Source organism: Moschus berezovskii, chromosome 22 (genome assembly GCF_049115385.1).
Source record: "Moschus berezovskii isolate FMDL1 chromosome 22, NW_MosBer_1.0, whole genome shotgun sequence".
Taxonomy (NCBI): domain Eukaryota; kingdom Metazoa; phylum Chordata; class Mammalia; order Artiodactyla; family Moschidae; genus Moschus; species Moschus berezovskii.
The window spans coordinates 4133084-4198678 of record NC_142481.1 but is presented as its reverse complement, the minus strand read 5'-3'; the positions used below and the strand labels follow the sequence as shown (position 1 = coordinate 4198678).

General features: G+C 45.1%; 3 protein-coding genes and 2 pseudogenes across 8 annotated transcripts in view; 1 reads left to right on the top strand and 4 right to left on the bottom strand.

The window, feature by feature from the left end:
- LOC129546313 (uncharacterized) overlaps positions 1–2710 on the bottom strand; it is a 10752-nt pseudogene extending 8042 nt beyond the window's left edge.
- Positions 2711–9396: 6686 nt separating this feature from the next.
- On the bottom strand, positions 9397–11084 carry LOC148774274 (uncharacterized; annotated as a pseudogene).
- Positions 11085–19855: 8771 nt separating this feature from the next.
- Positions 19856–34812, bottom strand: ZNF331 (zinc finger protein 331). Of its 3 annotated transcripts, XM_055411344.2 has the most exons (5): positions 34674–34796; positions 32697–32768; positions 29116–29200; positions 26453–26588; positions 19857–24007 (listed from the first exon to the last, which is right to left on the bottom strand). In XM_055411344.2, exons 3-5 carry the CDS (start codon positions 29122–29124, stop codon positions 22692–22694), a joined length of 1461 nt encoding a protein of 486 aa, XP_055267319.2. In that variant the 5' UTR covers positions 29125–29200; positions 32697–32768; positions 34674–34796; the 3' UTR covers positions 19857–22691. The 3 variants fall into 3 exon arrangements, with proteins under 3 accessions (XP_088687085.1, XP_055267319.2, XP_088687086.1); XM_088830960.1 differs by lacking the exon at positions 26453–26588 and having other exon boundaries at positions 34681–34812; XM_088830959.1 differs by lacking the exons at positions 29116–29200; positions 32697–32768; positions 34674–34796 and adding an exon at positions 24783–24838 and having other exon boundaries at positions 19856–24007.
- Positions 34813–42894: 8082 nt separating this feature from the next.
- Positions 42895–54727, bottom strand: LOC129546175 (cationic amino acid transporter 3-like). 4 transcript variants are annotated; one of them, XM_055411028.2, is made up of 12 exons: positions 54589–54727; positions 48448–48847; positions 47695–47853; positions 46262–46439; positions 45944–46056; positions 45571–45793; positions 45260–45399; positions 45056–45158; positions 44668–44867; positions 44296–44462; positions 43460–43568; positions 42895–43292 (listed from the first exon to the last, which is right to left on the bottom strand). In XM_055411028.2, exons 2-12 carry the CDS (start codon positions 48818–48820, stop codon positions 43174–43176), a joined length of 1884 nt encoding a protein of 627 aa, XP_055267003.2. In that variant the 5' UTR covers positions 48821–48847; positions 54589–54727; the 3' UTR covers positions 42895–43173. The 4 variants fall into 4 exon arrangements, with proteins under 4 accessions (XP_055267003.2, XP_088687047.1, XP_088687048.1 ...); XM_088830921.1 differs by having other exon boundaries at positions 48448–48850; positions 54589–54702; XM_088830922.1 differs by lacking the exon at positions 54589–54727 and adding an exon at positions 54028–54149 and having other exon boundaries at positions 48448–48850.
- Positions 54728–64472: 9745 nt separating this feature from the next.
- DPRX (divergent-paired related homeobox) overlaps positions 64473–65595 on the top strand; it is an 11190-nt gene continuing 10067 nt past the window's right edge. The window contains 1 exon segment of the mRNA XM_088830709.1: positions 64473–64500. Within this exon segment, the coding sequence (XP_088686835.1) occupies positions 64473–64500 (28 nt within the window).

The following is a 65595-nucleotide window of genomic DNA, read 5'->3' as shown; positions in this document are numbered from 1 at the left end:
CACTCTGTGCTCCAGGAAACTAGTGCAACAAGTCTTTAGAGTTAGATATTTTCAGGAACTGATCTCATGATGCCAACCCTTGCTTCTCCTCTTATCTAGAAAAACAGTAAAAACATCAAATCCCTTCATGCAGACAGCAGCTCCTGGTGACTAGCAGAAAATCTTCTGTAAAATGGGCGCTTGATTGAACTGAACTCCTCCTTCAGCACAATCTTCTACATTGATCTCCCCCACTGCCTCTTTGGAGTGGTCTCTCAGAGCTATTTCTGAGAGAGCGGCACTTCTCATCTTGTCCCAAATAAAACTTAACTCGCAACTCTCACATTGTGTGTCTTTTTGGTGGACAAGACAGGAAACAATATGAACTTCATAGCATGGGAATCTCACAGCAGCACCTGAACCAGAGAACCTCTGAGGTCACAGGGTAAGAAGTACATGGAAGAATGCATTATAATTGCCCGGTATTTTGACAAAATTATGGAAACCATGATCTGAATCTATCATGAAAAAATGTCAGTTTTAAGCAAATTTCACTTCGTATATACCTCCCCTGAACTGTAGCCTAATGGTACATTTAATTAGTATGTCTTTCTTATCGATATACAGGATGGTCTCTCCTATTGTTTTTATTTCTGAAAATTTTCTGAAAAATTCTGGACCACTGAGTTCCAAGGGCATTTTTTTACTCCTGTTCTAAAGAGCTGCATTGCATCCCAATGTAAACTCATCACAGTATTTTCCCTACCTCCCTAGGATCCCAATACCAAATCACATCCTAGTGGGAATCTCGGATACCAGAGCCTCCCCGTGTTGATCTCTCACAAAGGGCATATATTCAACTTTGAACATCACTAATTCATGTTGAGAATTCATCATGCTCTATAGAAAGCCAAAATACAAACAATGGAGAGCAAGCTCTGGGCCATAAGGGAAAAGCAGTCTAAACAGCCCATCTTCACTATTATAAGAAAAGGAAAAAATAAGGTGATAACAAACCGCCCAAGCAGAAAAATTAGAAGCAGAGAATAAAGGTTTGCAGGTTCTCAGTCCAGGCATTGCTGAAGGAAAAGCAGACACAGCCCCAGACCCAGGATGGGACATTTAGCTGTGAGGCTGCCATTTCCTCTTCTTCCTCCTCCTGCTCTGCCTCTTCTCTGGGTATGTTTTTGCTAAAATCTTGGCTCTCTGTGCACCAATGTCAAACAGAAATACAGAGACAGAGTTATGGAAGAGAAATAAAGTGGCTGTGTTACTTTGCCAGTCAAAGGGGGAACACAGTAGGCTAGTGGTTTAAGAACTGAACCCCCCTCCCTGATGAGTAGGAGAGTCATACAGTCAGGCAGGAGTTGGTGATGAGGATCAAGGCTGTAACAGTCTTGTATTCAATTCTTGGCGAAGTTTCAAAAGGGTGGGGTTGCTGACTAGATTAGGGTGTGTGAAGGGTCTTAGGTGATCTGATCTTCTAATCCTGACAAGTCTCTGCGCCTTTGATCTTGCCTCAGGTGGTTTCACTACCTCCTCTGACTAGCAACTCTTTCAAACTTAGAGAAGGTCGTGGGGGCTGGAGTCTTGCCTATAAGAAACTGGAAACAAAAAGGCCTCCAAGCCCAGGAGTCTTACAGGGCCCCATTAGGCATCAGTTTTATGTTGCAAACTCCCCATCCATTTATTGAGAAAATACCTTCAAAGGCAGAAACTCAGCTCTGCAATCTGCAACTGATCCAGTAAAAAAAAAAAAAAAAAAAGAAGGAAAAGTTTTCTTGCTTCTCTCACCCTTTTCTGGGCTCTTTTTTTACTTTTTCTGTTCCTGACCTGTAGTTGATAATCAAGACTAACCGGATATGCTAATCACACCCTGTATTTGGTGCTCACCATTCAGGCATTCTCTCTGTAGGACACCCCTGCTAGTTCTCCTTTCTTTTTGAATTAGAGAGAGGAGTTTTTGTTGTTCAGACTCAGTCATATCTGACTCTTTGAAACTCCATGGACTGCAACATTCCAGGCTTTCCTGTCCTTGACTATCTCCGGGAGTTTGCTCAAACTCACGTCCACCGAGTCGCTGATGCCATCCAACCACTTCATCCTCTGTCATCCCTTCTCTTCCCGCCTTCAGTCTTCCAGAATCAGGGTCTTTTGCAATGAGTCAGCTCTTCCAATAAATATTCAGGATTGATTTCCTTTAGGATTGACTGGTTTGGTCTCCTTGCAGTCCAAGTGACTCTCAAGTCTTCTCCAGCACCACAGTTTGACAGCATCAATTCTTCAGTGCTCAGCCTTCTTTACGCTTCAGTTCTCACCATGAATACTGGAAAAACCATAGCTTCGACTAGACGGACCTTTGTCAGGAAAGTGATGTCTGCCCACTTAATTGTGAAAAAGATTTTTGTTGGTGACATTAAAGAAGACACTGGAGGCCATCACCTAAGAGATGATTTTGAACAGTATGGGAAGGCTGAAGTGATTGCAATCGTGACTGACTGAGGCCGTGGCAAAACGAGAGGCTTTGCTTCGTGACCTTTGACGACCACGACTCCATAGACAAGGCTCAGAAATACCACAATGTGAACGGCCACAACTGTGTGGTAAGGAGAGCCTCCAGCTCACCACCTCCGAGGCCGCACTTACGGGCCGCGACGCCCGCGGAACCAAAGTCCGCAGCTGCCGCGACGCGGCGAGCCACTCGGTCAGAGCACGTTTCCGGCGTTTCCATGGAGACTAGTCGCCGCCGTCAGGTCTCACTTCCGGCCAAAGTCGCAGGGAGCCGGGGCCATCACGCAGTTTCGCCCTAGCGACGGGGCGGGGGCGGGGCCTGTGCTGTCAATCTGTGGGCCACGCCCCTCTCACGTGCTGCCGGGCGGGAGAAGGTTCCTCCCCACCCCCAGGATTCTCCACAGAAAGACCCTGTTTGTCTCCACCAAGATTCAGCTCTCCCAGACACTGCTTCCGTCCTCAGACAGACATACTCGCCTCCCACGCAGATCCTGCTCCCGGCTGAGGCAGGCTTACCCGCCCTACAGATCCTGTCTCCATTCTCGGATGGACCTCCCCACAAACTTCGCTCCCCTCTTCAGTCCGCCCACCCGAACAGTGTAATGATGGGGGCAGGCAGAAGTGAGGCTGCAGGGAAGGCAGGTGGCAGCTGACACTCTTCCCTTGGACCCCCTCAGGTCATGGGCTGCAAGCCATCTTCTGTGAATTCCATCTCCTTTCTCCAGGAGTCTGGTCCCTACAACGGCCTCCCACCTTTGAGCCTATGGAGGAGGAGCTAGCCCTTCCTCACCTAGCCCCCTGGGGATTAAGACTTCCCACCCCAGGCACCCTTATCTCCCTGAGGCCTAGAACACCAAAGCGGGAAAAGATCCTATTCAACAGGTTCACTGCACGGATGGGCCCAGGGGATGCAGGGAGTAGGTGGGTGATCTGTCCAGGGTTACGCAGAAGGTCAGTGGTATGGCTTGGGACTCAGACTTCTGGGCCCCAACAGGAGCCACATTCCCAGCACCTGAGTCCTCAAGGCCCCCAGCCCACAAGGCTGGTCAGGGGTCTATGGCAAATCTGAGCAAGCGTGGGCTAGTATGTCATCCAGCCAAAGAGGTTGAAGTGGTTCTGGGAACTTCGGTGGTGGCCATGGAGGTAGCTTTGGTGGGAATGACAACTTTGGTCGTGGAGGAAACTTCAGAGGTCGAGGTGGCTTTGGTGGCAGCTGTGGTGGTGGTGGTGGGTACGGTGGCAGGGGGGTGGCTATGATGATGGATTTGGTAATGATGGAAGCAATTTTGGAGGCGGCGGAAGCTACAATGATTTTGGTAATGACAACAATCGATCTTCACATTTTGGACCCATGGACAGAGGAAATCTTGGAGGCCCTTATGGTGGTTGAGGCCAATACTTTGCCAGACCACGAAGCCAAGGCAGTTATGGTAGTTCCGGCAGCTGCAGTAGATATAGCAGTGGCAGTGTTAGGGGAAGCGCACTGATTGAAACCACCCACCCTGGCCAGGCACCATAGTAACCATTTGCATGAGTTGTTTTATAACAGGAGATCCTGATAAGGAATACGGAACTAATAAGCCACCACCAACCGGAAGAGTTTGGGAAAGGTTGAAAGGAGACACCGCATTTCCGTCCACTTCCCAGAATCCCTCTCGCCAGCATCCATCTTGGCTGAGCAATCCATGCGCCACCAGGAAAGACCCTGGATTAGAATGATTGGCCAAAGACCGCCCAGAAACTAATCCCATCACCATAAATCCCGAGACTGTGAGCCACGCGACAGAGCAGTTCTCCTGGTTCCCTACTGCTCTCCACCCGGGTGCCCTTCCCAATAAAATCTCTTGCTTTGTCAGCACGTGTCTCCTCGGACGATCCTTTTCCTAGTGTTAGACAAGAGTCTGCTCTTGGGGCCCTGTAGGGGGCCTCCCCCTTCCTACAACAGCAGGAGGTTTTAATTACTGTTAGGAGACAAAGCTTAGCAGGAAAGGAGATTCAGAGTAGTGACAGAGAAGCTACAGATTACAACAGATTTGTGAATTCAGCCAAACACAATGGTGGCAGGGCCCACAAAGAAGACATGCTTTAGACAATACTCATGAGTATGGGCAAAAAACTCGAGGACCGTGTTTGTGATTAGTTGTATAACCGATTATTTTAGTTTCTGTTCTGCGGAAGGTGTAAGGCAACTGCAATAAAGGACTGTAAACTCTGATATTTTTTCATCTGTTCAGTGAGGTGAGGTGCACAGGTGAGCTGAGACCTGACGCAGCCTCAGGAGCGGCAGAGATTTCAGAGTAGAAATGAGGTTCTAACCTTCTTTTCCTTTTTTTACACTATCATTTTAGAAAAATATTTCTTCTTATTTACTTATTTGGCTGCACTGAGTCTTAGCTGCAGCACATGGGGTCTTTAGCTGTAGCATGTAGGACCTAGTTGCCTGACCAGGGATCGAACTCAGGTACCCTGCATTCAGAGTGCAGACTCAGCCACTGCACCAGCACAGAAGTCCGTGGTGGTCTTATTTCCTTGCCTCTGAAATACCTCCACATTGGCTTCCATAAGCTGGTCCAGAAAAACTTAACTGGTGGAGTTTTTTGATTATGTTCTATTGAAACAATATCCCCTCTTCGGAGCGTAAACTAAAAAGACAGCAAACGTCAGTTTTTCAAGCTTTCTGGGCCAATTACATTAGAAATTAATTTTAACAAGTTCAAAGACATTCAAATCATCTTCTTCATTGAGGACGCCCTCGTGGAGGGCAAGGCCAGAGGCAGGCAGAGAGAGTGGTGGTACTTGGGGCACATGCATATATTAGCAAACATAGGTGAAGTGCTGTGGTTGACCTGGACTAAATGTGAATTGTTCGATTCAAACAAAAATGAGTGAGATCTGGGTGAACTCTGTGAGGTCTCGTTGAAAGGGTGCTTGAGAATAAGAACAACCTGGGATGCAGAAAGACAGCTGACCACAAGTACTGCAGGGGAAGAGCATCAGGAATTTCTATTTTCTTGCTATTTTGCAAGATGTTATAAAGTGTGTGTGCTGACAGGAACAGTTGGTATCCGTTCAAGATACCTGGAGGCTGCCTGGCTCCACAAAACTGATGCCAGTGTGGCAATATCATAGAATAGTTTAAATAAACTCTCACCTATACTATATATAATCCTTATTATGACCACCACAATGTCCCAGTGGTTACAAAAAGAGAAAATGACACAATATACGAATGATGGTGAACACGATCTCAAATTATTTGATATTTAAAGCCAGTCGGAAAAGGGATTACTAGAGATGTCATCTCCCCGGGTCCCCAAATGCTTTAAGGTAGCTGTCTTTTACCTACAACTTTAAATAAGGTGGGAGAGGTTAATGTTGGTTGCATGGTAACGCTTGACTAATTGCACAAGCTGAAGACATTAAAAACTGCTCAGTTTTATTACTTAATATATATTAAGAACACACATACTCTAAATCAAGCCTTTCAAAATCCACAGTATGATCCTAAATCAAAAGATTATGAATTTCCTTTGTTTATTATGAACAAAAACACTTGTTCTTCTGATATAAGGAGCTGAGAATTAGGATCTCCATAGTTTACAAAATTCGTGTAATCATTTAGTAAACAAGAATGTAAATTAATTTCATGAGCTTTAGTGAAAAGTTGCCTGTACTTTTCTTGGATATCCATGAAGATGTCTTAATTTCAATCATATCGAGTAATATTCATGACTTCTGACTAATTGCTATTATTAAATACTTGACATTTTTAATGAACGACAATCTTTTTATCATTTTAAAAGACTAGCACAGCTGTTTAAAATTTAGAATGGTCCTCTGTCTTACTTTAAGAACAAGACTGTTTCCCTGAACACTTACCTATGGTGACATAGAAGAATGTTTTACTTTAATGACAAACAACATCTCCATTTAGATTTTCATTGCACATTTTACATTTCAGGGTTCTTAGTCTTCAATGGAAAAGTAGATATAAATGATTCCCACCTGATATGAGGACTTCTCTTATCTTTGAGGCAGCAATAATCAAAACCATGAGTTCACACTAGAAACTGTCATAGCATATAATAAATTGAGAGTCAAATTATATTAAATTTCATTTTCATATAATAATATAATAAGAAAAATGATACTAATTATATTGCCAAACATCTCTCACCTTAATCCTGTGATCCATATTAACAAAATTTTCTCTAAGTGTTTTAACTTTGGATTAATCTCTATAATATCCTGATTTAAAGTAATACCAGAAAACGGTTACTTTTTAATTAATTTTTTTATTGACGGATAACTGGTTTACAGAATTTTGTTCTGTCAGACTTCAGCATGAGTTAGCCATAGGTATACATACACCCGCTCCCTTTTGAAACTCCCTCCCATCTCCATCCCCATGCCACCCCTCTAGGTTGATACAGAGTCCCTGCTTGAGTTTCCTGAGCCATACAGCAAATTCCTGTTGGCTATGTATTTTAAATACGGTAATGTAAGTTTCCACATTACTCTTTCCATACACCTCACCCTCTCCTCCCCTCTCCCCATGTCCGTAAGTCTATTCCTTATGTCTGTTTCTCCATTGCTGCCCTTTAAATAGATTCTTCAGTACCATTTTGATTCCATATATATACGTGTTAGAATACAATATTTATCTTTCTCTTTCTGACTTACTTCACACTGTATAATAAGTTCTAGGTTCATCCACCTCATTATAAATGACTCAAAGGCATTCTTTTTTAATGCTGAGAAATATACCATTGTGTATATGTACCACAACTTCTTTATCCATTCATCTGTCAATGGACATCTAAGTTACTTCCATGTTCTAGCTATTGTAAATTGTGCTGCAGTGAACAATGGGATACATGTGTATTTTTCAATTTTGGTTTCCTCAGGGTATATGCCTAGGAGTGGGATTGCTGGGTGATTTTATGGTGGTTTTATTCCTAGTTTTTTAAAGAATGTCCATACCATCTTCCACAGTGGCTGTATCAATTTACATTTCCACCAATAGTGCAAGAGTTTTCTCCACACCCTCTCCAGCATTTATTGTTTTTTAGACTTTTTGATGATGGCCATTCTGACTGGTGTGAGGCGATATCTCATTGTAGTTTTGATTTGCATTTCTCTGACTATGCCAAAGCCTTTGACTGTGTGGATCACAATAAACTGTGGAAAATTCTGAAAGAGATGGGAATACCAGACCACCTGACCTGCCTCTTGAGATACCTGTATGCAGGTCAGGAAGCAATGGTTAGAACTGTACATGGAACAACAGACTGGTTCCAAATAGGAAAAGGAGTACGTCAAGGCTGTATATTGTCACCTTGCTTATTTAACTTATATGCAGAGTACATCATGAGGAATGCTGGGCTGGAAGAAGCACAATCTGGAATCAAGATTGCTGGGAGAAATATCAATAACCTCAGATATGCAGATGACACCACCCTTATGGCAGAAAGTGAAGAGGAACTCAAAAGCCTCTTGATGAAAGTGAAAGAGGAGAGTGAAAGGGTTGGCTTGAAGCTCAACATTCAGAAAACTAAGATCATGGCATCTGGTCCCATCACTTCATGGGAAATAGATGGAGAAACAGTGGAAACAGTGTCAGACTTTATTTTGGGGGGCTCCAAAATCACTGCGGATGCTGATTGCAGCCATGAAATTAAAAGACGCTTACTCCTTGGAAGGAAAGTTATGACCAACCTAGATAGTAGAGATATTACCTTGCCAACCAATTGAGGTAGGATTGTATTGCTATAAACTTCCCTCTTAGAACTGCTTTTGCTGCATCCCATAGGTTTTGAGTTGTCATGTTCTCATTGTCGTTTGTTTCTAGAAATTTTTTGATTTCCTTTTTGATTTCTTCAGTAACATGTTGGTTATTTAGAAACGTATTGTTTAATCTCCATGTGTTTGTGTTTCTTACAGTTTTTTTCTTGTAATTGATATCTATCCTCATAGTGTTATAGTCAGAGAAGATGCTTGATAGAATTTCAATTTTCTTAAATTTACTGAGGTTTGACTTGTGACCCGAGATGTGGTCTATCCTGGAGAATATTCTATGTGCACTTGCGAAGGTGTATTCTTCTGCATTTGGAGGGAATGTCCTGAAGATATCAATGAGATTCATCTCATATAATGTATCATTTAAGACTTGTGTTTCCTTATTAATTTTCTGTTTTGATGATCTGTCCATTGGTGTGAGTGGGGTGTTAAAGTCTCCTACTATTATTGTGTTTTACTGTCAGTTTCTCCTTTTATGTCTGTTAGTGTTTGTCTCATCTATTGAGGTGCTCCTATGTTGGGTGCATAGATATTTATAATTGTTGTCTTCCTCTTGGACTGATCCCTTGATCATTACGTAGTGTCCTTCCTTATCTTTTATAATATTCCTTATTTTAAGGTCTATTTTGTCTGATATGAGGATTCCTACTCCAGCTTTCTTTAGCTTCCTATTAGCATGGAATATATTTTTCCATCCTCTCACTTTCATTCTAAATGTGTCTTCAGGTCTGAAGTGGGTTTCTTGTAGACAGCATATATATGTGTCTTATTTTTTAATCCATTCAGCCAGTCTGTGTCTTTTGGTTGGAGCATTTAATCCATTTACATTTAAAGTAATTATTGATATATATGTTCATATATTGATATATATGTTCCTATTTATTTCTTATATAGTCAAGAAATACAAGAGAAGAAAAAAGATCTACAAAATCAACCCCAAACAATTAAGAAAATGGCAATAGGAACATATATATCAACACCAGAAAAGGGTTATTGACTGAATGCTATCTACTATGATTTTTCTGATATTTATTTAGACCTTTTTTATTAAATTAAATACTTTCCTATATTTTTTAGATCATTAATTGTTCTTCCCAGTATGAACTACCTAGCATTTCCTGATGTGTATGTTTACGACAAAACTCTTTCGTCACTCATTACATTTGTAGGGTCTCTCCCTAGCATATACTGATGCTGAGTGAGGTGATGGCTCACTTCAAGGCTTTGTCACTTTATTATTATTATTTATTTACATTTATTTGCATTTTTATTTATTTACATATTTATTTACATTTCCCTTATTATTATTATTTATTTACATTTGTATGAATCCACTTATGTTGAGTAAAGTTTGAGTGGCCATTAAAGGCCTTCCCCATTCTGTACATTTGTAAGGCTTCTCTCCAGTGTGAATTCACTGATGAACAAGACATGAATGCCTGTTAAAGGCTTTGCCACATTTTGTACATTTGTAAGTTTTCTCTCTAGTATGAATTATCTGATGTTTAGTAATATTTGAGTAACAGTTGAAGGCTTTGTCATATTCTTTACATTTGTAAGGCTTCACTCCAGTATGAATTCACTGTTGCTGAACAAGAGAGGAACGCCAGTTAAAGGCTTTGCCACATTCTGTATATTTGTAAGGTTTCCCTTCAGTATGAATTTTCCAATGTCTCTTTAGACTTGATTATTTTATTACTTTCCCACATGTATTACACTTGTAATGTTCTTTCCTAGTATGACTTTCCTGATGCTAAGTTTTGAAGACAGGTTGAGAACTCCACCACATTCATTAAATGTGCAATTCTTCTCTCCAATGTGCATGCTCTCCTATGTAATAAGATTTGAATTTTGATAAAGTATATTATTACATTAATTTCTTTTACCGTGGTTCTCTGAACATTTTCTCCGATACTTCATGAGACCAGAGTCTTGGTCAAAGTGAGTCCCAGATTCAAGGCATGGGTAGATTCTGGCTCCATCATAAATACTGTTGTAATGATTGAAGATGGAGCTGCTGCTTAAGGCCTCACTCATTGGATTACACATGGAAGGCTGTTCCACGTTATAATACCCATTGAATGATGGTGGCTGGATAAAGACTCTCCCATTATTATCAACATTATAGATATTGGAATAGGGAGAAAATGTTTGTTGGTGGGGAAATAATGAGCCCTCACTAAAGGATCTCTCAAAGTGATCACTGTGAGACTTTCTCCTTTCATTTTCAAATCTCTGGCTTCCAGACATGTATGACTGACTGTTTAATTCAAACTTATATCCACACTGGTTTGAGTAATTATTTGTAGCATAGGTTAGATGATTTTCCATGTTTTCCAAAATTCATTCAGAGAATATACAAATATATTTTTAATCATGTGGGTCTTACAAAATCTATTTTTCTGCCCAAATTACTGACTTCCAATGAAATTTTTCCCAATTTGATGCATATCCTCAATTTCTTTTGGAAATCATGTTTTCACTATGAGTGACTGTCCCAATTGGTTACATCCAAAATAACATCCTTTGGGCCCTTCACAGGCCCCCTTACATCCTAGTCTTTCATTAAGTGTAAATTTCCAAGCCAAGAGCTCTCAGAATTTCCCAGCACATTACACATGAATTTTCTATGCATGGCTTCTTGGGAACAAACATTGGATGTCATGAGAAGATATTGCTGAAAGATAACAAATAACCAAAATCCCATTTAGTACTTTGAGTGAATATGCTTTACAATTGTATGCAATACTGACAAACCCTTAGCCAGGTTAAGAATAAATGAGATGCAAATAAAATGAGAAATAAAAGGAGAGGCATAATAATTGATACCATAGAGCTAAAAGTAATTATATCATACTACTCTGAACAATGCTACAATAAAAAATTGAAGACATCACAAAAAAAAAAAAAAAGATTGAATTTCTGGAAACAGAACCCCTTAGGTATAAGCATGAATGAATTAAAAATTACAAAATACCTACAACTATTAAGTAGACTAAAAGAGTAATTTTAAAAAAACCCTGGAGTAGATGAATTAACTGGATTATTCCAGCAACACTAAGAAAAATTAGCATCAATTCTTGTAAAGGATCAATGTGTATACATGGCTACTTTCAAAATGGATAACCAACAAGGACCTACTGCATAGCACAGGGACTCTGCTCAACACTGTGTGACAGCTTGGGTGGGATGGAAGTTTGGGGGAGAATTCATACCTACATATGTTGGCTGAGCCCCTTTGTTGTTCAGCTTAAACCATCTCATTTTTGTTAGTTGGCTACATTCCAATATAAAATAAAAAGTTAAAGAGAAGTTTTAAAAAATGAATTCTATGAGTTAATAGAGATATTAAATGGTTTAACAATTGGGGCAAATACACTTAAAATGTCTAATGTTCATTAGTACTATTTTTCTCAATTCCATACATATGCATTAATGTATGATATTTGTTTTTCTTTTTCTGACTTACTTTCCTCCGTGACAATCTCAAGGAGTGGAATGAGCGTGGGAGGGAGGCTCAAGTGGGAGTGAAGATATATATATATATATATATACATATATAACTATGATTTGTGTTGATGTATGGCAGAGATCATCACAACATTGTAAAGCAATGTCCCCCAATCTAAAAAAAAAAAGGGAAATGGAATTTTTAAAAATGTCTACTGTTCATTCATATGAAGTAAAACAAAATTGGGAGGTAGAAGTTGAGGATAACACTTTATGACTTTAGGGAGGTACTTTACATTCTGATGAAATGACTGAGTCTGAACTTTGGAGACTCATGTTTGAAATTTCGATCAGAAATTAGAATGCAGGAAGCATATATCTGTTTCCAGTATTTCTGGAATTTTGTCAACTAATCTCAATAACTCCAGGACCCTCCTCAGACCTGTCCGACGTGAGGCAGACACAGAACTTTAAAAAGATTTAACACAGAGTTTGTCAGAACTGTTAACAGCATTTCCTAGGTCCCCCAAAGCAGTGGAAGAGCAACCAGATTATGCAGGTCCTCATAGGCCAGGAGAAAGGTTTTGGCTTTCAGTGAATGTGAGGGGAAGCCACTGGAGCTGAAGAAGAACACATGGAGGTTTAAGAGCCCAAGAATTAGGCCGGAGAACTCCCTCTATGACAACAACAGAAACAAACTCAGGTTTCTCAAAGATCATTCTAATGAAGCATATTTTTCCAAACCAAATTTTTAGCCTGGTTTCCTCTGTGATCTTTGGCCCTCTCACCTGTGTCATCTGCTTCATTCATTCACACCTAGCCCAGGGATTCTTCCTTTACTCTATAAAGAGGACCTGTTCACTAGAAAAATAAACATAATTATGAGTTTGGGATTAACATACACACTGTGCATGTGCGTGCAAGGTTGCTTCAGTCTTGTCCGACAATAGTCCACCAGGCTCCTCTGTCCATGGGATTCTCCAGGCAAGAATACTGGAGTGGGTTGCCATGCCCTCCCCCAGGGGATCGTCCCAATCCAGGGATTGAACCTGCCCCTCCTATGTCTACCTGCACTGGCAGGTATGTTTTTTTTACCGCTAGTGCCACCTGGGAAGCCAATATATACTGTAGTATATATAAAATAGATAATCAACAAATGCCAACTGTGTAGCACAGGGAACTATACTCAATATCTTGCAACAGTTTGGCCATGCCCTCCTCCAGGGGAATCTTCCCAACCCAGGAATCAAACCCACGTCTCCCACATTACAGGCAGATTCTTTACCATCTGAGCCACTAAGGAGACTACAAAGCCCTTTGGGATTGGTTCTTTACTCTAAGAAGTTAGCAGGTTGGAAGTGGGGCCATGAAATGACTCTTTAACAAGTTCCCTTTTAGTGCTGATGTTGCACCCTCAAGACCTGTTTCCTTTGCAAAACTTCCTGAACCGCCACTGCACTGTAGGTCCATTAGCAGTTCCTGGGCCAAATTGTTGATGTTGTCTGTTGTCTTCGCTGCTTTAAGACCCATTTTGAACTCCAATAAAAATGTTGCTCAAATTTGCTTTTTGTCTAACATCATTTCCATAGTCTAAAATAAACAGCAAGTGATGTCATTAGCAAAAAAACATTAAGTGTGAAATGCACATCAAAATGATGTATAACATAACCATGTTTCGGAATGTATTCCAATATCAAATCCCAAAGTTCAACAATGAAAAACTGCAATTACTTTGCATTTCATCTAGAGAAAGCCCCAATCAGCAATGAAGACCTAGCATAACCATAAATGAATAAATAAGTAAACTATTAAAAATGAGGATATTGTATATTCTCTATATGTGAGTTACAATTCTTCTCTAGAACAGTCCAGTCATGGACTTTTTTTTTTTTTTTTTTTTGGTTATCTTTATTACAAATTTAATCTCGCTGTTAGTGATGGGTCTGTTCAGATTTCCCTTTCTTCCTCAATCAGTCCTGGCAGGTTGTTCTCTTACTTTCTCTTTTTGAGAGTTTCAAAATTATATGTAGAAATAATTAGGTATCCTGAAAATTTCCTGAAATAATTGGTTAGCTCTCATAGATTCTTGGTGGAGTCTTCAGGGATTTCTCTATACAGCATTTTGTCATCTGCAAGTAGTAACAGTTTTACTTCTTCCCTTCTCGTTAGGATTCCATTTATTGTACTGGCTGATTGCCATGCTAGGTCTTTTAACACTGTTAATAGAAATGGTGAGGGTGGGCATCCTTAGTCTTGTTATTGATCTTAGGGAAAAGTCTCTCAGCAGGTCCTGGATCCATGTGAAGAAGGAATTTATAAGGTCTGGACTCCCATCTTAGGCCTGTTCATGCTGATCATGCTCGGCCACCTCTCCAGTGGACTCTGAACTCCGTGCTTAGTGCCTATAGAAAATACAACAGAAGGATAGGACCCCATCTAAACAGGGGAATCTTGAAGAGCACATCCAGGTTACTCATCACCTAAGAGAAAACATACTCTAATCACCCCTGCCTCCGGACAGGTCTTAAATTCTTTCCGAGTCTATCGGAATGTAATCACAGGCTTATTGATTATTAACTGTTTGAACGCCTAACACATGAATGATGGGGTTATTGTGATTGTATTTACCCTTCCTTTGTTTTATGTGAGTCTCAAGGAAATTGGGGTAGTGGGTTCGACATACACATTGGGTATAAAAGATTTTCACAAATGGTGGTTGGGGTCCTTGGCTAAGAGGAGACTCTGCCTTGGGCCCACCGGTGTAATAAACTGCACTCCACTATCTGCATTGTTCTTCTGAGTGTTTGTTTCCCAGAACGCGTGGCTACAATACATGGAAATGAGGACAGGGCGTTGGACTGGATGCTTATGAGGGCACAGGTATTAATAAAAATGCAAGAAATGAAGACATCAAAACACACCTCCCATTTAACTACTTTTGGGTTTGGGGAAATTTTGAACACCAGCTGTGGAGAAGTGCACGAAGGAGCCGAACTAAACTCTGATGTTTTCTCATCTGTTCAGTGAGGTGAGGTTCACGGGTGGGCTTAGACCTGAAAGCCTCAGGGGCGGTGGAGATTTGTGTAATGTCTGTTTGTAGGAAGTGAAAGAAAATTGGGAGGTAGAAAGTGGGGATTACATTTTATGATTTTAAGAAGGTGCTTTACGCTCTGATGAAATGTCCGAGTCTGAACTTTGGAGACTTATGTTTGAAGTTTCTACTGAAAATTAGAAAGCAGGAAGCATATATCCTTCCCCAGTATTTCTGGAATCTTGTCAACTAGTCCCAGGATCTCCTCTTTTCACACTTCTCTGACTTGAGGCAGACACAAAAATTTTTAAAGGGTTTAACACAGAATTTGTCAGAACTGTTAGCAGCTTTTCCCAGGTCCCCCAAAGCAATGGAAGAGCAGCCAGATTATGCAGGTCCTCAGAGACCAGGGGGAAGGTTTTGGCTCTCAGCGAGTGTGAGGGAAAGCCACTGGAGAACACATGGAGGATTTAGGAGCACGGAATGGGGTAAGTCATGTCCCTCTTTGACAGAAATAAACCCAGGCTTCTCAAAGATCCTTCTAGTGAAGCCAGGCTCCCCAAACCATCTGAATAAGTCTGGCTTCCTCTGTGATCGTTGGCCCTCTCACCTGTGTCATCCGCTTCATTCATTCACACCTAGCCCAGGGATTCTCCCTTTACTCCAAAATAGGGACCCGTTCATTAGAAAAATACACGTAACTAGGAGTTTGGGATTAACATATACACTCTGCTGCTGCTGCTAAGTCACTTCAGTCGTATCCGACTCTGTGTGACCCCATAGACGGAAGCCCACCAGGCTCCCCTGTCCCTGGGATTCTCCAGGCAAGGACACTGGAGTGGGTTGCCATTTCCTTCTCCAATGTGTGAAAGTGAAGTCGCTCAGTCATGTCTGACCCTTAGCGACCCCGTGGACTGTAGCCTACCAGGCTCCTCTATCCATGGGATTTTCTAGGCAATAGTACTGGAGTGGCTTGCCATTGCCTTCTCCAAACATATACACTCTAGCATATATAAAACAGATAACCAACAAGGATCTGCTGCCTAGCACAGGAAATTATACTCAATACCTATAACCTATAAGGGAAAAGAACCTGACTTGACTCATGGAAAGCTCTGCTTACAAAACTCAGCATCTCTACTAATCATAGTTGCCTGTTCATATTTCAAAGCCAACTAGGAGCAAAAAGAAACTAGAAGAAATGGAGTTTCCATATTAACTGGGATGGCTTATGCACATCCCTCACTAAATCTTTCCAAGATCTGTATTAAAGATAATGGGGAAAAACAGGAACTTCGTTAAGTGTGGGAATCTTGACAGAAAACACTTGAATAATGAAATTCAGGTGTAAGGGGATAAACTGGTTGTCAGGTGACTGGAACACTCAAAAGGACTCATTGTCACTGGTCAGGTATTTTTGACAAAAATAAGGAAATATCAGTCTACCTTTAAAAAATGTTTTATGCAAATTCCAATCCATAGATAACTTTTTTTCTGTATCCCTCATTGGAAGGACTGGTGCTAAAGCTGAAACTGCAATACTTTGACCACCTCATGCGATGAGTTGACTCACTGGAAAAGACTCTGATGCTGGGAAAGGTTGGGGGCGGGAGGAGAAGGGGACGACAGAGAATGAGATGGCTGGATGGCATCACTGACTCTGTGGACATGAGTTTGAGTGAACTCCGGGAATTGGTGATGGACAGGGAGGCCTGGCGTGCTGTGATTCATGGGGTCGTGGAGAGTCGGACACGACTGAGTGACTGAACTGAACTGAACTGAACTGAACCATGCATTTAAATAGTTAAGTCTTTCTGACCAGTGTATAGTCTCTAATTTTTTTCAGAACTTTCTAAGGAATCCTGGACCACTAAGGTCATCCTGTTTATATGTGCGTTGTCTTATTCCACATCTAAAGAGTTGGTGTTGCATCCAGATGTAAGGAAATGACTCCACTTTCCCCTTATTCACTAAGATATCAATATCCCACCCCATCCCAATGGGTATCTTAGATATTGATCCCTTCCCATGTTGATCTCTCACCAAGGCCGTATTTTCAATACCTGAAATTCACTCATTCATACTGAGAATTCATCATGCTTTATGGGAGCCTGGATGCAAACAGTGGAGATGTAAGAAGAAGTAGTCTTCATTATCATAAGTAAAAGTTTAAAAATACACTTTCAAAACAAGCTACCTAGGCAAGAACACCAAAAGTAGATACAGGTTTGCAGCTTCTCAAACCATGACATTTCAGGAGGAAAAGCAAACCCAGCCTCTCTCTAACCATGGGCAGGACATTTACCTGAGAAGCTGCGGTTTCCTCCTCTTCTTCCTCCTGCCCTGGATCATTTTCTCATCAAGGTCACGTGAAAGAATCACATTAGAATCGTGAGATTATGCCTTCAAAGGTGCCAGCATAGCTCCTCACCTGCTCCCAACATACCCCCAGGCAGAAGGACCTTAAAAAGCTGAAAAGGCCACACTCTTCTGTCCTTTGTCTCAGGAGAGATTTGGGAACAATCAGCTCCTACGTGGAGACCAATCTATGAGCTTTTCTTTGTTGTCAACACTTCTTCTCTCTTCATATAAATACCCCCACAAATTCTGCTAACACGGGGTGGGTGGGCTGCACTGACTTGCCCCTTCAAAGTCCATGGAGAGCAGAACTTGTTGCCTGTCCTGGGACTAAAGCATGGTCTGAACTCACAATCATACCCAGAAAACCATGTGCTTAACCCGGGCCCACCCTTACAATTCCCTAGAGCCACTTCCTACAAGCCACACTGATGTTCCCACAGGACCAATGTGATCCTGATGGGAAACCACTTGACTGAATTTTTTTTTTTTTCTGAACCTTGAAAATGAAGAAAATTTTTGGGATCATGGCCCCACTCTGAGAAGTCATGAATCTGGAGGTTTGAGGTGGAACCGGTGAAATGAGTCCTTAGCTAAAGTTTCCTGCTGGTGCTGATGCTGCTTTCCCAAGACCTGTTTTCAGTAGCCCTGAGCTAGAGATACCACACCCAGCATACCTGAGACCTCTAAGCAGTGTGAGCATTTGGGGTTGGAACTTCTAGAAGCACAAGGCCTGTCAGATTGATATCCCAAGGAGGTTTAAACATGGGAAGGTTGCTTAAATAGTTCAACAAATCTTTTTTTCCCCCTATATTTATTGGCTATGGTGGGTCTTTGTTGTTGTGTGTGGGCTGCTCATTGCAGTGGTTTTTTTTCTTGTGGAGCACAGGTTCCAAGGTCAGCAGTTGCAGCTCCTAGAGAGCACAGACTCAGTAGTTCTGGTGCACGGGCTTAGTTGCCCCAAGGCACATGGGATCTTCTCAGACCAGGGACTGAACCAGTGTCCCTTGCACTGCAAGATGTATTCTTAACCACTGGACCACCAGGGAAGCCACCAGTAAACCTTACTTGGTAAACAGGACTCTCAGCTTTTCTGTTTCCTACTGGCAGAAACGTGTTCAGTTTCTCATAGAGAAATTGAGGTTCAAGCCATCCAAATTGCCAACAAAGGCACTCAGGCTACATCCTATCCTATCACGCCCCCTACTGGCAGACGGTGGAGGAGCTCGTCTCACTAACACTTCCTGCACTTTTCCTGACAGGGATATTGTTCAGTCCCTCAGTTCTATCCGACCCTTTGCCACCCCATGAAAGACCCTATGCAGAACGCCAGGCTTCCCTGTACTTAACCATCTTCCAGAGTTTGCTCAAACTCATGTCCACTGAGTCGGTGAGGCCATCCAACCATCTCATCCTCTATGTCCCCTTCTCCTCCTGCCTTCAATCCTTCCCAGCATCAGGGTCTTTTCCAATGAATCGGCTCTTCCTATCAGGTGGCCAAAGGATCGGAGCTTCAGCTTCAGTCCTTCCAATGAATATTCATTGATTTCCTTTACGATTGACTGGGTTGATCTCCATGCTGTTCAAGGGACTCCCAAGAGTCTTCTCCAGCATCACAATTTGAAAGCACCAATTCTTTAGCACTCAGCCTTTTTTATGGTCAAAACAAAGTTAGGGAAGTAGTCAATACATCATAGAACACATAAATTCCCGCTATAAGTTCTGAAGCAGCCAAGAAAAATAATAGGATGTTGAAATCATCCAAAAGGTTCTGTTTTGTTATGGTAGTGTCCTTCCCTGGTGTGCATGCAGGCTAAGTCGTTTCAGTCTTGTACGACTCTTTGCAACGCCATGAACTGTAGCCCGCCAGGTTCCTCTGTCCATGGAATTCTCTAAGCAAGAATACTGGAGTGGGTTGCCAGTCCCTTCTCCAGGGGATCTTTCCCACCTAGAGATGGAACCAACGTCTCTTCAAGTATCCTATTTTGGCAAGCGGGTTCTTTACCACCAGGGCCACCTGGCGTAAACCCTTTCCAAAAACAGTAAGTTGAATACATACACACACACACACACACACATATATATATATATAGTCACTAGGGATTAACATCTTAAAATATCAGATGCTCTAGCAATATTACAATTGACAAGTGTTCGAAAGGATTCAAAAGGTAGTTATGAAGGGCTATCAAGAAGGGCTGTCTGGGTCCCAGGGACATTTCATTTTCCTTTGGCTCTTCACCCTGAGATCTCTGTTGCCTCTCTCTCTTTGGAGCTGCCACCACCTAGAGAGTGACCAGGATAAGAGATTTCCCTCTATCTGCCTGTGAATACAGCTATGCTTAACCCCACCATCCTCGGGGCTTCCAGGCTCTCCTGTTCCGAGTCCCCTCCACTCATGACATCACGGAAAATAAGATCGCTATACATATACCTTTGGGGCTTCCCTGGTGGCTCAGATGGTAAAGAATCTGCCTGCAATGCAGGAGAGGTTCGTTCAACCCTTTGATCAGTCAGGAAGATCCCCTGGAGAAGGGACTGACTTACCCACTCCGGCATTCTTGCCTGGAAAATCCCATGAACAGAGGAGACTGTCATATGGGTCACAAAGAGTTGGACATGACTGAAGCCACTTAGCACACATGCACACACACACCAACTCACAGCAAACAAACCTCAAATTAAACTAATTCATAAATAGTACAAAACAGCATGATATACAAAAAGAGCACACAAAAGTACTTCATAGCTTTCTTTATTTCAAACAATGCCTGTATCATAATTGAAGAAAACCAGGTACATCATCCTAAAATATACCTGACATAAAATTTATTTTGAGCCGAAGGCAATTAAGCAGTAAACACACAAAAAGATCGCTCTGTCCAAAGGGAGGAAATCAATTCTTTTGATGGAGATACTCTAACCAGCCTACAGATGGCGCCAGAGGAAGGATTTTTTTGCTTAGTCACTAAGTCATGTCTGACTCTATTGCAACCCCATGTACCGTAGCCCCCCTGGCTCCTCTGTCCATGGGATTCCCCAAGCCAGAACACTGGAGTGGGTTGCCATTTCCTTCTCCAGGGGATCTTCCCGACCCAGGGATCAAACCCATGTCTCTTACATCTCCTATGTTGGCAGGTAGGTTCTTTACCACTACCGCCACCCGGGGAAGCCCTTAAGGTATACATAACCCAAGGACAAAACAGCTTTAATGGAGCTGTAACCACAACGCTGAGATATACCACACATAAGCCCTACTTCAGCTGGGTTCGGGATCCTCTGTTGGCCTTCACAGGGCACGCCTCTGGACCACCCAGACACCCTGTGCCACAGTTCTCCCACAGGCTTTAGCTCTCACCCCAGGTCTCCCAAGCTGCATTCATCCATGGCATTTGAGTCCTCCAGCTCTGAAAGTCTCCCTCTCCAGCACTCTCTCCTTTTCTCCAGTCTCCCAAACCTGTCTGAGCTCTGGCTGCTCCACCACCCATGCCCGTGAGCCCCGCTTCAAGCTTATCAAACACTCCTGTGGGCTCTAGTCCTCCCCCGCTCAGACTCCAGATTCCCCACCACAGGCTCAAGGCCTTTCCCCAAGTCAACCCCCATCTTCACTCTAGGACTGACCCTCTTAAGACGGCTGACAAAGGTCCATATGGTCAAAGTTATGGTTTTTCCAACTGTCACGTAGGGATGTGAGTCGGACAATAAAGGCCGAGTGCTGAAGAACTGATGCTTCTGAACTGTGGCGTCGGAGGAGACTCAAGAGTCCCTTGAAAGGCAAGGAGATCCAACCAGTCCATCCTAAAGGACGTCAGTCCTGAAGATTCATTGGAAGGACTGATAATGAAGCTGAAGCTCCAATACTCTGGCCACCTGATGAGAAGGGCTGATTCATGAGAAACGTCCCTGATGCTGGGAAAGATTGAAGGCAGGAGGAGAAGGGGATGACAGAGGATGAGATGGTTGGATGGCACCACTGACTCAATGGAAACAAGTCTGAGCAAGCTCCAGGAGACAGTGAAGGACAGGGAAGCCTAGTGTGCTGCAGTTCGTGGGGCTGCAGAGTCAGACGTAACTGAGAGACTGAATGATAACTCTTGAGACAGCCGAGGCCCCTTGAGCCTACCTGCTCCCTCCACACTCAGGACTTGACCCTGGGCCCCAGCCCCTCCCCCAGGGAAAATCCACTTGCATCCCTGGAGCATTGGCCTCCCCAACCCCCCAACCCCCTGCTTTGGGACCTCCAGGATCTGGAGAGGTCCAGTGTGCTGGTTCTGTTCCTTCAACAGGCCGTGTGTGAACATCCAGCAAAGACAGTGGCGCATATTCAATTTCAGTGTCAGCCATTCTGGTGTCGAGTGACTCCCAGGGCGATCTGACTTTGCATGTCCCTGGGGTGATGACATTTAACTCATCTCCACTTACTTGACATTTGGTGATCTTACATGTAAGTCTCCTTCCACCTTGTATTTATTATTTTTATTGGCCGCACTGTGCAGCTTGTGGGATCTTAGTGCCCCAATCAGGGGCTGAACCAATGCCCTCGGCAGTGAAAGCGTGGAGTCCTAACCACTGGACTGCCAGGGAAGCCCCTCCCTTCACCTTTTAATTGACTTGCTGTTTTATTATTGACCTGAAGAATTCTTATCCTGTGTGAACCCTTCGTCAGATTGAGGTAAATAAATGTCTTCTCCCAGGCTGCTTCTTGCTTCTTCATCACCTTCATGATGCCACTCGATGACCAGGACTTTGAACTTTCCATAAATTCCAACTTAATAACTTTTCATTTTCTGCTGAGAGTTTTCTGTGTACTAAGAAATGTTGCCTGCCCCACAGTTATGGCAATCTCCTCTATTTTCTTCTTCTTTTTGGCTTCACCGTGTGGCTTGTGGGATCTTAGTTCCCTGACCAGGAACTGAACCTTCATCCTCCACAGTGGAAGTGCAGAGTCCTAACCACTGGACCGCTAGGGAAGCCCCTATATTTTCTTACAGAACTCTGACAGATTTTTCTCAACTCACTGCTCCTATAGGATGTCTTCCTGTAATAACTAATAGCAACGCTAATGCTAATGAGAACAACAACAGCAGCTAATATTTATTGAGCTTACACAATATTCCAGATACATGTTCAGGAACTTCACATGTACCAAACTCATCTAATCACCATGACAGCAGTATTAGTTAGGTATGATTATCCCCACTTCATGAATAAAGCACGGCGGGTAAGAGCTCCTTTTCCCAGTGTCTCTCAGGCAGTGAGAGGTGGGAGGGTGGTGCTAACAGCTTGGGGTAAGCGCAAGAAAAGCTCTCCCACATACGTTGCACTAGCAGAGTTTCACCTTAGAACACATCTGACATACGACAGAGATAAAGCGGTACTGGAAGGTCTCTATGCGCTCCTTGAAACTAACCTAATCCAGGAGATAACCGCTGACAGCTGACTATGCTGTGAGCAGTAAGAAAAAGCGATTTCTCCACACTCTCCGCTCACACTTCTGACAGTCTCTAAGCAGAAGAGCGACCAGTGAAGGCTCTCTCGCATTCACTCTCATCGCGAATCTTCCTCATGTCGTGGAAGAAACGAATGTTGAAGGGAGGCCTTTGTACACAAAAGGCTTTTCAACAGCGGGAATCCTCGCATGGTCTCGAAGGTGGTTTCCATGGTTACATGTGGCCTTCCCACATTGCTCACACTCAGAGGGTTTCTCACCAGTGTGGGTTTTCTGATGCTGTGTCAGCTGGTGGCCGTGACTGAAGGCCTTCCCGCACTCCTGACACCCGTAGGGCTTAAACCCCGTGTGAATGCGCTCGTGCTTGACGAGGCTCGAGCCATAGATAAAGGCCTTTCCGCACTCCTTGCATCTGTAGGGCGTTTCGCCGGTGTGGATCCTCTCGTGCTGAGTGAGGTGGTAGCCGCAGTTAAAGGCCTTCCCGCACTCTGTACACTTATACGGCTTCTCCCCGGTGTGGATTCTCTCGTGCTTCACGAGACTCGAACCCCAACGGAAGGCCTTCCCGCACGCCTTACACTCGTGAGGCTTCTCCCCCGTGTGGATTTTCTGATGCTGGGTGAGATAGTTGACGCGGGTGAAGGCCTTGCCACACTCCTGGCACTCATAGGGCTTCTCCCCCGTGTGGATTCTCTTATGCTGCACGAGGCTCGAGCCGCAGATGAAGGCCTTCCCGCAGTCCTTACACTCGAAGGGCTTCTCGCCACTGTGGATTCGCTTGTGCTGAATGAGTTTGTACACCCGGCTGAAGGTCTTGCCGCAGTCTTTGCACTCGTAGTCCTTCTCACCCGTGTGGAATCTCTGATGCTGGGTGAGCTCGTCGCCGCGCCGGAAGGCCTTCCCGCAGTCCTTACACTCGTAGGGCTTCTCTCCCGTGTGGATCCGCCTATGAATCACGAGGCTCGAGCCCCAGCGGAAGGCCTTCCCACAGTCTTTACATTCGTAAGGTTTCTCGCCGGTGTGGATTTTCTGATGCTGAGTCAGCTGATTGCCCCAACGGAAGGCCTTTTTGCATTCCTTACACTGATAGGGTTTCTCGCCGGTATGAATCTTGTGATGCTGAGTAAGCTGATAGCCTCGGCTAAAGGCCTTCCCACACTCCTTACACTCATAGGAATTTTCCCTGTTAGGGAGTCTCTGCTGTGGCCGGACAGGGGTGCTTTCTCTATAAGTGGGGGTATCCCCACAGCTGATTATCCTTTGACTGGCACGTCCCTCTTGAGGGGCCCGTGGTCTGTCCAGCTCACCTTCACACGTCCAGTCAAGGCCACGGGATTTACTCTTTCTATTTGAGGTCCGTTTGGAAAAATTCATCCCATAAGTGTTCTTTTGTGAAGGTAAACTCTTGGTCTCGTATGGTGATTCCAAATCTGGAAAAAAAAAAGCAAACCAAAACACACACACACACAAAAACAAAAAAATCCAACATACTTTGTTACTTTTTAAGGAAACAAAACCAAAACTAATCACAAACCAAAACCTCTCTAACAGAAATAAAACTTCTCCAGTGGGAAAAATATGAATCACCTAGAGCTCTTATTAAGATGCAGATTCCATGTCTAGCATCACAATACTTAATGAGGAAGCACGGGAGACATTCCTGCTAAAATCAAACCCAAAAGGCATGACTATTATTAATAGCTCTATTATTTCCTATCAGGTATAACAATTAAGCAAAAAAAACCCAAAAAACAAAAACACCTGGAGGGACAAATCTCAAAAATGAAGATTAAAAAGATCACAATTTGTAGATGTGATGACAAGCCTGGAAAACCAAGAAAATCAAATATACCACGACTGTAAAAAACAAAGATATAGTTGGATGGTTGTATACATATACACACACACACACACACGTACTATCATTAAAAGTAATTCCTGATACAAAGATTCAACATTCAAAAGATGATGTGTAGAACTAAATTTAATAATAAAACTGTGAAACACTTATGAGACAATGCTTAGAAAAATCTGAGCATCGATAAAGATGCTAACTCAAGGGACTACAAAACATCAAACATTTAAATTCATGAGTTCATAAAGACACTAGAAAAATGTTAAATGGCCAACTTAGAGCAGGCTAGGACACCAACCCTTTGTTATTAAAAGTTAGTACTTTTTTTCCTTAAAAGAACAAAGATTTACCTTTCAACGTGAGCAGTTCCACTGCATCACCAACAAGCAGGTGGATCATGGTTTCTCTTTAAAGAATTATTACAGTGAACAAATGAAGAGGCAATGACAGAATATCATCATTTTGAACCCCAATGAAATACTGAATCTTAGTACTGTCAGCAACTGCTAATGACACCAAAAGTGACACAAGCAGATGTTGCTTCATGATGGAGGAACAGAGCACCCATGAAGCAGTATCACCAAAAAAAAATTTATATATATATAAAGAAAAGGAAGCAAGCACGTGAAGCTAGGAAAAGAACCACATTTCAGAAACGAATGATGGCACAGGGTCCGGCTTCCTATGCCTGTGTCTTTCAACAGGGGTGAAGCATGAGAAGGAAAACAAACTGGGAGGGAAACAGGGTGAAGAGCAAGTTCAAGGTGGTAACTTCTTCCTCAGAGGCCCTGGGCCTGAGACCTTTGTGGGGAGCCCCCCAAACACCTCAGGGGGGCAGCTGCTTCCTGCCCGAGGTCTGCTCTACACTGTTTTGGTGTCTTTTCCCCTCAGCCATCAAAGCTCTCCCCCTTGCTTCCACAAGAGCATTGTGTCCGGCATAGAAATGAGATGTCTTGCTTTTAAGAGAGAGAAGCCACAAGAGGCAGAACTTGGGAAAAAACTTGTTGGCTCGAGATTTTTTTGACTGAGTTTCAGTCAAATGTGTCACAATCTAAATGTCAAAATGATAAAAGACTTCAGGAAACATAAAGGATTGGAGGACACAGAGGAAACCAGATGGGCAGACAAAGGGTCTCGTTTTAAGCTTATGGAGCAAGTAGAACATGGCGGTTGAGCGTACGGATTTGGGGGCCAGAAATCTCAGGTTCCATTTTCGCTTCTGCCTCCTTGACTGACCAAGTCACCCTGTGCCCCAGCATAGTGATCTACAGTAATAAAATAACTGCTCCTATCTCATAAACTAGTGAGAATGGGATGAAACATATTAATATACACACACACCATGCTCAGGATGCTTCCTGGTATATAGTAAGCACAATATTGGCCATGCATATTATGGCTGTTATTTCGCTAACAGAAAAATAAGAAATTTCCTTAGATGTTTATAAGATGATAGCATCTGGTGTTTAACTCAGAATTCACAGATTATAACTTTCAACCTCACTTCAGGTCCAGTGTGTAGGGAGTGGAATATGCTCGGTGTGGTTTTACATGGACTCTGCTTGTTCAGTTTGTGTCTATAAGGAGGCTGGTATGCTAGAGAAACTCATGTCATGTGTCAGGTCATCTTCCCTAAAGGTGGGTCCCCACAGTACCACCAACAGAAATCTGGGTGTAAATGTGGGCTCATAGCATGATGCTTGGTTTCTCCGAAGATGGTCATGAAATAAAATAAAATACATTTATTTTCATAAGTTAAATAACCCTAATCAACCCTTTGGTCATTAAGGAAGAGAAGTAATTCCATGAGGCCCAGACAGCGGTGGGAAGATCACTGATGGGTGAGGAGGTAGAGGTGTACGCGTGATGACCATTTCTGACTGGACAAAGCTCAAAGTGTCCCTTGGGAGCAGGAAGAAAGAAATTCAACGTGGCTCTTGAAAGGTGGTCCTGAAGCTCACCGTGGAGGGAGCTGATGGTGCGGGCAAAGAGTCTGGGTCGTCTGAGGCAGGGAACTTACCCAGTGAGACCAGGTTACTGTAGTTCTCCAGCATCACATCCCAGTACAAGTCCCTCTGCCTGGAGTCCAGACATGCCCACTCCTCCTGAGAGAAGTCGATGGCCACATCCGAGAAGGTCACCAAACCCATGCGTCCCTGATGGAGCAGAAGGACATGACTCCAAGGTGAAGGAGGAGGAAGGAGGCCCACACTCTGTGCAGGGGTGGACACAGCGAGCAGATTAAAGGCCTGGGGCCTGGGTGGGGGCCAGAAAGGTCACCGCTGCTACTAACGCTTAGCCCCTCCTGCTGCAAGGAAGACCATCAACACCGTGGGGAACTCTCACCATGCCATTCTGCCAGGAAATGGCTAAAACAAGCCCAGGTTTCTCTTGTTCACAAGTACTGAGCCTGCTACATGCCTGTCTCATAAATTCTCAACAAGCGTGGATTCCTACAGCATTTCTGTTCTCTTTAAGAAGAAAGAAAAAAAATATGCCAGGGGTTTGCTTCCTGAATATAAAATCTTTTATCTTAGAAAATCAGACTTGCAGATTTGAATGTTTTCAAGCCTCAGGTTCATCATTTTGCCAAGTTATCTTTTATACGGTCCGCCTTTGTGATGACAAAAGCAGTTTTTTTCTTTTTTTACTTCATCATATTGAGAGGATAACAGGTAGGAAGGCCAGGGGTCTCCAAACGAGGAAATAGGCTGCAAGTGTCAGATATTTTTTCTCTCTCCCTGAAGCGGCAGGAGGAAACAAACTACAAGTGTCAGATTTTCTTCCTTGTCTATAAGAGACTGAGATGGCTGGATGGCATCACCGACTCAATGGACATGAGTCTGAGTGAACTCCAGGAGTTGGGGATGGACAGGGAGGCCTGGCGTGCTGTGATTCATGGGGTCGCAGAATCGGACACGACTGAGCGACTGAACTGAACTGAACTGATACAAGATTAAAAGCAGGTTTCTCTTAAAATTCTGTTGCCATGACGACACCTGGTTCCACCAGAACTCAACTTTTCTCAAACCTTGAGCTAACCAATGCGCTTTTCTTATGGAAATGATTAAGCTATGTTAATGAAACTATGTATTTGCTTTGGAATTTGCCTTTCTTCAAAATGGTTCCACCTAACTTTTTTCTTTTCTCAAACCTTGAGCTGATAACAGCTCAACAAACCAGTATTTGTATCAATTGTTTTATGGCTGGGAGATGACATACCTCGTTCCATCCTATCTCAAAAATGCATATTGTGGGAGGGGGGCCTGGTGAAACTCCCTCAGCCTTGAGGTGTCTCTCTTATCTGATTAATAGCTTTCTAACAGACAAAAAACAGCTTGCTAAAAACTAACAAGAGGGGCACTCTCCATCCCCCTTCTGATGTCTATGTCAGAAGCTTCTCTGTCTCTTAATAAAACTCTGCTACACAAAAGTTCTTGAGTGATCAAGCCTGGTCCCTGATCCTAAAAGCTAAATCTTCTTCAGAGATCACGAATCTGATTCTGTTCACTGTAAGCTGTCAATATGAACGGATTAGACTGAATTATTACAGTCACACATTTAGGTTGAGTCAAATGTCTTAAATTCCCTGATTCCAGGAGTATATGATCATCTATTACTTTTACCTGAAATACCTTCTTACCTGTTAACCATCCACAAACCCTGCCTTTTCTTTTTTCCTGATTGAGAGGAAATAGGTATCAAACGATTTGGAAACACACAGACAGGTCTGTTTAAAACAAAATTCATCTCCTGGGTCCCCTGACAGGAACATGATCTCTGAGCCAGGGCTTCGTCACACTCCAATTCTTTGTAAAGCATGAGCCTGGGAAGATCAGTGGAGGTGAGAGAGGAATCTCATGAGGTCAAATAGGACTGTTAGGGGAAGCACACTGATTGAAACCGCCCACCCTGGCCAGGCACCATAGTAACCATTTGCAAGAGTTGTTTTATGACAGGAGATCCTGATAAGGAATACGGAACTAATAAGCCACCACCAACCAGAAGAGTTTGGAAAAGGTGGAAAGGAGACACCGGGTGTCCATCCACTTCCCAGAATCCCCCTAGCTAGCATCCATCTTGGCTGAGCGATGTGTACGCCTCCAGGAAAGACTGAATTAAAATGATTGGCCAAAGACCACTCGGAAACTAATCCCATCACCATAAAACCCGAGACTGTGAGCCACGCGGCAGAGCAGTTCTCCTGGGTTCCCTCACCCTACTGCTCTCCACCCGGGTGCCCTTCCCAATAAAATCTCTTGCTTTGTCAGCACGTGTCTCCTCGGACAATTCTTTTCCGAGTGTTAGACAAGAGCCCAGTTTTGGGCCCTGGAAGGGGTCCCCTTTCCTGCAACAGGACCAGCGTCTTGAACTCATCAGATCGTGGACCTGACTCAAATACTTCTCCTGAGGTAGTGTCTGCTTCCATTGTTGCAATTACTCTTGACAAAAGAAGTGAGCAGGGGAGAGACACTGAGCAGCTAGCTCAAGGGTTCAGTGAAAAACTTTAGCCACAGACGTGGGTACAGGGCTACACGGCATCATTATTTGCTGGAGCAGGAAGAGCAGGGGAGCAGGTCTTCGGTGGGACTCACTTGGGCAGGAGGCTTCACAGTATTTCACAAAAGTATGCACAGGACCCAAACATCACAGCTCAAGATGGAAAGAGAAACACACACTCACGTGGGCCATAGTTCTAGAATTCAAGGACTGATCAGTGCTCCTGGGGTCTCCTTTACTGAAGACACAAAATCCAGAGATGCCAGATCTACAAGAGGAAAATGAGGCATGAAAATAAGTGCACCCTGGTCCCCAAATGACTTAGTACAGCCTTCTCACTCCTCCACCTTCGCTGCCAAAGAACTCTATCTTCTTCCCCTACAAACTCCCCCACAAAAACACACCTGAAGAAGATTAAAAAGATTCTGGAAAAATCAAGTTCTCCCTGAAACTCCAGGAAACCCAGCTGCACAGATGGGGCAGAAGAGGTCTTATTTTATGTCTTGAAATTAGATCTGACACTGGAGTGGGAGGATTCCTGGCCAGATCCCTGGTGGGGGATATGGCTGAGAATCCGGCTTTGACCAAAGAGAGGTGCGGCGTTTGCCCTCAGCCTCTGAGAGGTAAGGGACATTGCACATAACAGGGATGTCTTTGCTTTGGGTAGGGGCAGGCCACACCGGACCTTAGAGTAGGAGATGGCCACACCAGGAAGACCACTCAGGTGATGGGCGGGGATGGGGAGACCATGGCTCATGAGATATAAGTTTCCTTGGGGCCTGAGACCAACATCTGGACAACAAATCAATCACCTAGGTCCACAGGACCAACCAATCAATTATGTCCACATGACGAAGCCGCAGTGAAAACTCCAAACACGGAAGCTCAGGTGTGCTTCCCTGGCTGGTAGTACTCTAAGCATACTGTCGCTCGCTGATGGCAGAATAGCTGGCACCCTGACTTCACCGGGAGAAGGCACTGGAAGCCCCAGGGTGGGAACTGACCGGGCCTCACCCTGTGCACCTGCCCTCCTGGCGGCTGTTAGTCTGCATCCTTGCCCTGTCATTCAAAGCAACCGGGAACGGAGCAGCATTCGGTGAGTTCCAGGAGTCCCTTCTAGTCCTGAGTTATGACACCTCAGGGTGGTTTAGGGAAGCTCCTGAACCTGCCTTTGGTGTGATGACAGAGGGGGTTCTGTGTGGAGACTAGGCCCTCAAATTTCACTGATGGAGGCTGGGGACCCTGGGCAGAGGGCCCGTTACGGTCATTCACAACGTCCAGGGTGGGAGGGGCTGCACCATGCCAACTCGAACTCTTCCTGCCTCTGGACAGAGTGAAGTCACCAAGACTTGGCAGGCGGACAAGGTGGAGAGAGAACTACCCAGATAGGGTCTGGCACTCTGAATCCAGCAAAGCTGGCTGCATAAATACATGCAGAATATCAAAGTAAAAATGTACTAGAGGGCTATTCAATGTTAAGTCAGAAGAAATATTTGAAGACAAGAAAAATTTTTCAGGTATACTGTCAGTAGGAAAATCAGGCTATTGAAACAAGACGTTTCCCGATACGCATATACATGTATATACATACTTACATACAATATAAGTATATACATACTTATATACAATATAAGTATACACATACTTATATACAATATAATCATGATCAAGATATCTGTATCTATATAGATATAAACACATACACATGTTAAGAGACAGATTCTCAAAAGATAAAGTTCCACTCTCTTTTTCAAAGGGGACCTCTTGAACTTGCACAAATATCTCTGAATAACTTGTTTGCGGGATTTTTTTTTTTTAACTGAATAACATCTCTTCATTTACTTCCTAATACCTAAACCAACTCTTTGATGTCTACATCCGCCCATATATGTTGGAGGACTGGCTGGGAAATAAATGGCTAAAATGCCAACGGAAGCCCTGCAGACCCTGATAGGCGTCTTGATGCCGCTTAGTCTTAGTCTTGAAGGGAAGGTGAGCTCTGCTTTTGAACCTGTCCTTCAGCCACAGTGTCCTGTAGACAAACACTAAATCACCTAGCCCTGCTAGCGTTCTCGTGGCATGCAACGCTATTAGAAGAAAATATGTAAGGTATAAAATGTAGAAAATAAATTCATTTATCACCACGTAGAGCCCGTCATTTCAAAGTACTTGGTCATGATCTGATATCATGAAAATGAAGCCCTCTTCCTAGCACCCCTTAGGGTACATCACCCAGAATTCTCCAAACCCATAAATTCATAAGCTCATGAGGAAAACCTCCGATTCCAACAGAGGGGCAGCCTACAAAATACCTGACCAGTTCCTCTTAAAACCGCCAAGGTTGTCAGAAATAAGGGAAGTGTGAGAAATCAGTACAGCCTAGAGGACCTTAAGAAGACATGACAATGAAATGTAATGTGGTACCCTGAATGGAATCCTGGAACAGATGAAAACCACTGTGTAAAAACTAGGGAAACCTGTAGGACTTCCCTGCTGATCCCGTGGTTAAGATGTCGGCACTTCCACTGCAGGGGGTGAGGGTTCAATCCCTGGTGGGGGAACTAAGATCCCATATGCCTCGCAGCCAGGTAATAACAACAAAAAATAAATAAATAAATGTAGTTTAAAAAAAAAACAAAACACTAAGGAAATCTGGATAAAGCATGGATTTCAGTTAACAGTAAGGTTCCAGAATTGGTTCATTAATTGTAACTAATATCCCATACTAATATGAGTTATAAATAACAGGAGAAACTGGATGCAGGGTACCTGGGAATTCTGTGTACTATCTTTGCAATTTTTCTGTAAAACTAACTGTTCTAACTGGAAAAAAAAAAAAGGGAAAATGGTTCTAAAAAATACAATCTATTAAAAACAACAATTTGGGGAGGATAAGGGGAGGAGGGAGGTGGGAGGGGGGTTTGGGAGGGGGAACTCATGTACACCCGGGGCGGATTCATGTCAATGTATGGCAAAACCAACCAATATAATATTGTAAAATAATTAGCCTCCAATAAAAATAATAAAAAAAAAACTTCTAAAGAAAATGCAAAAAACCCCCACAAAACAACAATTTGCAAACACATGTGGCCCACAAAGCACAAAATATTAAATATGTGACCCTTTAGAGAAAAGTCTGCCAAACCCTGCTCGAGCTCCAGAACTCACACGCAACATCAAACCAAACTGCCTCTCACTGTTCATAAAAAGATATAACCAAAACTGTCAGACCTCAAATAAGACCTGGCTGATAAAACAAATTTCTGTTTACTGATTACTAGAGGAAAAAAAATACCTTGCCTTCAATGACAAAGACCTTTGCTCAAACTCCATTTTTAAAAGCCTCACAAAGCTGAACACTTTGTACTTAACTGACTAAAATAATCAAACCCTTCTCCTTTCTTACTGTGCTCTGAAAGTCAGTCTTGTGCAAAAGACCAAAGATATGTAGCTTTTGATTCCACCTAAAAATTAATATCATAATGATATTATATTACCATATCACATGCCAAAACTGCTAACATTAACCTCCCAGCAGTATCCCTCGATCCTATTGGATTCTTAGAAGATCACACAAGAAGATGTGAACGATTTGCCTACTGAATAAGTGAGTATTGATGGGAGAGGGCTGGTCAATGGGGAAGACATTTGCACAATTGCTTGGGAAGCAATTACTGAGTTAATACAGAGGACATTTCAGGTCAAGGAAAGCAAATATTCTTAAGTGCTACAGATTCAGATCATTTACTGAACAAAAAGTTCACCTGGAACTTGATGTGAAGATCTGTGACAATTGGTCGTCTTCTTCAGGATGCTTTTTCTGGAGGACAGCTGGCCTGGAGGAAAGAAAGGACAGCATGAGGCACTGGGGCCTTTCCGGAGCACAGACCACAACAGGAAATACCCTCCCGTCTCCAGTCTCAGAATGAGGCGATCGCTTTCCTCCAAGAGTAAACTGGCAAAGCAAAAACTACACTCCCTGATACATAACTGTACTTTTTTGTTGCCTGCCTAAGTACAGCTATTTCACACCAGTATTTTTGAACCAAACCCTTTCAGGGAAAGCTGTGTCAGTCTTGAAAAATCAAAGTTATATAGTTAAAGGCCATAAAAAGATGTTTTCATTCTTCCTACTTTAAAGAGAATAGACTTTAGGTAGTGACCTTCGCACAGAAAAATCTAATTAAAAAGCTAAAATTAATTTTAAGGAAAGCATGGGCCCAACCCTGGGTAAGAGCATAAGTTTTCATAAAGCTAAAAAACAGAAAAAAAAAAAACAGAAAATGCCCTTCAAGACCACACCTAAGATGTGGTACATATATACAATGGAATATTACTCAGTCATAAAAAGGAATGGAACTGGATCATTTGTAGAGATGTGGATGGACCTACAGTCTCTCATACGGAGTGAAATTAGAAAAACAAATATCATGTATTAACGCATATGTGTGGAATCTGTAAAAACGGTACACATGAACCTAGTTCCAGGGCAGAAATAGAGACACGGACCTACAGAATGGACATGTGGACACAGGGCTGGGGCAGGGAGAGGTGGGCAGGATGAACTGGGAGATTAGGACTGACATATACAAATTACCGAGGGTAAAACCGCCAGTAGGGAGCTGCTGTATAGCACAGGAGCTGAGCTTGGTGCTCTATGATGACCTAGAGGGGTGGGATTGGTGAGGGGTGCTGGGAGGGAGGTCCAAGAGGAAGGGGATATAAGTATACTTATATCAGCTGATCCACTTCGTTGTACAGCAGAAACTAACACAACACTGTGAAGCAATTATACTCCCCCCCCCCAAAAAAAAAACAGCACCCAAACCAAGAAGCGTGCACCCAGATGTATTTCAGAGATTCCGGGAGACTAGGCTCTACTAATTGGGGGTACCCGCCCCCGCACCTCCTAGGTCAGGGACCTCTCCCTTCCAAAATAGAATCTCCCCCTGCCCCGACCCCGAGACCCTTCCATCTTGTCACTCAGGTAGCCTGGACTTTAGAAGGACGGCACCTCTAGCTCTAAATTCGCCATCTCATGACGACACCTGTGTCAATTCCTGTTATTTTCATTACAGGGATCGGGCTCCCACGTCCCTCGGGGGCCGCTGTGCCCCCGCAAGTACTGCACGGTGGGAACGTGAGGGCGGAGGGACCAGCGCAGACACCGGAGCTACAGGTGATCCCGTCACACCCCTCCTCCCCGCGCTCACTCAATCCGTGCCCGCACCCCCGGGCGCCAACCTGCACCTGTCACAGCTGAACAAACGCACACACGGCGGCTGCGACACACCGCCGGATGCCCCTGCCAGAGACAAGGCGCCCGGCTCCGCCCACCCCCAGACACGTCAAGGCGGCTCTGACAGCCCCGCCGCCCCCGCCAGAGCCCGCGCGCGTGGAACCCACGCGGAGCGGAGGCGTCCGAGCGCGAGGCTCACACGCCCCGGGGGCGGGGGCACAGCCGAGGGGACGGGGCCGGGTCGCCTCCCCGCTTCACACACTCACGCGCAAGTGCGTCACAACCGCAGGGACCCGGCCCGCGTCCCTCACCGACGCCCACGCGCACCTCGGTCTGCAGAGAAGGCCGAGCGCCATCACACACACGCACACACACACACACACGCTCGCACTCCCGCCGCAGCGGCTCCCGAAGCCACAGGCCGACGCTCCGTTTCGGGCCTCTTTCCCTCACCGCCACCGCCCGCCGCCCCCCACTGCAGGTTTCCTCCCGGGATGCTAACCGCTCACCGCTCTGGGCCCAACAACTAACAGGGTGCCGGGAGAGAGGGAGCGCAGGCGTGCAGGTTAACTCCGGACAGCGTCGCCGGGAAACCAGAGCTTGAAAAAAAAAAACTGACGCGCCGAAAGCGCATCTCCCAGCATGCAACTGCGGGCGAGTCTAGCGGGCTCGTGCCCCAGAGCCCTCTGGGAAATGTAGTCCAAAAAGCGGGGAATTTGCGGAGCTGAAAGCTCATGGGCTCTTTTTCCCAGCATGCAACTCCTCAACGGCCCTACTAGAGCTGTGCCTCAGAGCCTTCTGGGAAGTGTAGTTCTCATCTCAGGTAATACACACGGTTCCTCAGAAGGCATCTCTCCCTGCGTATAGAGGAGCTGTGACCCCCAGACTTCCGACGGAGTGTATTGCAGAGTCGCAGAGTTTGTAAATGCTGGGAGCCCTGCCAGCCGTTCAGATTGCTTTTCGTTTATTACTCATTTTAGTATTAGTATCATTATTCAGTTCAGTTCAGTCGCTCAGTCGTGTCCGACTCTTTGCGACCCCATGAATCACAGCACGCCAGGCCTCCCTGTCCATCACCAACTCCTGGAGTTCATTCACACTCATGTCCATCGAGTTGGTGATGCCATCCAGCCATCTCATTCTCTGTCATCCCCTTCTCCTCCTGCCCCCGATCCCTCCCAGCATCAGAGTCTTTTCCAGTGAGTCAACTCGTCGCATGAGGTGGCCAAAGTATTGGAGTTTCAGCTTTAGCATCAGTCCTTCCAGTGAACACCCAGGACTGATCTCCTTTAGAATGGACTGGTTGGATTTTTTGGTAGTCCAAGGGACTCTCAAGAGTCTTCTCTAACACCACAGTTCAAAAGCATCAATTCTTCGGCGACCAGCTTTCTTCACAGTCCAACTCTCACATCCATACATGACCACGGGAAAAACCATAGCCTTGACTAGACGGACATTTGTTGGCAAAGTAATGTCTCTGTTTTTCAATATGCTGTCTAGGTTGGTCATGACTTTCCTTCCAAGGAGTAAGCGTCTTTTAATTTCATGGCTGCAATCAGCATCTGCAGTGATTTCGGAGCCCAAAAAAACAAAGTCTGACACTGTTTCCACTGTTTCCGCATCTATTTCCCATGAAGTGATGGGACCAGATGCCATGATCTTAGTTTTCAGAATGTTGAGCTTCAAGCCAACTTTTTCACTCTCCTCTTTCACTTTCATCAAGAGACTTTTGAGTTCCTCTTCACTTTCTGCCATAAGGGTGGTGTCATCTGCATATCTGAGGTTATTGATATTTCTCCCAGCAATCTTGATTCCAGCTTGTGCTTCTTCCAGCCCAGCATTCCTCATGATGTACTCTGCATATAAGTTAAATAAGCAGGGTGACAATATATAGCCTTGACATACTCCTTTTCCTATTTGGAACCAGTCCATTGTTCCATGTCCATTTCTAACGGTTGCTTCCTGACCTGCATACAGGTGTCTCAGGAGGCAGGTCAGGTGGTCTGGTAGTCCCATCTCTTTCAGAATTTTCCACAGTTTCTTGTGATCCACACAGAGGCTTTGGCATAGTCAATGAAGCAGAAATAGATGTTTTTCTGGAACTCTCTTGCTTTCTCCATGATCCAGCGGATGTTGGCAATTTGATCTCTGGTTCCTCTGCCTTTTCTAAAACCTGCTTGAACATCTGGAAGTTCACGGTTCACGTCTTGCAGAAGCCTGGCTTGGAGAATTTTGAGTATGACTTTACTAGTGTGTGAGATGAGTGCAATTGTGCTATAGTTTGAGCATTCTTTGACATTGCCTTTCTTTGGGATTGAAATACAGACTGAATTTTTCCAGTCCGGTGGCCACTGCTGAGTTTTCCAAATTTGCTGGCATATTGAATGCAACACTTTCACAGCATCATCTTTCAAGATTTGAAATAGCTCAACTGGAATTCCATCACCTCCACTATTTTTGTTTGTAGTGATGCTTTCTAAGGCCCACTTTACTTCACATTCCAAGATGTCTGGCTCGAGGTCAGTGATCGCACCATTGTGATTATCTTGGTAGTGAAGATCTTTTCTGTACAGTTCTGTGTATTCTTGCCACCTTTTCTTAATATCTTCTGCTTCTGTTAGGTCCATACCATTTCTGTCCTTTATCGAGCCCATCTTTGCACGCAATATTCCCTTGGTATCTCTAATTTTCTTGAAGAGATCTCTTGTCTTTCCTATTCTGTTGTTTTCCTCTATTTCTTTGCATTGATCGCTGAGGAAGGCTTTCTTATCTCTCCTTGCTATTCTTTGGAACTCTGCATTCAGATGCTTATATCTTTCCTTTTCTCCAATTAGGGCTTGGTAATCCTTATTTTTGGACTTCCCTGGTGGGTCAGTGGTAAAGAACCCACCTGCCAATGCAGGAGACACAGGAGACTTGGGTTTGATCCCTGGAAGCACCGAGGACGGTGGAGTTAAGCATGACTGCTTTCATGGGCAGATAGAGGGAAGCCTCTTATCCTGGTCACTTTCTAGATGGTGGTAGCTACAAAGAGAAATAGGCAACAGAGATCTCGGGGTGAAGAGCCAAAGGAAAAGGAAATGTCCCTGGGACCTAGACAACCCTTCATGATAGTCCTTCATAACTACCCTTTGAATTCTTTCAAACACTTAGCAATTGTAATATTGCTAGAGCATCTGATATTTTCAGGTGTTTAAATCCCTAGTGACTACTTTATATATATATATATATATATATATATATATATTCAGCTTATTATTTTTGGCAAGAATTCACACCAGGTGGCGCTAGTGTTAAAGAACCGCCTGCGAAAGCAGGAGCCATAAGAGACACAGGTTTGATCCTGGGTTGAGATGATCCCCTGGAGGAGGGCATGGAAACCCACTCCAGTATTCTTGCCTGGAGAATCCCTTGGACAGAGGAGCCTGGAAGGCTACAGTCCATAGGGTCGCAAAGAGTTGAACATAACTGAAGCAACTTAGCACGCACTCAGAAACAGGGAAGGAAGTCACCATAACAAAACAGACAGAAACTTTTGGACGAATTCAGTTCACTTCAGTTCAGTTCAGTCGCTCAGTCGTGTCCGACTCTCTGCAACCCCATGAATCCCAGCACTCCAGGCCTCTCTGTCCATCACCAACTCCCGGAGTTCACTCAAACTCATGTCCACAGAGTCGGTGATGCCATCCAGCCATCTCATTCTTGGTCGTCCCCTTCTCCTCCCGCCCCCAACCTTTCCCAGCATCAGAGTCTTTTCCAGTGAGTCAACTAGTTGCATGAGATGGCCAAAGTATTGCAGTTTCAGCTTTAGCATCAGTCCTTCCAATGAACACCCAGGATCGATCTCCCTTAGAATGGACTGGTTGGATCTCCTTGCAGTATAAGGGACTCTCAAGAGTCTTCTCCAACACCACAGTTCAAAAGCATCAATTCTTCAGCGACCAGCTTTCTTCACAGTCCAACTCTCACATCCATACATGACCACGGGAAAAACCATAGCATTGACTAGACGGACCTTAGTTGGCAAAGTAATGTCTCTGCTTTTTAATATATTATCAAGGTTGGTCATAACTTTCCTTCCAAGGAGTAAGCGTCTTTTAATTTCATGGCTGCAATCAGCATCTGCAGTGATTTTGGAGCCCAAAAAAAGTCTGACACTGTTTTTCCATCTATTTCCCATGAAGTGATGGGACCAGATGCCATGATCTTTGTTTTCTGAATGTTGAGCTTCAAGCCAACCTTTTCACTCTCCTCTTTCACTTTCATCAAGAGGCTTTTGAGTTCCTCTTCACTTTCTGCCATAAGGGTAGTGTCATCTGCATATCTGAGATTATTGATATTTCTCCCAGCAATCTTGATTCCAGCTTGTGCTTCTTCCAGCCCAGCGTTCCTCATGATGTACTCTGCATATAAGTTAAATAAGCAAGGTGACAATATACAGCATCCTGTTATTTTTCTTTGCTGCTTCAGAATTTATAGCAGGAATTGATGTACTCCATGAAATATTGAATACTTCCCTGTCTTTGTGTTCACAAAGAAGGCTGAGTGCTGAAGAATTGATGCTTTCAAATTGTGGTGCTGGAGAAGACTCTTGAGAGTCACTTGGACAGCAAGGAGATCAAGCCAGTCAATCCTAAAGGAAATGAATTACAAGGACTGATGCCGAAGCCAAAGTTCCAATACTTTGACCACCTGATGCAAAGAGCCTACACATTGGAAAAGACCCTGATGCTGGGAAAGATTGAAGGCAGGAGGAAAAGGGGACGACAGAGGATGAGATGGTTGGATGGCCTCACCAACTCAATAGACATGAGTTTGAGCCAACTCTGGAAGATGGTGAAGGACAGGGGAGCCTAGCGTGCTGCAGTCCATAGGGTGGCAAAGAGTCAGACATTACTGAGCGACTAAACAAAAAAACAAAACACGGTGTCAGCCAGGCCTGTGGGGTTCCAGGTGGGCTAAATCTGTCCATGACAGGATCAGGTGCTCTTTCCTTATTGAGAAGCAGAAAATCACTGTGGAAGTGTTGAGAGCACAAGCACAAAGTCAGAAATCCAGGGGGAAAAAAAAGTGAAGGTGTTTTGAGTAATAAAAAAATCAAGAAGCCGAAAAAACTTCAAGTCGATAAACAAACAAACAAAAAAAAAGTAAAAAAAGCAAACAACCAAAACCAGAAGACAGAAAACAATAGGGATTAGAGTGGGGAAAATTGAAGTAGATGGGAATTCCCTAGCGGTCCAGTGGTTAGGACTCTTTTACATCTGAGGTCTCAGGTTCAATCCCTGCTCAGGGAACAAAGATCCTGCAAGCCGAGGGGCATGGCAAAGAATAAAAAAAGAAATTTTTAAAGTGATACAAGGAATCAATGGAGCTAGAAGTTGGTTCTTTGAAAATGGGAAAATCTTTAGCTAGATTGACCGGGGCAAGGGGAGAAAAATTGATTATGCAAGAAGTCAAAGATCACTTGAGATGCTTCTAGTCTCATCCAGGTTTGTGTGTGGCTAAGGTGAAGCATCACAAAAGCAAAGAAACAAGAATACATTGACACTGCAAATAAACAAACCTGAGTTACACCAGACCAGAGTTTGCCAAAGTGTTTCTCTTGAGAGCCAAATAGTCAATATTTTAGGTTGTGCAGGCCACATATGCTCTGGACCACATATTCCTCTGTATTTTTATTAACAACTTTTTAAAAATAAAGACCACTCAGCCTCTAGCCCATAGAAAATCAGGGCCACAGGCAAGATTTGAGCTATGGACCAGAGTTTACCTGACTGCTCCCCTGAACCAATAGGTAAGGATGGGGAAGAAAAATTCTAGATCAGCATTATCCAGTATGGTAACGAAGGCACATAGTCTTGAGCACTTGAAATGTGGCTAGGTGGGAAATAAGTATAAAACGTACCCTGAGATTTGAGGACTGTTCAGAAATAAAAAGATAAAATATCTCAGTGATTTTTACATTATATGTTTAAACGATAAAATCTGTGTATTTTGAGCTAAATACATTATTGAAATTAGTTGTGTCTCTTTTTCCTTTTCTAATGTGATACTAAGAAAATTTTAATTATATACATGGATGTCATATTTGCTTAGACAGCACCATTCTCTTCTGCAATTTGTCGAAATTTTTAAATGTGCCTGTCTTTGACTCCACAGTCCCACGTAAGATATACACTATTTTGTACATTAATTAAAAGCTTTCCCATGACACATACATGGACACTTATCACCTTTCCCAAAGAACCTCCTCTTATCCTCAGGAGCACACATTGCCCCAGGGATCAACAATCGTTGACTTTCTGTGGAGTATGGGAATTTTTTTGTTTTGTTTCAGAGAGTTTTGTTTTGTTTTACTGCGTTTTGATTTTGTGGAGCGGGGGTGGTTTGTTTTCTTGTTGGGGAGGGATTTGTTTTTGGTTGTTTGCAGAGTGTGGGGAATATTGCAGTATTTGTATGAAGCAGAAAGTGTGTGTGTTAGTCACTCAGTCATGTCTGACTCTTAGTGACCCCCTGGACTGCCAGACTCCTCTGTCCTTGGGACTCTTCAGACAAGAATACTGGAGTGGGTTGCCATTTCCTTCTCCAGGGATCTTCCCAGGGATCTAACCTAGGTCTCCCACATTCCAGGCAGATTCTTTACCATCTGAGCCACTGGGGAAGTAGAACTCATGCACAAATCCATTAGGTTCTTCTGGAGGCTGTCTTTTCCTAGACAGAATTCACCATTTTTTAGGGCTTCCCAGGTGGTGCTAGTAGTAAAGAATCCACTTGCCAATGCAGAGGGGTTGATCCCTGAGTTGAGAAGATCCCCTGGAGGAGGAGATGGCAACCCACTCCAGGATTCTTGCCTGGAAAATCTCTTGGATGGAGGAGCCTGGTAGGCTACAGTCTATGGGGTTGGAAGAGTCAGGCTTGACTCACATTCTTTAAACTCTTATGTAATGAATGACCTGGTCAATTGTGAAATTTCAAATAAGGTGAAAAATTACAGTATTTAAGTTAACTGAGATACTCAGCTGAAATTAACTAAACTGTCCCACAGGCAGGATCTTTGTGGACATGGAAAACAAGAGTGCAGTTTACTTCAGGGCTGCGGGCAAACAGATGAAGCGAGGTGAGAAGCTGGTTTGCAGACGCTATGGAAAACAGCATGGAGGTTCCTCAAAAAACCAAAATAACTACCCCATAACAATTCTACTCCAGGCAATATATCTGGGAAAAAAAAATTAACTTGAAAAGATACATGCAGCCCAATATTCTTAGCATTATTTATAATAGTCAAGATACAGAAGCAACTCAAGTGCCCACCAAAAGACAAATGGATTAAAAAAAATATGTATGCGATAGACTACTACGAAGGCATGAGAAAGAACAAAGTTCTCCATTTGCAATAGATGTACCTGAAGGTTATTTTAATTAGTGAAATAAAGTAAGACAAACTTACTTACATGTGAAATCTAAAAAGTAAATGACTGTGTATTAACAAAACAGAAGCAGAATCACTGATAGAATAAGCTAGTTAGTGGTTACCAGCCAGGAGAGAGAAGGGTTAGGGACAAATGTGGTAGAGGATTAAGAGGCCTGGCGTGCTGTGATTCATGGGGTCGCAAAGAGTCGGACACGACTGAGCGACTGAACTGAACTGAACTGAACTGATGTATAAAATAGGCTACAGGATATATGGTGCAGCACAGGAAAATAAACCCATTAATATATAATTACTCTAAATGAAATACAACCTATAAAATTATGTCACTGTGTTGTACACCTGGAACTGATGTAATATTGTAAATCAACTGTACCTCAATCTGAACAAAATGAATGAATGAATGGGTAAAGACAGCCAAGGGTGTATTAACATAGTACAGTGGAAATATAGACAGCAAAAATCCACCGTTTAAGAATCACTCTATGATGATATCATCTTCAAAATGAATGATGAATGTGCTGCTGCTGCTGCTGCTAAGTCACTTCAGTCGTGTCCGACTCTGTGTGACCCCACAGACGGAAGCCCACCAGGCTCCCCCTTCCCTGGGATTCTCCAGGCAAGAACACTGGAGTGGGTTGCCATTTCCTTCTCCAATGTGTGAAAGTGAAAAGTGAAAGTGAAGTCGCTCAGTCGTGTCCGACCCTTAGCGACCCCATGGACTGCAGCCTACCAGGCTCCTCCATCCATGGGATTTCCGGATGAATGTGCTAAAGTCATTCAATTTCCCTATTTTATCTGGATTCCAGCTTTACTGAGGTATAATGGTAAATTTAAAATTGTATATATTTAGGTTTTTTAAGAAAATTTTAAATAAACACACAAAATTGCGCTTCATTTCAACAGTAACAAAAAGAAATCCAAACAGCACCAATTAAAAAAAAAAAAAAAAGATTTGGATATACCACATGGCTTGCAGGACCTTAATTCCCCCATCAAGGATTTAACCTGAACCCAGCAGCGAAACTTCGGACTCCTAACCACTGGACCACCAAGGAAGTCCCTCAACATTTTTTAATATTTAGGAATAATTCCCACAGAGTTCTTGGGAAATAAAAACAAAGAGTTAGTGAATGACATTAAAGAATGTTAATGAAATGAAGAGTCACATCACAGAAAAGTAAACACAGTGCAACCCTTGACACAGTATATAGTTACCCGCATTTTCTTCCTGTGTGGCAATCTATGTGTTTTTGTTGGAAAAAGAAACACAATGATACTTCTTCCATGCAGGTTAGTAGTTTATTTATTTTTTTCTGGTTAGCTTGTACTCAGTGTGAAAATTCATCTTGCTGCACAGGTATGAGGTATGCATTTTTCTGTACATATCTATCATGCTTTGAAAAGTTTACTGAAAAACTAGACAACATATAAGTCATTTCATCTGCTAGCAATGAGTAAAGGGCCCTAAATGGACCCCCACCATCACAGTCCATAGAGACTTGAAGTGCCCCTGGAACCAGCAGATTCTCCAGTGCCTGGAGGGATTCCACCCAGCATCTACATCCTGTGGTTAAGATGACCCAGCACCTGGGGTGTTCTTGTCAAGAGTCTGGGAGGTGGAGGCTGCCGGCCGTTGCTCACTGTTCTCCAAGCTATGTCGGATCCCGTATCCAAAGTATATGATAAATCCTAGGAGGAAAATGAGACAATGAAAAGGAAAAGTAGGAGCTCACCCAGCTACAAATGCCCCCAAAGGCCTCCTGTTATGGCAGCCAAGACAGTTTAGGGGAGATGCCGTAGGAAGAGTATTGGGTTCAGGCCCTCAAGTGGTCTCTTTCTTCTAGAAAACTTCTTACCAATCACATTCCAGACTCCAAACTGGGCCCAAGTCCTAGAGCTCATCTGTATCATCAGGTAAACGTTCACAAAGATGCTCACCAGTGGGAGGACAGGCAGAGCAGGGACCTGTGGGCAGAGTCAATTCATCCCTGAGCACAGCTCAGACATCTGAAAGGGAGGCCCGACCCCAGGCGGGCGAGGAGATCAGGCCTCAGGCTGTGCATTCGGTGCCTACTCAGACTGTGTGTGTGAAGCACCGAGCGAGGACCAGGGAAGGGTTTTAACAGCTCTTCTTCCCTGATACAGCAAAGGGTGATTAGACAGATATTTTTTTAATTATTTCTTTATTTGACTGCACTCAATGGCACCCCACTCCAGTACTCTTGCCTGGAAAATCCCATGGACGGAGGAGCCTGGTAGGCTGTAGACCATGGGGTCGCTAAGAGTCAGGCACGACTGAGCGACTTCACTTTCACTTTTCACTTTCCTGCATTGGAGAAGGAAATGGAAACCCACTCCAGTGTTCTTGCTTGCAGGGACGGGGGAGCCTGGTGGGCTGCCGTCTATGGGGTCGCACAGAGTCGGACACGACTGAAGCGACTTAGCAGCAGCAGCAGCAGCAGGTCTTAGCTGCAGTGGGTGGGATCGTTCATCTTTATTGCACACACGGATCTTTAGTTGCACGCTATGGGATTAGTTCCCTGACCAGGGAGGGAACCCGGGCCCCCTGCATTGGGAGCTCAGAGTTTAGTCACTGGACCACCGGAGAAGTCCCAGTGAAGGATGTTTAGACCTAAATCACACAGACTCCCTTCACTCAAGGTGGACACTCTGGGCACGTAAGGTCACCTACCTTGAAGTGAAGAGGACTGAGGCTCTGGGGCTGCCTCCAGATGATGGCCGTGACCCCAGTGATGAGCAGCAGCAGCAGCACAGCCACTGTTGTGAGCCCGGGGTCTCCAGAGAACACACGTCTGGGCCACTGGGCCAGGACCAGGCTCAGGAGGGTCAGCAGGAGAACTGCAAGGGTCAAGGTGGAGAAGAACAGAACAGGTTCGACTCCAGAAGCCAAAAGATGTCAAGACCTTGGGTCACACTCCTCCCCAAAACTTCCCACATCATGAAGGGTCGTCATATCTCCAGCATTCCTCAACTGATGAAATACACATTCCCACCTTGTCTTGTCAGTTTCAGAATACTGCCAGAGAGAGATCCCACTGCTCACCAAGCAGCAAGGCACATCCATAGACAATCTGGCCAGACGTCTGGGTGGGGATGGTGCTGGTCGGGTGACAGAGACTCTTGGGAATCTTTGAGGTTCCCGTTTCAGGTGCAGTGTCCAAAGGACTTGCTTCAACTACAGACTCCATCTCAGTCCCTTTCTCTGTTTTCTTGGTCTTGCTTAAATTCTCATCCGGCTGGTATCTGAATTAGAGATATTAAAGCAATGTTAACAGCAGCTCCTACTCATCCAACTCACACAGCCTATTCCACATCTCTGCTGTCTTAAGCAGAGCAGACATTTAGAAGGTGGCGTGAAAGCAGAAGACAGTTCCCTCCTCATCCATCCCGAGTGTCCAAGACCCCCCACCCAAGGTGTCGTGGGGTCTCACCTGAGGACAAGGACAGAAAATGCCACCAGGGAGTAAGCGAGCAGGGTCCCAATGGACATGAGGTCCACCAGGTCATGGAGCTCGAAGAGTAACGCCATGACCCCTGGAAGGAGGGCACACAGGTGGGCGAGGGGAGTGAGAACCCAGGACAGATATCCAAACTAAGAAAACTGATCAAAGAAGGCATGGCCATGATTTCTTTACCTGCAAGAATTCCAGAAGCCAAGGTGGCCACGACGGGGGTACGGGTGCGGGCGTGGATGTGGGCAAGTCCCCGGAAAAGGAGCCCGTCAGCTGCCATTGAGTAGATCACACGGGGCATGGGGAACATGGCACCCAGGAGGCTGGGAGAGACGACGAGGACTCGTGTGGGGACGTGGAGCAGCAGGAGAGACCAGGGCATCCACTCCCTTGTCTACATGGGGCAAGATATCTTGCGCTCTTTTTCTCTCAGTTCCAAGGGCTGGGATACCCGAGCATCTGACAGTCAATGGGGAGAAACCCGTGACACTGACCTGGATGTAAGCGCACAGAGGGTGCCAACAGCCACCACATATCGGGCAGGGTCCCAGCCAATGTGGAGAAAAGCCTGCGGCAAGGGGCTTGTGGGATGAAGCTGGTAGTAGGGCACCATGAGGGTGAGTGAGGCTGAGACCCCAAAATACGCCAAAAAGCAGATGAAGAGTGAGACCACGATGCCCAAGGGGATGGACCGCTGGGGATTTCGAGCTTCTTCCCCTGCAGGATTGGAGGAAGTACTGGGTCAGGAAACACGCCAGCGTGAAAGCACAAAATCCCCCTTTCCTATTGAACCTCCAAAAGAAACCCCTACACCCAAGCGCAGCCCAATCCGCGCCCACACCCTGGATGGGACCATGACCACATTACCTGTAGTAGCTATGACATCAAAACCGACAAATGCGTAGAAACATGTAGCTGCTCCTTGGAAAATCCCATCAAAGCCAAAAGGCATAAACCCTCCGGCACCCAGAGGGCCCGAGCTACGGTGAGAGAAGGAGCAACAAAGAACGTGGGTGAGGTGTGTTCAGCCATCACTTCTGGACTCTTCCCTTCACACCACTAGTCCTGGGCTCCAGGAACCCCGTCACCTGGATTCACCAGCCCAGGTCTCTTAAGTCTCCACCACATTCCCGTCTCTGCACCCTCCTCCACGTGCATTCCTAAGGCCCAGAGAAGCCTCCTAACCTAGAGGAATCATTGGATCCAGATATGTTCGGTTTGTAGTCCTGTTCTGTGAGCTTCCAGTTCTGTGGGTCTCCTTTAATGATGCCAGAGATGATGACGAAGCTGAGAACCAAAAGGTTCAAGCCTGTGAACACTTTGTTAACCAGGGCCGACTCACCAGCTCCCACAACCAGTAGTCCTGTGAGAAAGATGGAATATGACACATCCAGAAGTGGTAACACGGGGCTGGGGTCCTGAGAAGGTGGACAGAGACGGCTCAGTGGGTACAGCGTTTCCTATTGTCGTGATGAACAAGTTTGGAGCTATACGGAGGTGATGGTTACAGAATACCGTGACTATACCAAGTCCCACTGAATTGCACACTTATAGATTGTTAATTTCTTACTGTGGCTATCATCTCCCAGTAGTCAGATCTATCAAATCATCAGGTTGTACTCCTTAAACTTATACAATGTTGGATGTCAATTATATCTCAATAAAGCTGGGAAAAATAATAAAATGGTTGATTTTATGTTATGTAAATTACCTCTTAACTAAAAACTAAAACACGATCTTTGATCTCAGTACAGAGGAAGAAACTTGTTGGTCTAAGTGAATGGTTCTCAGCGGGGTGATCTTGTCCCCCAAGCAGTTGGCACTGTCTGGAGACATTCTGATTGTCACAGTTAGCGGGGAGGGCGGGCATCACTGGTGTCTAGTGAGTGAAGGCCAGGGATGCCACTCAACACCCGACAATGATTTAAAACAACAAAAACAAAACCCAGGGATTTCCCTGGTGGTCCAGAGTTTAAGACTCTGCGCCTCCACCTCAGGGGGCACAGGTTTGACCCCTGACAGGGGACAGAGGAGCCTGGCAGGCTACAGTCACAGGGTCGCAAAGAGTTGGAGGTGACTGAAGCGACTTAGCAAGCATGCACACAGGGGGACTAAGGGGCTTCCCAGATGGCACTGGTGGCAAAGAACCTCCTGCCAGTGCAGGAGGTGCCGGTTCAATCCCTGGGTCTGGAAGATTCCCTGGAGAAGGGAGTGGCAACTCACTCCAGTATTCTTGCCTGGAGAATCCCATGGACAGAGGAGCCAGGCGGGCTGCAGTCCATGGGGTCGCAAAGAGCCAGATACGACTGAGAGACTTAGCACATACACACACATGCACAGGGGAACCAAGATCTGGCATGCTTTGCAGCACAGTCAAAAAAAAAAAGAAAATCAAACACAAAGGACAGCCCCCCACACTTACAAATGATCCAGCCCAGCTGTCAGCAGTGCCGACGGTGGGGAACAGGGGTGTATGTCTCACCTTCCTGTCTCTCACACCCTAGAGCCTTCAATCCAGTCGTAATGCGCCCATCATTCTTCCACCTGAAGCCTTTCCCACCCTAGCTCCCCCCTCCCACACACCATGCTTCCCAGCCTATCGGCGATCCCTGTCTTACCCGTGAGCAGCAGCACCAGGCCCAGTGCAAAAAAGTCTGGGTACTTGGCCAAGAAGTGGGGCACATGTGGAGAGAAAGTTCCCTGTAACGCCTGAGAGATGTGGTCCCCTATCAAGCTGTCAAAGGCGGAGCTCCAGGCCCTGGACACACTGGCGGTACCTGCCGGAGCAGAAGAGGGAACATTCATTAGCAAATATTCATTGAACCCCTACCTGCTGTCACGGGATGTCTTTGGGCAGGGGGAGGGGCTGGGGAGAAACATACAAAATGCTCTAATCTCAAAGAGATTCTTTTCACGGGTTGGGAAGTGTAGACTCGGATGACCCACAAAATAGATCAACTGTTTAATGTTAGGAGATCAATGCTATGCAATAAAAAGAAAACAGGTCATTGGGAGCGGGGGGTCTGGGAGATGAGTGTTGAAATTTTCAATCAAGTAGCAGAGGGAAATCCCTGAAGGCGACAGCTGAACAAAGACCCTCGATATGGTGAGAGGATGCGGCTGTGTGCCCTGCCTCCCTCTCACCCACTTCCTGCGGTTCCCATCCCTTCTCTGTTCTGGGCCCACCCTTTAAAGATAACAGGAGAGAGCTGAGAAGGGAGCTATGAGGTTTGCCTGCCGCTATGACCCACGTCTCCCCGCCACCACCAAAGTGGGTAGTCGCAAAGTTCTCATGAACGAGTGAAGACCGAAATCCCCACTCCTAGTTTCTTCATCTTAAGCCCCACACCTCCCCCTCCCCATCAACTCACCGATGACATAGGACAATATAAGATTCCAGCCAGTGATGAAGGCGCACAGCTGTCCCACGGTGACATAGCTGTAGAGATACGCAGAACCGGAGCCTGGGACCCGGGCCCCAAACTCGGCATAGCAGATCCCAGACAACATAGAAGACAGGGCAGCCACCAGGAAGCAGATGATGATCGCTGGTCCAGCTTTATCCTTGGCCACCTCTCCAGCCAGTATGTACACGCCGGCCCCCAGGGTACTGCCCACACCCAAGGCCACCAGGTCGAGGGTGTTCAGACAACGAGACAGGCGACTCTCAGACTCCTCTATGGGCTCCAGTGGCCTCCGGCGGACCAGCTTCTGGCCAAACTGGCGAACATAGTGACGCAGCATCCTAGGTGGAGTTGAGGAGATTACAATCTGCTGAGAAAACAAGACACAAAGCTGTCAAGAGGGTCCATCTGCCCTCGGCCCTGGGAGTCCAGTTGCACGAAGCAATGGAGTGATGAGGGGCAGGTGGTACAAGGACACGTGGGCCAAGTTCTCCATCACTAAGTGTTGCTTTCTTCAAACATAAAGAAGACTTTTGATATGTTTCAAAGTTACTGGAAGAGTTGCTTGAAGAAAAGTGAGAGGGAGAAGAATACGTCTCCATAAACTTCGGCTTGTGGGTGGTTTTGAGCTGAAAGCAATTAAGACCCAGGAGATTCAGAAAAATCTCCTTGCTTAGACTTAAGTTAGTCTCCCTTAACTAATCAAAATCATTTAGATTAGGGGACCTATGGCAGGAAGAGAGCTGTTACCAGAGGTAACTCTTTATCTCAGAAAGACTTACCTGCCGTGAGTGGCAAACATTAATTTATCAACCTTCCCATCTTCCTGCAGCTTCTCTTCTCTTTGAAGCCCCAGATCCCCATCCCCTTCTCCTTAGCTCAGGGGAGCCTTTAAACCTCAATTGCTTGTCTTTGAACCTCAGCGCATTTATGGGACTCCCATACTTAGAAGTTTATTTAATCTGTCTTTATACGTTTAATAATTAGAACCTAGAAAGAAAAGCTTCCCACCCCCGCACAGAAGCTAATGGTGGCAACCCACTCCAGTATTCTTGCCTGGAGAATTCCATGGACAGAGGAACCTGGCGAGCTATAGTCAATGGGATCAAAAAGAGTCAGACATGACTGAGCGACTAACACACACAGAGAAGCAAAATCTTTCAACAAAAAGCCTGGCACACAGTAGCTGCTTAAATGGTATTAGCTAAATGCGTAAGAATGCTGGATTTTTAAAAAATCTTTTGGCCCTGCAGCATTGTTTGTGGGATCTTAGTTCCCTGACCAAGGCTCGAACCCACACCGTTTTCACTGGTAACACTGAGTCTTAACCGCTAGACCACCAGGGAGGCCCCAAGAATGTTGATTTTTAAAGCAAAATCAGCCAGCTCTGCTGGTTCGAATCTGGCACTGTGATGTGTGGCTTATGTGACTTCCCACAAGCTACAGACTGCTGCGTCCTTTCTCCCATAAAATAGAGAGATTAATTATTACACCATCATTATCCCCCCTTCCCTATTATGTGTGATATGACAGATGAAGGGGCTCAGTGATCAGAGCAATGAAACCAAGTCCCCCAGTAACCGAGTTCCCCTGCTGACTCTATGATTCATCTCTCCATCCAAAACTTTATTCCCTTTCTGGTCCCAGTCCTATTCCCCTCGGGGAATCGAAAAAAGGAGGGCCGGGGGAAAAGACTAGGAGGAAGAAATTGTTAGGCAGTTTGGGATGGACATGCACACACTGCTGTATTTAAAATGGATAATCAACAAGAATCTATTATATAGCAGGGAACTCTGCTCAGTGTTACGTGGCAGCCTGGATGGGAGGGGAGTTTGGGGAAGAATGGATACATGTATATATATGGTTGAGTCCCTTTGTCTACCTGAAACTATTACATTGTTAATCGGCTATATCCCAATAAAAAAGCTTTAAAAAAAAAAAAAAAGGGAAAAAGGAGGGATTCAATTCAAGGAGGACCCTGCAGGACCCTTCCGGTACAAAAGTCTCTCCAGCCTCTCATTTGTTTGTAGACAAAGGATTTAATCTCCGAGGTCTTACCTGAGTTCCAAAATGCAGATTCCACAGAACTAATTAGAGAAGTGATAGAAACAAAGAAAAAGTAGCACCAAATAGTCTCCAAGGGAAAAACAGCTTGATGTTCTTATTTGTTCCCCAGGCTCTAAGTAAATAACAGTGCCTCAACCATTGTTTTTGCTCTCCTAGAAAGAAGTTGAGGGATGCCAGAGATCTGGATTTGCTAGTTTACCTTGCAGCAACGCACAGATCAATCACAATCGCCAATGACCCACTGAGTCACAAAAACGCTGACAGGATGTCTGCAACTGAGATCTTATCCAGAAGCTGAAATCACAAAGACCACCTCCTCTCTGGGCTCCCCAGGTGGCTCAGGGGTAAAGAATCCACCTGCCAGTGAAGAAGACATGAGTTTCCTGCCTGGGTCAAGAAGATGCCCTGGAGGAGGAAATGGCAACCAGCTCCAGTATTCTTGCCTGGAGAGTCCCGTTGACAGAGGAGCCTGGCGGGCTACAGTCCAGGGGAGCACAGAGTCAGACAGGACTGAGTGACTAAGCACGCTGTGCGTCAGGCACAAGATTCCACAACAAGTCTCACCCTCCACCCATCGCTCCACCAAGGATCCTAAAACCTGAAGCTTTCTCCTCCCTGGCTAGCAGAGTTGACAAGGAATTGCAACTCTGCTTTGGGGCGGAAAGCAGATGGAATTCGAAGGGAGGGACAGATTGTGGCCCAGCTCAGTAAAAGCATCAAACCAGAGTGCCCTCCCAACTGCCTGGAGGAAGACAGGACTAGCCTTCATTCTGCATCAGAAATGGCAGGACTCTGTTTCCTGCTGCTCTGGGGACTGAAACATCTCCTCACTACACGGCTCCTCAGGGTTAAGCTGATTCGGAGACCACGAGTCACCATCAGGGGTTTCCACCCCGATACTCCAAAGTCCAAGGGTAGCATTTTGATTAAGAGTCAGGAAACTCATTAGAATCTTGGTTCCTCAAACACCCCTGTGGATTCATGTACTTCTCTGAACCTGCGTTTCCTTCTTGTTCAAATGCTGCTGCTGAATACTTTAGCCCTGGTAGTAGGAATATAGATGGTGCAGCTGCTGCTGTTAAAGTATGTTTTTTCCAGGGACTTTCCTGTCTGTCCAGAGGCTAAGAGTCCACTTTCTAGTGCAGGGGATACAGGCTCAATCCATAGTCAAGGAATAAGATCCCACATGCCCTGCTGTGTAGCACAACCAAAAAGTAGATTCAGTCGGTTCAGTCGCTCAGTCGTGTCTGACTCTTTGCAACCCCATGGACTGCAGCACGCCAGGCCTCCCTGTCCATCACCAACTCCTGGAGCTTACTCTCTCATGTTCATCGAGTCAGTGACGCCATCCAACCATCTCATCCTCTGTCATCCCCTTCTCCCTCCTTCAATCTTTCCTATCATCAGGGTCTTTCCCAATGAGTCAGTTCTTTGAATCCTACTTAGAAAAAAAAAAGTATGGTGGTCCCTTCAAAAACTAAAAATGGATTTACCATTATGATCCAGCAACTTGCCCTATGGGTGTATACCCCAAAGAACTGACAATAAGGTCTCAAAGAGATATTTGTGCACCCACATTCGTAGCAGCAGTATTCACAGTAGCTGAAAGATGGAAGACTCCCAGAAGTCCATCCTCAAAGGAATAATAAACACTACACAGATAGTGGAATATTACTCAGCCTTAAGAAGGAACTAAAGAGCCTCCTGATGAAGGTGAAAAAGGAGAGTGAAAAAGCTGGCTTAAAACTCAACATTCAAAAAACTAAGATCATGGCATCCAGTCCCATCACTTCATGGCAAATAGATGGGGAAACAATGGAAACAGTGACAGACTTTATTTTCTTGGGTTCCAAAAATCACTACAGACTGTGACTGCAGCCATGAAATTAAAAGACACTTGTTCCATGGAAGAAAAGCTATGACAGACATAGACAGCATATTAAAAAGCAAAGACATCAGCTTGTTGACAAAGGTCCATTTAGTCAAAACTATGGTTTTTTCAATAGTCATGAATGGATCATATTCATTGAATATGATGAAGGCTGACCATTGAAGAATTGATGCTTTCGAACTGTAGTGCTGGAGAAGACTCTTTAGAGTCCCTTGGACTGCAAGGAGATCAAACCAGTCAATCCTAAAGGAAATCAACCCTGAATATTCATTGGAAGGACTGATGCTGAAGCTCCAATACTTTGGCCACCTGGGGTGATGAGTCAACATTGGAAAAGACTCTGATATTGGGAACGATGGAGGGCAGGAGAAGGGGACGGCAGAGGATGAGATAGTTGGATGGCATCACCGATTCAATGGACGTGAGTCTGAGTCAACTCTGGGAGATAGCGAAGGACAGGGAAGCCTGGCGTGCTGCAGCCCATGGGGTCGCAAAGAGTTCCACCCAACTGAGCAACTGAACCGCAACAACAAGAAAAAACAGGAAAGGGAATTCTCTGGTGATCCGGTGGTTAAGACTCTGGGCAATCACTGCAGAGGACACAGGTTGGATCCCTGGTCTAAGAATTAACATCCCACGTGCTTTGCGGTGCAGTGGGGGGTGGAGGTGGGGGGCGGGAAGGAAATTCTGACACAGGCTACGACATGGAAGAACCTTGAGAACATTATGCTAAGTGACATTTGCCGGTCACTAAAAGACAAAAATTGTCTGATTCCACTTCTATGAAGTACCTAGTCAAAGTTACGAGACAGAAAGCAGAATGGTGCTTTTCCAGGGTCTGGGGAGAGAGGGGAATACGGAGTAATTGTTAAGGGAGGACACGTTTCAGTTTTACAAGAAGAGAAGAGCTCCAGATATGGGCTGCCCCGTAATGTGACTATACTTAACATTACTGAACCGGAAGCTTAAAAATAGTTAAGATGGCAAATTTTACATCACAAGGTGTTTCGTGTATTTCTGTTGTTGCTTAGTTGCTAAGTCACGTGCAACCCCATGGACTGTAGCCCACCAGGCTCCTCCGTCCACGGGGTTCTCCAGGCAAGAATATTGGAGTGGGTTGCCGTGTCCTCCTTCAGAGGAACTTCCCAATCCAAGGATCGAACCCACATCTCCTAATTGGCAGGCGGATTCTTTACCACTGAGCCACCTGGGAAGCCCCTATGTGTATTTTTACCAATTTTTTGTTTTTTTGAAGTGCTAAAACACGAAACTCTCTTTTATTATTTCTGGTGACAAATCAATATTTGACCTCATCCCTCCCTTTCATTTTCTTTCTTTTTTTTTTTTTTATTGGAGGCAAATTACTTTACATTAATATATTGGTTGGTTTTGCCATACATTGACACCAATGTTTTAAAAAATTCTGCCAATGATAAATAATAGAGCCAGCTTCAGAGAATTGCTGGGTGTAAGGAACCCGAAAGTGACTTAAAGTAGTAAATCACCACACAGCCCTCCTCCATAGGTACCAAACTCTAGATGATTAAGTCCCTTGCAATTGCCCCAGGATCCATAGAGGAGGAACCTACCGAAATGGACGGGCGACAGTACACAGGAGACTGAAATCAGTGGCCCACGTATCATAAATCCTACATAACAGCAATCTTTACTAGTGTTTGAACGCCAGTGAAAAAATTAGTCTCAGAGCCTCCAGACCTGATGCAATCTCTTCCCCTGCCCACCTCTCCTCACACAAGCTTATCAGCTCCTAACTCCTTCTGCTCTCTTCTGGAAAACGGGTCTTTCCACCCTCCAGCTGGAGTCAACTGCACACGTGGGTGGATTTAAGAGGTCTCTTTCGGTGAGGGTTCAGACGTTTTGGACTGTCTGCGACCCCACGGATTGTAGCTGGCCTGGCTCCTCTGTCCATGGGATTCTCCAGGCAAGAGCACTGGAGGCCGTTGCCATTCCGTTCTCCAGGGATCTTCCCAACCCAGGGATGGAGTGGTCTCCAGCGTCGCCTGCATTGGCAGGCAGGTTCTTGACCGCTGAGCCACGTGGGAAGCTCTTAGGCTTTTAGGAGGTCTCTTTAGGAGGATCGGAACTCAGCGCCCAGGCTCCGACAGGAGAGGGGGTGACCCAGGACTTACCAAATCTTAGGAGCAGAGCCTGGAGCACAGATATCGGTCAGTGCGGTTGAGTTTAAAGCTGTGTAGGGTTGGCGCTGATAGATCTGGAAAAACCAAATCTGGGAACCCTCCCACAACAAAAAGACAATTCTTAAACCCTGGGCGCGGATGGGCGGGGACGGGCGGGGCAAGTCTGCAGTGGTGCGATCAGCCACTTCTCTTCGGAGCTTGCCCTCAGGGGACGGTTCTGAGATTCTTGAGTCTGCCAGTGGTAAAAATACACAGAAGGTAAACATTTATCCACTTCAGTCGTGTTAAGTACCTTGCCATCTTGTGCAGCGGAACCTCAGGACTCTTTTCATCTGGCGAAACGGAACCTCTGTCCCCGTTCAACCACAATTCCCTCTCTCTCCTCCACCGGCTCCTGACAATCTCATTTCCACTCTGACCTTAAGAATCTGACCACTCCAGGCATTTCATTTAAGTAGAATCACTTCATTTCGCTTACCAGTGTGCCCATAAGACTCACTCACACTGCAGCATGTGTTAGAATTCCCTTCCTTTCTCTCTCTCTCTCTTTTTGTTTTTAGCTGCTGGACGCCTGGCATCTTAGTTCCTCAACCTGGGATCGAACCTGCGACTCCTGCTTTGGAAACTTGGGAGTCTTAACAACAGAACCACAGAGAAGTCCCCCCTCCCCGCTTCTTTTTTTTAATGCTGAATAATACGCTAGCATATGTGCCTGCCCCACCGGCTTATCCATTGTTTGATCACGGGCACTTGAATTGCTTTCATGCTTTACTTACTGTGAATAATGCTGCTATGAACGTGGGCGTACAAAGCACCAGAGTGTGCTTTCAAGTCTTCTGAGTATTTCCTCATAGGTAGAATTGTTGGATCGTATGGTTCTAAGATTTTTATACCCTGTGATGGAGAAAATGTTCACATACTGAGGTATGGGGGAGTCGATTTGGCTTGTACATGGTTCAGCCTGAACTTTATGCGAACTAAGACAGCCTGTCAGACTCTCACAACACATCAGCTTTAATCGTTGGGGTAAAGAATGTCTGTCCTGCATGTAAAGAAGGACCCCCTCCTTCTCATGGTGTCCATCTTAACACTCTCTGGAAGATAAGGTTCCCTTCCCAGACCCCAGGGTCCTGCTGTCTCACTATCTGTGTACGAAGTCTGTCTCTTAAGAAAGCTTGAAGGAATACACTCTGTCACGTGTGATGTGTGTTCTTTGCTTGCATGAGGTGCAAGATTGTGCCAGACACCATGTTTCAATGGAGCAGCTCCTCAGAGCTCTCTGAGAAGGTGCCTCCGGTACTACAACCCTCAGTTTGGCTCAAATAAAACTCTTTCATATTCCTATCAGAGACTCTTTATTGATTATCCCTGTGGACCTTGGTTCACTTGTTCATCAAGGACCCCGAGAATCAGGGGCTATAAAACCGAAGACCCTACTCCCATCTTCTCGCACTACTTGACTCCCCACAGCCTGCACATCACTTGAGACGCTCCAGTGTGGGGACCCCCAAGCCCAGCTGGACCCCAGCCAGGAGAAGGGGAGCTTAACATCCCTGATGTGAATTCAAACAACACACGCATGGAACAAGCATTGGGCCTGCAGCCAGACTTGCACAAAGGATTGGAAGAGGATAAAGGGGATGTGACTTGGTTCCCTTCTTCAAGTTTGCTGGGAGGGCTGAGCATAGAGGCAGGGAAGGGGAACAGGGTGTAAGGGGTCAGGAGCTCTACACTTAACAGAAGGAGCAAAAACCCAGGAGCAAGTGAGGTGGGGTCACTGGGGAAGGGCTGACAAGATTTGGACACACATCAAAAACACTAGACACAAATCACTGAAATGGGATTTAAATGCCAGAATTGACTCTTACAGGGCTTCCCAGGTGGCTGGGTGATAAAGAATCCTCCTGCCAATGCAGGAGACACAGGAGACGCAAGTTCAAACCCTGGGTGGGGAAGATCCCCTGGAGAAGGAAATGGCCACCTACTCCAGTATTCTTGCCTGGGGAATTCCATGGACAGAGGAGCCTGGTGGGCTACCGTCCATGGGGTCACAAAGAGTGGGACACGGCTGAAGCTGAGCATGCACGTTTACATTCTAATGTTGATGCTTACATCAGCTTTGGAAAAGTCAGCTACACAAGGTGGAATGAAACTGCTTAAGCTGTTGTGCAGAGTTTTAGTTGGTTGTGTGGGGACTCACGGGAAACCCCAGAGCTGGTTGAAACAATTATTTTAAGGGAACACATTTGAGATGCAAGGGATGTAGAAAGAAGCCTTCTCTGAGCCTCCCTCTTCTGACTCAAAGCAGAAAATTCTTGTTAAGTACGGCTGCCAGAAACTGCCTCTTTGGGGAGAGCCTGCTCCCAAGAGGGTGACGGTAAGTTAAACTATGACAATAGCTGTGCTCTCTTGGAGCTGTCTAGCCTGAAGAAGCTGGAAAGTCCACTTACACCTGGAGAGATAGTATTATCACTAAGCATCTCACCTCATGTTTGCTCTCTCAACCTATTTGTTTTTCCTAAAGGAACTCATTGAAAAAAAAAAAGAAACTCATTTGTTCTTCCCATAGAAGCCTTTTCTCCCTACCCCCACCCCCTACTCCCCTACTGAGTTGGGTGTTATTTGTTGTTTAGTCCCTCAGTTGTGTCCATGTCCAACTCTTTGCGACCCCATAGACTGTAGCCCACGGGGCTCCTCTGTCCATGGAATTCCCCAGGCAAGAATAGTGGAGTGGGTTGCCATTTCCTTCTCCAGGGGATCTTTCCGATGCAGGGATCAAACCCGTGTCTCTTGCATTGGCAAGTGGATTCTTTACCACTGAGCCACCTGAGAAGCCCAAGTTGGATATATAAGCCTGTAATTTTAATCATTTTAGCAAGTTATACCTTCGTTTAGCTTCCATACAGAATCCTTTTCTCCTGTTAATCTGTCTGCTTTTATTTTGGCAAGCTTCAGTCATAGAACCTAAAAGGAGAGAGGAAATGTTTTTCTGCTTCAACAGTGGCAAGGTTTAAATGTTTCAACAATGTGATGGCGCTACAGAATAAAATACGTGGCCAAGTTTAGGAAGTAGAGTCTAGAGTTCATCCATTTAACGGCGCCAGAGGGACCTCTCTGTGCCAGACACTAAACTAGGCATCAGGGATTTAGAAGCAAAGAACACTGCCGACTTTAACAACAGTGGGACATTTGGAGACACCTTATACTGAAATAAATTTCACATGGTTAAAAGATTAGGCCATGCTGCACAGCATGTGGGATCTTAGTCCTCTAATCAGGGATCAAACCCACACCTCCTGCATTGGAAGTGCAGAGTCTTAATCACAGGACCACCAAGGAAATCCTTAAGGATGATAACTTTTCAAAACAACAACAACCTAATAGGAGAACCCATGCAAAGGGTTTAAAATAATATTGTTGCTGTTCATTCGCTAAGTAGTGTCCGACTCTTTGTGACCTTGGACTGCAGCACGCCAGGCTTCCCTGTCCTTCACCATCTCCCTGAGTTTGCTCAAACTCATGTCCATTGAGTCTGTGATGCCATCCTACCGTCCCATCCTCTTCACCCCCTTGTCCTCCTGCCCTCAATCTTTCCCAGTATCAGGGTCTTTACCAGTGAGTGGACGTGGACTCTTCCCATCAGGTGGCCAAAGTATTGGAGCTTTAGCATCTTTCCAGTGAATATTCAGGTTTGATTTCCTTTAGGATAGTATCGGGACAGAGATTTAAGCCTTGAGAATTTTTATGTCCAATATCACATTGATCACATTGTATAGAATTTAGAAGATCCCAATTGCCAGGCTGTTATGATTCATATGAGTTTTGTTTTGTTTTGTTTTGTTTTTGCTGCAGACTTGTGGGACCCTAGTTCCCCAACCAGGGATCAAACCCAGGGCCTCCACAGTGAAAGCACAGAGTCATAACCAATGGACCGCCAGGGAATTTCCAACTCATGAGGATGCAACGCAGGTCCACCCCTACTGCTTTCTCCTTACCCTCTCATCTCTCTGGTGTAATTTGCCTTTGCATTGCATCCGTCTCATGGTTACTGTAAAAATGTAAGAGACATGCTTACATTGTTTTTTCATTTTCACTCAACAATTGCCCTTAGTTTTTGTTTTAATTTGTCTTTATTTTTGGCTGTGCTGGGTCTTTGTTGCTGCCCAGACTTTCACTAGTTGTGACAAGTGAGGGCTACTCTCTAGCTGCAGTGGGCAAGCTACTCCCTGGGGTGGCTTCTCTTGCTGGCAGACCACCGGCTGTAGGGCCCGTGGGCTTTGCTAGTTGTGGCTCCCAGGCTCTAGAGCACAGGTTGTGGTACATGGGTTTAGTTGCTCCATGGTGTGTGGAATCTTCCCAGACCAGGGATTGAACTCATGTCTCCTGCATTGGCAAGGGAATTCTTTACTACTGAACCAGAAGGGAAGCCCTACCCTTATGATATGGCTCACTCACTCCTCTGGTTTCCCAGCCTCATGACCTCTATCTCTTTAACAGTAGCATCTGTTCTTCTTCATATACATCCCCAAGTTTGTGAAATCAAATTTCAGGTGTATAACCGTGGTTGAGACTGGGTACTTTGTGTACACATTCAGTTCAGTTCATTTCAGTCGCTCAGTCGTGTCTGACTCTTTGCATTAAATATGAATATTTTTAGTTGACCCTGAAAACACTGGCCTGTGATTCCCAAGCAGAAGACCTGTCCCCAGGGGCATCCATTGATTTTGTCTCACATCCTGTACTACAGAAAATGGACTCAGGACTCCCCTGGTGGTCCAGTGGTTAAGATTCCAAGCTCCCAATGCACGGGGCCTGGGTTCGACCCCTGGCCAGCAATCTAGATCCCATATGCCTCAACTGAGACCCAGCACAACCAAATAAATACATATATATTTTTTAAAAGTAAAGAAAGATAGGGCTTCCCTGATGGCTCGGAGGTTAAAGCATCTGCCTCCAATGCGGGAGACCCAGGTTCAATCCCTGGGTCGGGAAGATCCCCTGGAGAAGGAAACGGTAACCCACTCCACTCCAGTATTCTTGCCTGGAGAATCCCATGGACAGAGAAGCCTGGTAGGCTACAGTCCACGGGGTCGCAAAGAGTCGGACACGACTGAGCGACGGAACGAAAAGAAAGATAAATGGACTCAGGCCATGTGCTCTTTTTGGCTTGGTTTCTTTCACTCGCTTTTGAGTTTGTAGGTCCTTCTGTGGGACGGTTGCATGTAACTGAGATGGCCCCTACTCATCACGGCAGTAGGGTACTACATCGTGTCATCATATTGGACACCTTAAACCTACCCAGGGCTATTAGTCAATCGCATATTAGTAAAGCTGAAAGGGAAAAACATGGCAATGTCACAGAGTACCCACAAATCACATAGACTTTTTTTTTTTTTGCTTCTTTTCATTCTTTTTTCTTTATACACACTATTGAGAATTCCTATCCTCTAATCTGCTTATTACTTATTTATTTATTTTTGGCCAGGCTGGTTGGCCTGCAGGATCTTCGTTTCCTGACCAGGGATTGAACCCGTAACCCTACACTGGGAACTTGGAATCTTAACCATTGGGCCAGCAGGGAAGTCCCTAACTCACTTGTCATCTTTTCCGTTTTCTCTGCTCCCCTACAGATGCTCTTGAGATGTTAGATAGTATCAGTGACTCAGTGGACGTGAATCTGAGCAAACTCTGGGAGATGCTGTGGGACAGGGAAGCCTGGCAAGCTGCAGTCCATGGGATGGCAAAGAGTTGGACACGACTTAGAGACTGAACAGCAAGAGCAACGGGTGCTCTCTGTTGTACTTTTCCCCCATTGGGTTTCTCAGCTCCGGAATTTCTGTTTGGTTCTTCTTTTAAGACCTGCATCTCATCGGCAAAAATTCCACTTTATTGAGATTTCTTTTGAATTTTCCTTTGGCATTTTCTCATGGAGTCTCTTCAAAACAACTATTTTGAATTACTTATCTGCTTGTTCACAAAATTCTGTGTCTTGGGGAATCTAGTGATTAGGACTCTGTGCTTCCACTACTGGGCGGTCAGGTCCAAGCCCTGGTTTGGGGAACTAAGATCCCACAAGCAGAGCAGGTGGCAAAAAGAGGAAAGAAAAAGTTTAACCCTATGTGCCTTTCAGATAGATTGTTGGGAAAGTGCCACTTTCTGTTTGTAATGACATGTTTCTTTGATATTTCTTTTCTTTTTTTTTGGTAGTTTTCCATTATTGCTTTTGCATTTTAAGGAGAAAGCACCTCCTTAAGCCTTTGCTAGCCATATTCAGTGGGGTATTCTTTTTAAGGATGGCAATGTGTTATCTGGGACTTTCTCTGTCAACACCTGCTTCACTTTTCTTGCTCCCTCTTGTGGGAGAATTCTTAAGCTTTTCTGTCTCTCTGCTCTGACAACCCACCAGGCTGCCTCCTGGAAACCTGTCTCTGGATTCCCAGAAGGTGGCTCTAGAGCTCCAGTCTGCAGGAACCCTCGCCCAGAGCTGGGGGCCGGTCTGCTGAGCCTGCTTCTTGCCTGTAGAGTTCCTATGGGCGCTGCAGGGGGAGGGTCCCACAAGGAGCCCCCGGAGAGTGGGGGCAGGTGTGGGTCCAGCACTTGGGGCACTGAGGGTGCCCGTGGACCCTGTAGGGAAATTCCCCTGTGTGGTGCTCCCAGAGGCTCGTGATTGGACTCGCCGTTGAAAGCAGTTGCTTTAGTGCCCTTTGGAATGCCTGTCTGCCTCTTTCCCAAGATCCTTCCTCTCCATCCTCCTGGAGGTCCCTCCTCGGGAAGCCGGTGCCGCTGAGACAAACCGGTGTCTCCATCGGTGCCTTGCCTATCTAGGGGAGCAGAGCACTTATTCACCACTTTTCTTCTCCTTGGTGGGAGAGGTGGTCTCTGGGTAGATCAGCCCCCGGATAAGTTCCCTGGGGAAGAGGGGCGGGCTGAGAGCTGAGAAATCCGCTCTTCCTGCCCGCTCTGCTGTGACTACATTGTCTCGGCACGCTGGAATCTCCCCCAGGGAAAACCCGCTCTCTGCGATTACTCTCTCTGTGTGTCGGAATTTGCCCACGTCAGTTTTCCCCACCGCCACCACCCCAGGGGGATGGGGGCAGGCTCACCGGCCCTGCAGGTTCCACAGCCCGGGTAGAGGTCCGTCTGCCTGGCACCAAGATGCAGATAGGCAAGATTCCTCCCAGGTTCCTTGACACGTGCCGCTAGGTCTCACAGGCACCTGCTTTTGTTCTTGAAGGGATGGTTTGTCTGTTGTTTTGTGCTTCATCGCTCAGTTGTATCCGACTCTTTGCCACCCCATGGACGGTAGCCCGCCAGGCTCCTCTGTCTTTGGGGATTCTCCAGGCAAGAATACTGGAGAGGGTTGCCATCCCCAACCCAGGGATTGAACCCCCAGTCTCCTGCACTGCAGGCAGATTCGTTTTAGAAGGAGGCTAAAAAGGAGAAGGAGGCAGCAGAGGATGAGATGGTTGGGTGGCTTCACTGACTCAATGGACATGAGTCTGAGCAAACTCTGGGAGACAGTGGAAGACAGGGAGGCCTGTTGTGCTGCAGTCCATAGGCTTGCAAAGAGTCCGACACGACTGAGCACACACGTACATTATTTGCACCACGTCTCACTATCTAAAAATATCAATTTATGTATGTTTACTAATTTTTTAGAGTGTCCCTCCAAGGAAAAAGCAGCCTCCCTGAGAGCAAAGATTGTTTCTCATCCCTGTATCCTCAGAGATTAGACATAAGAAGCTCAATTCATGACTGAAGATCAAATGAATGAGGCTATTAGTCGATTGCTTGAATCAGCTTAAAACATTTCAGGGTGTTAGTTGCATTGCACCTAAAAAGACTGTAATCTTCTTAAACTATAAACTCTTGTGGCTTGGCCTGTGTCTTCTATTTCTCTGGAGAAATGGAGACTCATGGGTGCTCTTTTTTATTTGCAGGGGGTGGGGATGGGGTTGCTGAGCTAGGTTTTGTTGCCGTGTGCAGGATTTCTGTAGTTGCAGCGAGCAGGGGCTACTCTCTGGTTGAGGTGCTTGGGTTTCTCATGGCGGCGGCTTCTGTTCTTGCAGAGCATGAGCTCTTGTAGTTGTGGCTCAGGGGTTCTGGAGCACGGGCTCAGTAGTTGTGGCACACGGGCTTAGTCGCCCTGCAGAATGTGGAATCTTCCCAGACCGGGGAGCGAACCCATGTCCCCTGCATTGGCAGGTGGATTATTAATTTTGGAATTAAGATTTGTGGAATCCTGCCCAAAGTCCACTGAGTCACCAGGGAAGTCCTGGTAGGTGCTTTTTAAGATAATATGCTTAGGACAGTATTTGTTTTGGCTTTGGGGCTTGGGGGTGGGTTTCAGTGGGTATGTTTGTTTTGGAGAGATGATATCTTAGCAGAGATTTAGATGAAATGACAGAAGAAGCCATGCAACTATCTGGTAGAAGGACATTTCAGCCTTCAATCTATAGGGAGAAGTCATCAAGATAAGTGTAGAGAGAGCCTCCATAAGTATAGCTAAGGCAGGGCTTCTTAACCTTGTTACTATTGACATTTGGAGACTGATAGTTCTTTGTCGTAAACACTGTAATGTGCATTCTAGAATGTTTAGAGCATCCTTGACTTCTACCCATTAGATCAGCAGTCTCCAACCTTTTTGCCCCCAGGGACCAGTTTCATGGAAGACAATATGTTGATTCAGTACATTTATGTATTGCAGAATGATTACCACCACAGCATTAGCTAGCACCTGCATTCCATACTTAACTTTTTATTTTTTTTGTAGTGAGAACATTTAAGATGTCTTAGCAACTTTCAAGTGCGTGGTACGGGATTATCAGCTCTAATCATCATGCTGTACATTAAATACCTAGAACTCGTTAATCCTATAGCTGGAAATTTTTACCCTTTGAACAATAGGCAGAGTTTCTGCATTTTAACAAGCTCCCAGGTGATGCCATGAGGTTGGTTTGTGGGCTTCACTTTGAGAAGTAAAATCAGTTTGTAATGAAAATTGTGGTCCAGATGCCCACTGCTCAAAAATCAATAAATAGGCCAGGTTGGTGGAAAAAAACCTTTGCTTTATTTTGGATGTTGGCAATGGGGTGGAGAGGGTGGGATCCTGCCCAAAGTCCAACTCCTCCCACCCCACTGACAACCAGTGGGCAAGAGCTTTTTTAGATGGGGGGGGGGTGCCATGAAGAAACAGCAGTGTCAGCTCTGACGGTCATCTTGAAATTAACTGGTCATCAGTGGTCAGATCAGCATCATCTCAATTGTTTTCAGTGCTGTTCATCTTCAGTTCCAGGATTGGATGGTTCCCATATCCTTAAGGCCAATTCTCAGAACTGTGGCAACTATTGTCATGGCTGCAGTCCGGTCATCATGTCCTTAACTTCTTTCACCTGGTAGGGGTTTCAGTCTCTGTAGGACAGCTCATAGGATATGGCTCAGAATACTGTCCATAGACCTTGAGAAGGAACTAAAAGTTCTTGACTTTGCTTAATGACTAAACTAGTATTATTTGGTCTCCTTTGACTGTCTTCCTTTTTGTCTGCATCTTCCCACTTCTCTGACTAAACTTATTCCTTGACTCAAGTTTCCCCACAGACAACAGGCAGGTGGAGGATGAGGTTTGATGGGGGAGGACCATAGGGTCCTGCTCCATTTCAAATTTGTACTCAATAAATATCAGATTAATGACAGAAATGGGAGAGATCTACAGGCTCCAGAGGACCAGGGATCAGATTAGTGGATGAGGATGGAAGACATGGAGCAGGCGGGACTGGGATATGGCTGTCGAGGGATATATTTAAGTCTTGATGCCAGTTTTGCCAGTTCTCATTACTAGAAGCACTAGAAGCATGGAAGCACATTTGGATAACAGGATGTCAGATGCAGATGACACTTCAGAAGGTAAGTCAGGGCCTCCCTGGTGGGTCTGTGGTGAAGAATCCACCTGCCAATGCAGGAGACATGAGTTCAGTCCCTGGTCTGAGAAGATGCCTCATGCTACAGAGCAGCTGAGCCCGTGTGCCACTACTACTGAGCCTGTGCTCTAGACCCCGTGAGCTGCAACTACTGAACCCACGTGCTGCAACTATAGAAGCTCGCATGCCCTACAGCCCGTGTTCTGCAATAAGACAAGCCCTTGAAAGGAGATGCCCAAGCACTGCAACAGAAGGTAGCCCCTGCTCTCTGCAACTACAGAAAAGCCTGTGGAGCAAGGAAGAGACTGCACAAATAGGCAAATAGATAGATGAAATTATTTTTTAAAAAAAGGTAAGTCAGAGGAGAGAGAACTGAAGGAAAGGTATGTGAAGAAGTTGAACACAATTGACAAGGATGGTAGAGACGGCTTAGTAGCTGTCATCTGAGGGCAAACCCAGTCAGAAGCAATGCCAAGTCTGAGTCTGAATTCCAGATCTTCCCTTTGTTAACTCATAATTCCTCTGATCCTTGAGAAATGGGCACTCTGATCCCTCTTGAAAGTGAAGTCGCTCAGTTGTATCTGACTCTTTGCATCCCTGTGGACTGTAGCCCACCAGGCTCCTCCATCCATGGGATTCTCCAGGCAAGAGTACTGGAGTGGGTTGCCATTTCCTTCTCCAGGGAATCTTCCTGACCCAGGGATTGAACCCAACTCTCCAGCATTGCAGGCAGACGCTTTAACCTCTGAGCCACCAGGGAAGCCCTTAGGAGGATGATTATGTCACAGTATATAGGTTCCACCAATAAATCTGGTTGAGATTTCTGGAAATTTTGAAAGCTCATAATTTTATTGAGCATTGAGTAGATTTCAGGGCTTCTGCTAAACTTCAGGTGTGATCTAATTCAGCCACTCAAATTTTTTAAAATGGTAATGGTTAGAGGTCTTGGTTTTACAGATAACCAAACCAGATAACCATTGTTTACAGTAAAGTCTATGCATATTAAGGATTTTTTTTAATCCCTTTAATTGATTTTTTCCACTCCCTTAAAAATCTTTGAATGACATTTAATTATAATATA

Coding starts and splice junctions, on each gene's coding strand:
- LOC129546175 (XM_055411028.2), bottom strand. CDS start 48,820: ATGCTGCGTCACTATGTTCGCCAGTTTGGCCAGAAGCTGGTCCGCCGG. Junction 46,440..47,694: donor CCTGGTGCTGCTGCTCACGG/GTAAGACAGGGA, acceptor TCTTTCTCACAG/GACTACTGGTTGTGGGAGCT. Junction 45,159..45,259: donor GGCTTCTGGAATTCTTGCAG/GTAAAGAAATCA, acceptor CCCTCCTTCCAG/GGGTCATGGCGTTACTCTTC.
- ZNF331 (XM_055411344.2), bottom strand. Junction 24,008..26,452: donor CAGTAACCTGGTCTCACTGG/GTAAGTTCCCTG, acceptor TTTTTTTTCCAG/ATTTGGAATCACCATACGAG.